General features: G+C 36.3%; 2 protein-coding genes across 5 annotated transcripts; one reads left to right on the forward strand and one right to left on the reverse strand.

Annotated features, from left to right (window-relative positions):
- The first annotated feature begins 8,083 nt into the window (after positions 1-8,083).
- LOC121725295 (mannose-P-dolichol utilization defect 1 protein homolog) lies at positions 8,084-10,938 on the forward strand. The gene is made up of 5 exons (XM_042112188.1): positions 8,084-8,325; positions 8,419-8,617; positions 9,168-9,372; positions 9,456-9,707; positions 10,925-10,938. The coding sequence occupies exons 1-4, from the start codon at positions 8,241-8,243 to the stop codon at positions 9,705-9,707; spliced, it is 741 nt and encodes a 246-aa protein (XP_041968122.1). The 5' UTR covers positions 8,084-8,240; the 3' UTR covers positions 10,925-10,938.
- A 5,598-nt stretch (positions 10,939-16,536) lies between these two features.
- LOC121732573 (tetratricopeptide repeat protein 14 homolog) lies at positions 16,537-31,193 on the reverse strand. 4 transcript variants are annotated; one of them, XM_042122610.1, is made up of 19 exons: positions 31,066-31,193; positions 30,560-30,874; positions 30,265-30,341; positions 25,122-25,244; positions 24,782-25,002; positions 23,360-23,500; positions 22,575-23,251; positions 22,131-22,351; positions 21,525-21,694; positions 21,045-21,197; positions 20,818-20,892; positions 20,303-20,476; positions 19,793-19,877; positions 19,322-19,462; positions 18,719-18,945; positions 18,330-18,512; positions 17,507-17,740; positions 17,202-17,330; positions 16,537-17,029 (listed from the first exon to the last, which is right to left on the reverse strand). In XM_042122610.1, exons 2-19 carry the CDS (start codon positions 30,864-30,866, stop codon positions 16,864-16,866), a joined length of 3,504 nt encoding a protein of 1,167 aa, XP_041978544.1. In that variant the 5' UTR covers positions 30,867-30,874; positions 31,066-31,193; the 3' UTR covers positions 16,537-16,863. The 4 variants fall into 4 exon arrangements, with proteins under 4 accessions (XP_041978544.1, XP_041978472.1, XP_041978667.1 ...); XM_042122538.1 differs by having other exon boundaries at positions 17,507-17,746; positions 31,066-31,192; XM_042122733.1 differs by having other exon boundaries at positions 16,537-17,002; positions 17,507-17,746; positions 31,066-31,191.
- Positions 31,194-72,089: the final 40,896 nt, after the last annotated feature.

The following is a 72,089-nucleotide window of genomic DNA, read 5'->3' on the forward strand; positions in this document are numbered from 1 at the left end:
TCCCATGCGGCGGTCGGCATTATGAAAATTTTTTCCTTTAGAAGAACAACCGTGAGTATAGCCTTGCGAAGACTGGTGGTAATATGCGCCCTGCGAGGGCTGGTATGGTTGATGTGAAGATCCACTACAACAGGTTTTATTGGTACCCTGCGAGGGCCCTGTAAAATAAGCCGGCCCCTGCGAGGGGAGGCGCAAAGCCTTACTAGGTCCTGCTTGCGAAGCAGAACCCGAACTAGGCCTGGTGAGAGGCCGAAATGCCTTTTTTATACCCCCAAACTTCTCAAGTGCCGATGTAAAGTTTTCAGCGCCAAACAGATGACGATCCGATGGCGGAATCTTACGGAGGGCAACTTTTACTAGAGGGTCACGGACATAATTAGTGATGCCATCTCGTCGATCTGAATCACTTCAGCTCTATGTCCACACACCAGTTGCAGCAGGTCTGACGAGACCTTATGGAATTTACCTTGAGAAAAGAGCTGTGTCACCTTTTCCTGAAGTCCCAACGGGCTAACATTTTGTTCCTCGCGGGCCCATGCAAGTAGGTCCGTTAAGGATGCAGCAAGTGCTTCTCTTTGTTTGAGAGCACAAAAGGTAATGGCTGCGTATGCTTTGTCCGCATACGTTAGGTGTTTCAACTGGTCATATTCCTTAACTTCGTCATTACAGTCAAGGTCTATGAAACCAGGGGTGTGATTGTATAATTTTTGCACTTCAGCATACCTAACCTCACTCCATTCGCTCCTATTAAAATACTGTATTTCATTTAAATTATTTATGTAACTATCAGGCGCTTTCGGAACGGCGGGTTCCTTTAATTTTATTTCAAGGTCAAATTTAAATTGTTGCTGTTCATTATCTGGTAACAAACTAACTCCGTCAACATCTTTATAAATAATTCCGCTTACACTATCGTCTAAAACATCGCTATCATAAGCCTCGCTACGCGGTGGTGCAGGCGGCTGCGGCAATATTTCACACAAATTGTTAGACAAGCCGCCATGATATGAAATTTGATTACGTAACTCAATTATTTCATTTGTCAAGTTAGTGATTCTTTTATCCTCGAAATCTCGTTTACTCTTTTTACTTTTACGACGATGACGATTACTACGTCGCTTGGATCGTTTTTTCCTACGATCGGACCCCGACGACGCGGACGAGCTTGAGGAGCTTGAACTATTGCTAGAACTGCTACTAGTACTAATCCGACGCCTGTGATCGGCTTTATTCGAACTAGGAATCATTCCTGATTCAGAAATATCGTTCGCTATATTGTCCGCCGTGTTGTCCATTGTCTGAAAAAATTTTTCTTTTCTGGACCAAAAATTGAAGGTAGTTGTGAAAAACGAAAAAAATATTAAATCACTAATAATGCTTAGAAATTATGATTGAATATTCACAACCGTTAAAATTAAACTTATCTACAGTATGAAAACTAAATTTCAAAACTAGAAAGCGTTAGAATAATTTAGAAATAATGTGTGCTTAGATTCGAACGGTAGCACCGTTAAAATAATTTAAAATCAGCATGGATATAATTGTGTGAACTTACGTGAATGGATTTCACAAGTTGCAGCACAAACGAACAAATGAACTTGAATCTATTTTTAGAAACAAATTTCACTAAGCACTTAATTAAATACGTTCTTGTCGCTTCGGAAAACAGAACGCCAATGGCGGATGGCGCCGAGCCTGCAATCTCGCGCCCTGCTGGTGTTGGGAGTAGAATTGGAAAGGGATAGAAGATATAGCGTTAGAAAGAGATGGAAGAATAACCGGAAAACAGAGGAGGCCTCTCTCAAAGCATGTAAGCTTCAAATAAACCAAGGATTTAATATACTAGTTTATTGTACTTTAACAACTATAGCAACAAAAATGCTATAGTTGTAAGCCGTGCGGTAGTGCTTGTTTCTCTCTCTCTCTCTCGCATTGAACAGTGTGGTGAAGCGATGATTTTTTCGAGTGTATTTAGGTTATTTTACATAAGATAATTTAATAGGTAATACTTTGAAAAATACCCATCTAAACCCGGGTGTCAATGTTATTAAGCTGTGTCGCTGTGTGAAATATTTTAGTGAAATTATACATTTATTCGAGCTCATTTTTTATATTAAAAAAAAAATTGGCAGTTTAGACTGGAATGTTTCTTAAAATGTTTAACCTAAACATAAATTAAAAAAAATAACGGATATAAGTAATAATAAGTGTTTTTTTTCTCTTTTGTTTTGAATTTCAAAATTTAAATAAAATAGAATAGACTTAGATGAATGATTGGTCTCGCGCTCGCGCTACGACTAGATACCGTCGGAGTACTTGAAAAATGCGGCAACAAATCATACGCCTGATAAGGCGTAAGCGCGCCAGTCGCGCCGCAAGCTTCGGGTGAGGTAGATGTGTCGATAATTTTCGAAATTTTAAGTTACGTCCGTATCAAAATGCCAGTTTGCGTAGTGAGACAATGCAATAATAACACTACAAGAAACAAGAAAGGTACTGGCATCACATACCATCAGTAAATATTATATAAATCGTCATAAACACAGAAAAATAATATAAACCTGAAAATTCGGATCGGAGTACCGCTTAATGTTCAGTGTTGCCAATTACCATTAACTAAAAATTCCCAAATTTTTCTGAGATTGTGATTTTTATTTATTTATTTATTATATCTTATTTTTTTATATATACATAGTGGCTGAGTGGATGAGCGCATTAAAATCTCTAGCTAGGGTAGCTGGTTCGAATCCCGCCAACGGAATAAAAAGTTTTCAAAGTTCCTGGATCATGAATGTGTATTTATAAAAATGAATTATGAGTATCATATTATAATAAAAATCTTAAATACAGTTTATATTTTATGTAAGTACACAATACAGTAACAAATGATTTAACATTTGCTTTTTCATGACTCATTCTTAACTTTCGTTAAACTTTCTACCATTGTTTTTGTATTGTTTTCTCATCAATATTAGTACCCATTATATTTCGTTGACCTAAACAACGTTGTTATTTTATCGCATTCGATTCGAATGGACTTTATTTCAATGGTAAAGTTTATCTGGTGATTGAAAAATCAGCACTTACTATACAATAATAATAAATTACAAGACCACAGCAACTAATTTTTCCCCATTGATTGGGCACCAGTCACGTATCTGGCAACCCGATTATCTACGCACACAACAATATTTATGCATTGTTTTACACACACTACAATATTGAGGTGCCGCATTCGGGAATCTGTGTTTTCTATACAGCGCGGTATCTAGTCGAGCGAGCGCGCGAGACCAATCATTTATCTAAGAGAATAGAGAAGGAGATAATTTTCCGAGATCCACGCGGTAACTTGTTTTCGCATTTCTTTTATTTAATTTTATAAGTTTATTAATTTACATTTTAGTTTTTTTTAATGAAATAAGGTGGCAAACGAGAAACGGGTCACCTGATGGAAAGCAACTCCTGTCGCCCATGGACACTCGCAGCATCAGAAGAGCTGCAGGTGCGTTGCCGGCGTTTTAAGAGGGAATAGGGTAATAGGGGAGGGTAGGGATGGGAAGGGGAGGGTAGGGAAGGGAATAGGGTAGGGGATATTTGGGCCTCTGGTAAACTCACTCACTCGGCGAAACACAGCACAAGCGCTGTTTCACACCGGTTTTCTGTGAGAACGTGGTGTTTCTCCGGTCGAGCCGGCCCATTCGTGCCGAAGCATGGCTCTCCCACGTCAATATAATAGTGTTTTAATTTCAATACATATATTTTAATTAACTTGTTATTAACGCGAGTGTGTTTATTATGACAAAAGCCCCGCCACCCGTGTACATAGTACAGACACCAGCACTAAATTTTAATTATTATTTTAAATAGCTTATAATATAAATTATAAACTATTGAGAATAATTAAAATTTAGTATTTTTTTGTTTAGTATTTTTTTGTTTAGTAAATAATATTATTACTATCCTCTTGAATTATCCTCCTGAATTATCATGCTGCATGATGAAAAATGAGCGTTCATCATGCAGCATGTAATTCACGTAAATGAATGGTCATGCTGAGTTACCGTCTACAGGGTACTTAATAGTATCTAAGATTAAAAAAAAACTATAATCCATTTTCAATTTGTCACCTTGTTGTCAACTTCAACCATAAATAAAAGAGTATTTATAATTATTAAGTATAGACTTGTCACTCAAAAATCTGTCATTTTTCCTAGTGTGTGTGTTGTAGTGTGTGTACCTAATGTTTTATTTGTTAAAAAAATGTATAAAGAAACCATAATTACAAAATAATATTAGCTCGATGCACTCCTTCACCATATAATCTATAACTGTGCAAAATTACATTCACCTACGTTTCCTCATTTTTCGTCAAAAGGGATACAAAGTTTTTGGCTCACGTATTAATATATAGATTTAATTTTCCGTAGCTTGACTTGAGCTTGACAATAATATCTTTGACAACAGTCAACACACAAGTCACAACTTACAGATTTGACAGATTGTCATTGTCACTCGGCAGTCGGCACATAGACAATATTTTTTGTTTTAATTCCACTCAACTCCCAAACGGCAGCCGCGCTATTTGTAATTTGTACTTTTGAAGTTTGTACTGCGCGGTGCGCCATTCTCTCAAGCCCCAAGCGGCAGCCGGTTACCGCGCTCTTTTATTCAATTATAATTAAGTAACGTATTTCGCTGTCTTACATAGTACTTTTGTATAAAGAAGTTTCATTAGGTAAGATCTTTGATGTATTGGCTACATTTTGAGTGATAAATATAGTGTTTTGCATTAATTTTTTAATGAGTACGTAGCAAATTTTTAATATTCAATGAAATACTCAAAATAATTCGTTGATTAAAACTCAGCTGAAATATTTTTTGTATGGTAAGACTAATCTTAGTATATAATATATTCTGTGTCTTAGTCTTAAAAATTTTGTTCATTAAATTAAGAGGTGCAGGAAAATTTGGAGACAATAATAATTATTTTCCCATCTTTTATCTCGATACTGACAGCGATGAATAACCAAGGCTATATAATTATACTAGTGTCGAAAAAAAACTAGTGTCAATTATTCTGTTTGGTTTCGGATTCATTCCAGCGACGGAAAGTTTGTGAATCGCTGTGACTGTTTCAATATCTGTCAAATTCGTCGGGTTTCAGTTTTCACTAGGATTATGAACGGAATGTGCCTGGCGCTGGCTGATTTAATTTATTTTTAAATATTTAAAATAAAGATTTCAAAATTGGATTCTGACAATTTTAATCGAATGTGCCAAAACACAAACAACAATACGACCAAAGAGGAACACATCCAGCGAATATGTCATAGTTTTAAATTTTAATTCGTACACGGCCACGGTAACAAGTTAACAACCCTAGCTAGCGACGATTTTCGCCATAATACGTCAAATTTAAAAATTTCAACATCAGTTCTAAGTCGGGATCCTACTAATCCTACTAATATTATAAATAGACTAGCACGAGTCGGCGCATGAGTACCGAAAACTATTCCACCTCAATTTTTTATGCGATCCTCTTCAAATTGCCCTCCTGATGATATAAATGCATGTTGCCAGGGCGCAACCCGGTGCCATATTGTTTAAACCATAGACTTAATATATACTAGAGATTTCCTTTTATTAAGTGGCAAGATTTTGAGATGTTTCAATTTGACCTTATATTTTGGGGGGGGTCATGTCCCCTGTGACCCCCCCTTCGGACCGCGCCTGGTGTAAGTATGAACTCCAAATATGATGCAGTTTTATGTTTGTTTCTCTTGTAATAACGTCCAATACTGACAAAACAAAACTGTTTTTCAGCACTTTTACAATACCAGTAGTAGGACAGGCCAAAAAAACCTTTAAATGAGATAAAATGTTATTAAGAATGTACAAAAAATACTTAATAGATTGTTATTTATGTTACGCTCAAAGACCGAAATCGCCCAATGAGCGAAAAAATGGCTCACAACGCGTTGTGGTCACAGTGAAACAGCCACGACGCGAAATTCGCGTCGTGGCTCTAATGAAAACGGCCACGACGCGTTCTGGCAATCACAAAAAGACCATAACGCGAAATTCGTGTCGTGATATGCTATTCGTTTTTCTTGATTTGTTATTGATTGATTAATCGTCCTTAGGTATGGAAGATTTCAAAATATTTTTTCTTTTACTAAATCACTGCATATCGTGTTTTTCATTATTATTTGAAAATATAAATAAAATTGTAGTGTAGTATTAAAATAACCGTTTTTTACTACATGCATATGAATATTTAGAAAGTACTTACACCAAAATAACAATTTTTAGAATTTTTGTCTGTCTGTATGTCTGTCTGTTTGTTCCGGCTAATCTCCGAAATGGCTGGACCGATTTTAACGGGACTTCTATTGGCAGATAGCTGATGTAATAAGGAGTAACTTAGGCTACTTTTTAACCGACTTCCAAAAAGGAGGAGGATATTTTTTTACTTTTTTATTTTTTACCTATGTAATTTACATTTTGTTGACGCGGACGAAGTCGCGGGTAACAGCTAGTAAAAAATATTATTAAAAACTTTAGCATGTTTCTTTATTTTCTCTTTTCATTTGCAAAACCACGGCGCGCGTGATGACCATGGTGACAAAAAGATGTTTTATTTTGGTTACACCGCAACCTGATAAAAAATACTCTATTTTTATTGTAGCGTGAATGCCCCTCAATATTAATTCCATTATTTACGTCGTATAAAAACCACAAACTTTTATTTTTACGATCACTTTGATCGTAAAAATAAACGTGTAAAGTGTCCCTGTACTGAAAAATTGTAATGACTCGTATTTTACCCTACTTGACACTGGTCACTGGCATGGTGACACTTTAATAAATTTAACCGAGTGCTCTAGAAAAAAAAGTCTAATGTCACAAATGTCAAAATTGCACCACGTAGGTACGTCGAGTTTTTGGAAGAATGTGAAAGAGTGATGTTGTGTTTTTATATTATTTTCCTAAAATTGTGTTATCTGGGTTTTAATGTGTAATATTGGTAGGATATTAACCATTAAATATTCGTTATCGTGCACGAGTGTAGGAAAGTGATGTAATAACCAGAAACGTGCTCTTTTGTGTTCCCTCCAAAACTCCATCAAAAGTTTCAGTAAAGCGTCCTACTACTTTACTGAATCGACCGACTTGACTTCTTGACTGTATTGACTTTATACTTAGACTTTGACTAGACTTTAGACCTGACTGACCTGACGATAATATAAAAAAAATTGTTTAAAGAATATTGTTTTCCCGCCATAATATTATACTCGACACTGGCCATGGTTATAGCCGAAGTGCCATTATATGAAAAAAAAAACAAAAAAAAAACCACGTACGTCAAACTAAAAAGTCTAATGTCACAAATGTCAAAATTGCACCACGTACGTCAAACTAGAGTCTAACTAAAACGTAGTGATTATATTCTCTTTGAGTCTAACAACCAATGGTTCAGGGCTGCCAATTTGTAAAAAATTACCCAAACTGCGGAGATTTTAAAGTTGATTGGGGATTTATTAAGAATTAAGTACCTACAATAATAATAATTAATATGTAAAGAGAATGCACAAAACTTTTCGAACATTATTTAAAATCAGTTTGTAGGCACATGCATACGTACTTATTACGTATGTGCCTAATAATAATACATACTATAATTATTATTAATACATCAATAATAATTAATAAGTAATACTATTATGCAAACTGTTAATTCGATAAATAATTACTATTTATATAATAATTTATTTAAGATAGTTTCATCTACAATATAAAAATGAGTCACTGAATGTGTCGCTAAGCACAAAACTCGTGAACGGCTGAACGGATTGGGCTAATGTTAGTCTTAAAATATTCGTAGAAGTCCAGGGAAGGTTTTTAAGTGACACGAAGTTCACCGGGACAGCTAGTTTTTTATAAAACTTCAGTCGATTTCTGTCAATTCTGTCCTTATACTTAGGAAATTAGATAAATGACAATTGGTAACCCTGCAAAGGTCAATGTCCACACCAATACCTGTGCCTAGTCCACACGTCATCTATGAATTTCGGCAAGGATCAAGAACACAATCTGTGAAGAACACGCCTATAGTACCTCAATGTAGAACACACAGTTTTATTTATTTTTATAGAACTAGTTTTAAAAAAGCGAGTGTTTTGTATTTTAAATTTCAAGTGATACGTTCCTGGAGACTTAGGCTTTAGGGAGCAGTAAACATGGAGAAATTAAAACCAATTTTAACTCAATTACTCACAGAAAAATGCTACAATGAATATTTCATTAAATTTAATTTCCTTGATGGTTTGTACACAACCTATTAAAACTGTCTTAAAATTGTAAAGTCATTACCATGCATATAACAATTAAATTATCCGTAAAACTTTTTCTTTTCAGAGCCCTGTTTCAAGTCAACTTTAAGTAAGGGGCTCGGCTTTGGAATAATTGCTGGATCTATATTAGTAAAAATACCCCAAATATTAAAAATACTTAGTAGCAAAAGCGCAGCGGGTATTAGTATTTATGGAGTTTGCTTGGAACTATTTGCCATCACAGCAAATTTTGCGTACAGTTATGTCATGGACTTTCCTTTCAGGTCGGTATTACATACTTTTTAGAATACTGTCGGTAAAGATTTAGAAACCTACCACAAATTTGATGGGGAGCAGAGGTGAAGGGGGAGGGGTAAACACCTTACACCCCCCCAACCCAAACAGTTATTAGCGAATTAACCCATCAAGCCCCATAAGCTCACCGGTGAGCGAGACACAATAGAATAACAATAGATTTCCAAGAATCCACGATCGAAAGATTAAGCAAAAATCTTGAATTAAGTATATAGTTTTGGAATGATAAAATAATCGTCGACCACAGCCTTATGATGGCTTCAAAACACTGTTAGTAAGTATGTAACATGTAAACACCAGAAAACAGATGGCATTATCTCAAGATGACGAAAATTAAAATGTGAATTCCTTCTAAATGGGGAGGTTTTCCGGGGGTGGAAGTAACACGGGGAGGTTTTTCTCACCCAAAACATCCTCCTTGAACCCATGTGACCAGCAAAAATTGGCTAAGGTTTCCGAACCTTAGCCGATTCTGGTAGACCTATAGTTGTTTTTATAAATCTTTATTTACTGTTGCAGTGCTTGGGGTGAGGGCACATTTTTGGCTATTCAAACTGCAATTATTGCTGCCTTAGTGCTGCATTATGGAGGATCACCAGGGAAAGCCGCAGCATTTTTGGCTACTTATGTAGGTCTTGTGTCTACATTGATAAGTGGATTTACACCTAAGGATATTCTGTGGACTATGCAAGCAGTTAATGTCCCTATTATTGTTGCTGCAAAGGTAAGTCTTAAATAAAAGTTAATATTCTCTCCATCTCATTTTGCAAATATTATGGTCCTACAAATAACAAAATTTATTTTCAGTCCATCCAAGTTATTACCAATTACAAAAACGGAAGTACAGGTCAGCTGTCTGCCATAACATGCTTGCTGTTGTTTGGCGGAAGTATTGCTAGAATATTTACGTCAATCCAGGAGACTGGAGACTTTATCATCATCCTCACATACTGTGTGTCCACATTAGCTAACGGAGCAATTGTAATGCAACTGTTCTGGTACTGGAATGTTGATACAACAAACAAGAACAAGAATAAAAAGAAGAAGAAGCGCACATAAGTCCATGTTTTGTTAAACCAAAGATAAATTAAATAAAGCATAGAGACTTTCTTGTTTTCTTATAAAATCGCGGATTATTTATCAATAATTATTATCATTAACGTAAATCGCTACATTTCAGCCACTTCCAAGTATTCCCTCTTAAATTATTAAAATTTGAATAAAATGTTTAAAATGTTTGAAATATCTGATTTATGATGAAATAAGAACCAGCGAACGCGACTTTTTGTAGCGACCGCGACAGCATACGCTTTTTTTCAATAGGCGCTACTTTATAGTCAATACAAAAATGGACAAGTTATTAAGTAAAAGTTTTAATAAAAACTAAATTTAATGAAACAAAAATTTTGTTATTCGAATATTCGAATACTCGTTTTATTCGAATATTCGACGATTTTATTATTCGAATATTCGCCAAATTATTTAGCAATTGTGGTAGTAAATAATTAGTATTGATTTTAACTGAAATGTGCTGCGGAAACGAAGTTTCCCTATTTTTGTGAACCACCCATAAATCTGTTTTTAGTCTAACTACGACCATTCATCGTCACCGTTGACCATCTGGCCGATTCTGTATCGTACATTTGTGAGTTAATAACTGAGTTAGTAACGAAACGGAGGAGTGAGTAACTGAAAGTGCCACTTTTTGTATTCACTTGCATACAAAAGCGAGACTTTGTCGTTGTTCACTCCTCCGTTTCGTTACTAACTCAGTGATTAACTCACAAATGTACGATACAGAATCGGCCACCTGGTTTTAGAAACGTCTAATAAATTATTTGCATGTTTTTAGGCAAAATAATGATTTTGCCTAAAGACATGAAAATAAAGATATTATAAACTCCTTTCAGTCATGGATTTCAGTATCGTCAGTAATGGTCGCTCACGATCTGCATCCATTTACTTCTTTCAAGCATAATCACATGAGAAAAGTAAAAGGTGCTACGATCGAAAATGGTTTACACTTTACAGCCTTTCTTTTATTGCCCAGCTGTAACCTTAAAATATACATTTTTAAAGTAAAATTAACTATGTCATTTACAAAGATTTATGTTGATAAAAGTAAAAATTAGAATTGCCTACTTCGTAGTATTAACAAAATAGGTTGTACGAAGTTTTTTGTTACTTTTGTTCAGAGTTTCAGCATTTTTCAAAAATTTATAATTATTCGAATAATATTCGAATTATTCGAAAACTTTTGTAGAATATTCGAATAGTAAATTTGTCGAATAATACCATTCCCTACATGTGGGGTATCTTATATCTATCATTGTATCTATGGATAGGTCAAAAATCATATTGTGGTTACCAGTATCATTTTTAGGGTTCCGTACCCAAAGGGTAAAAACGGGACCCTATTACTAAGACTTCATTGTCTGTCCATCTGTCTGTCTGTCTCCAGGCTGTAACTCAAGAACGGCTATAGCTAGACTTCTAAAATTTTCACAGATTATGTAGTATATCTGTTGCCTCTATAACAACAAATACTAAAAATAAAATAAAGTTAAAATATAAGGGGGGCTCCCATACAAGAAACGTATTTTTTTTTTGCCTTTTTAGCTCGTAATCAATAATGGTAACAGCTAGGCACTTGAAATTTTTACAAAAAACTTAATTATATTGTTACTTTAATAATAAAATTAAATAAAAGTAAATATTTAATACAAAAAAACAATTTTTTTGTCTACTTTTGCTCTATACCGGTACGGAACCCTTCGTGCGCGAGTCCGACTCGCACTTGGCCGATTATTTCTACTGAATAGTTTGCGAGAGAGACTCTACCAAAGTGGTAAAATGTGTGTGCCCCATTCTAACTTGTAAAGTAGAGGCATGATAAGTCTAAAAAAATATATTATGATGTAGGTACATTACTTTAAAAACTACCAACGAAAATTGGTTTGAACGAGATCTAGCAACTTAGCAAGTACATTTTTTTTATACGTCATAAATGGTAAACCTTAATTTTAACCACAGAAATAAATCAAGGTAGAACGGATAAGCGGGCGGAGAACGCGTGTTTTAATCTTGAAGTATATTGCAAGATTCGTTGAACGTTCATTCAGTCAGCGCGCACGTCTCGACTTGATTACTTAATATGTAATTACATCGGAGCAAAAATGCCTCATTAGGCGGTGTCTCATTGTAGAAACAGAAGTACGAAAGTGAACCGGTCAAAAGGAGGTATTTCTTTCCACGGGTAAGTCATTTGTTTTAACTAAAATCGTTGACAAAAAAAAAATTAAAATACAAAAGATTTCCACGATTTTCAATGTAAAAACTAAAACGACAATACGACTGATATCCATTACGTGTTTCAAAATACTTTCTAGACCTCGTTTCAAGGGGAACGCGCAATGTAAATGAAATTGTGCGATACGAACGCTCTACTTGTGTTGCGTCGAGACTTGAACAAAGATTATCGATAATTATTATCGGTAATCTTAGTTCCAGTGACGTATATTATAATTAATATTATTATATTATCTACACTATTATATAAAGAGAAAAGATTTGTTTGTTTGAATTGAATAGGCTCCGAAACGAATGCCCGTGAATTATAATCTATAGGTATATACATATAAATAGAATTGGAGTGTCTGTTTGTAATATTGAAAGAACCGTTTTTTACTAGATGCATGTGAATGTATATAGGGTACAGACACCAAAACAACCTATTTCCGTTCACTGTTTGTTCCGGCTAATCTCTGAAATGGCTGGAGCGATTTTTTTGGCAGACTGGGACTTTTTTGGCAGATAACTGATGTAGTAAGGAATAACTTAGGCTACTTTTTAACCGACTTCCGAAAAGGAGGAGGATATATTTTACTTTTTTGTATTTGTTCTCGGACAACTACGCCATTTGTGGACCGATTTTCAAAATTTAACTAAAGTTCACGCGGACGAAGTCGCGGGCAACAGCTAGTATTTCCTAAGTTTTGTAAGCTTCTGATTGTTAGTTACTGATATTCTATTTGATACGTTTTTTTATGAAAACCGTTTTTTTTTATTAAATAAGGGGGCAAACGAGCAAACGGGTCACCTGATGGAAAGCAACTGCCGTCGCCCATGGACACTCGCAGCATCAGAAGAGCTGCAAGTGCGTTGCCGGCCTTTTAAGAGGGAACAGGGTAATAGGGGAGGGTAAGGATGGGAAGGGAAGGGAATAGGGTAGGGGATTGGGCCTCCGGTAAACTCACTCACTCGGCGAAACACAGCGCAAGCGCTGTTTCACGCCGGTTTTCTGTGAGAACGTGGTATTTCTCCGGTCGAGCCGGCCCATTCGTGCCGAAGCATGGCTCGCCCAAGTATTAATTGTTAAATGCGCGTGATATCGAATGGGGCGGGGCGACGAATCGTTGCAATCGGGTGAGTTGGGCTGCAGACGAAGATAAGTTTTGATTTTTTTAGTGAGACGCTTTATAAAGCGTCTCATTTTATTTGTGTAACATTTGATTTAGGTAAATGCACTACCCTTTTATTTATAACGTTAATAATTACTACACACTTGATACTAATATCTACTGACTCGGTATAACACCGATTCGGTTACTGTTTATCGATAATACCGATATGTCTCACGATTTTTTAGGGTTCCGTAGCCAAATGGCAAAAAACGGAACCCTTATAGATTCGTCATGTCTGTCTGTCCGTCCGTATGTCACAGCCATTTTTCTCCGGAACTATAAGGGCTCTACTATTGAAACTTGGTAAGTAGATGTAATCTTGATACAAAAATTGAAAAAATATTAAAAATTTTAGGGGTAATGTATCCATAGGTACAACTGAAACAATTTTTTTTTCATCTAACCTATGCGTGTGGGGTATCTATGTATAGGTCTTTAAAAATCACTAGCTATTTGACCGAGTTTTGCTCGGTATTCGATGAAAATGATATTTATAATTGAAATCTCGGAATCGGCTCCAACGATTTTCATGAAATTTAGTATACAGGGGGTTTCGGGGGCGATAAATCGATCTAGCGAGGAATCATTTTTAGAAAATGTCTTTTTATTCGTGTTTTATCGATAATCGATAAACTGAAAAATATGATTCCTGACATCTATTGGCGAATAATAATACTGCTTTGTGAGGTTTCTAATATCATTTCTTTCTAACCTGAATAGTTTGCGAGAGAGACTCTTCCAAAGTGGCAAAATGTGTGTCCCCCACTCTAACTTCTAAAGTAGGGGCATGATAATAATTCTAAAAAAATATATGATGTAAGTACATTACTATAAAAACTACCAATGAAAATTGGTTTGAACGAGATCTAGCAAGTTGTTTTTTTATACGTCATAAATGGTAAATCTTAATTTAACTTTTATTAAATCAACTGAAATATCAAAATAAATGAAAAACCTTTTAATTTCATAGAAATAAACCTTATTGCTGCTGCGGAACCCTTCATGGGCGAGTCCAACTTCCACTTGGCCGATTTTTTATTTAGAATTGAAATTTGTAAAACGATCAAGCTTTTTATTTTTTACCGACTTCCAAAAAGGAGGAGGTTATTTCAAAATTATTTTTGTGTTGTATAGGGTTTGGCTCAAATTTGCTACCATGTTCACAAAAGTGGTGATCTGATGATGGGATCCTGGAGGAATCGAGAGGACTCCTTGTTTGTATGGAAACATATTATAGTGATTTTAATTTTTTTTTAAGCATTCGAGGTAAATGCTACCAAAAAGTAAGATTTCGCACCATGTTATACCCTGGATCTGAAGGTACCCAACAGAACTTTTGAATCCTTATAGATACAGGTTCGGGGATTTCGGCGTTGTTTAAACAACTGAAAGCATAAGCCAACACATCAATTTAATTGATCATCATCATCACAATCATAATTATACCATGGGTCATCACATTATGACCCAATTATTGATGCTTTTCGTGATATTTTGCGTCGAAGCAGATGTTTTGATGATTATTTCGCTGTTTGTGGACCGATTTTTCTTGTGTTGTTGTATAGGATATAATCTTGATTTTATATAATAATTACGAAAGTGGTGAGCTGATGATGGGATCTATGAGCAATCGAGGGAAATCCTTGAAATTTATCAAAAGACTCATAGTGGTTAAAATGTTGTTTCTAGTAACTTAAACATATTATGTTACGAATAAGAGAAAGTTCATACGAAGGTGTCTCTTGGTCCAACGGCACTGAAAATAACTCCTGAACCTTTAAAGATAAAAGTTTTTAAATTGCAGCATCGCTTAGATAACTGCAAGCATTTAATACAATTTCGCTTACGGTAACATAATGTGAATAGTTAACATTCGTAGTGGTTATTTACTCATAAAGCCTTATCTTGTAGATAACTAAAAAGAGTGAAATTATTATTTTTAACAAAAAATTAAAACCGACTTCCAAGGTAAAAACAATAATAATATGAACTAAAAAGTATTAAATAACTCTTACTCTGTAATAGTGCCTTTTTCAGAATTCGTCTAAGTCTCAACTATTTCTGTACATACTACAGTCTTCATTATTTTGAAGTCGGTACCAGCAAATTTTATCGTGAGTTCAGTCAATGTCAGAATATCTGAAGCTTTTGGGACTGGTACCGACTTCAGAGTAATGACGAATATAAAGACGAATTCTGAAAAAGGCACTATTATAGAGTAAGAGTTATATAATACTTTTTAGTTCATATTATTATTGTTTTTACCTTGGAAGTCGGTTTTAATTTTTTGTTAAAAATAATAATTAGAATAACTTTTTTTCTTAATAACAATATTTAATTGTTTATAATCGTTTTTTTTATATTTCTATTTCTATTGTTTAACCCTTAATTAGGCGCATCAAAAAACTCACACTAGTAGTCGCATGAGGTCTCTACTGACCCCAAATTAAAAATGAAAATTAAGTTGAAGAAATGAATAAGACGAAGTATTAATTATGCGAATTGTTAGAATGCTTTATGATAATTAATCTCAATTAGCAATAACCTTCATTTGCCTTTATACAACTAAAAAAATCAATCAACTACTGCTCTGTCTCGAAATCTCTTACTATGGTTGTGATCGAGATTATTATTTTTAACAAAAATTAAAACCGACTTCCAAGGTAAAAACAATAATAACATCCATATTATATGAACAAAAAGTACCTATTAAATAATTTTTCCTATCTAATAGTGCCTTTTTCCGATTTCGGCTAAAAATCAACTATTTCTGTACTCAATCTTCATCATTTTGAAGTCGGTACCAGATAAAGCTGAATCTTCAGTCTACCAGAATATTTGAAACTTTTGGAACTGGCACTGACTTCAAAATTATGAAGATTGAGTACAGAAATAGTTGATTTTTAGCCGAATTCGGAAAGGCACTATTAAATAGGAAAAATTATTTAATACTTTTTGTTCATATAATATGGATGTTATTATTGTTTTTACCTTGGAAGTCGGTTTTAATTTTTTGTTAAAAATAATAATATCACCTTTAATACTCTGTACCTCCTAAAGTATTGATCGTACACGGTACAGTAAAAATGTTTAGACAGTGCAGTGTTTTAATTTATAGAAAATTTAATGTAGAAGTCACTAAAGAGATAATTTTCGAGTCACAAGCATATAACCTTAGTCCTTCCCACTGATGCCGGCTCGTGTCCTCCCTCGGACTTTTAGTATATTCATAGGAATAATTGTAGCAACTTTCAAAAGTACATGAATTAATTGGAATGAATTTCTTAATTTTCTCAGACATTTTTAATAATAATTACTGGTTTTATTTATCATTTTAAAAGCAATAATAAATTAAATAAACATTGATTTCAAAATAGTAACAGGTACTAGTATGAATACTGGAATGAGAATAAAAAAAAACCATAGTGTTATAATTATTATTTATTCACATTGACACCAAACAGGAACTACAAACTTTTGTCCTTATCAATCGTGGAATGGATTTTTGGTCATTATGGAGTAACAAAGTAATCCAAGAGTCGATGAACATATCGTAAAACTAAAATAATGGGTTAAATCTACAAATTTGAAAATTATTTACAAACAATTATTACTAACATTAGGCATAGTCCATTCCAGTGGCAAAATCAAATCGCGATGACTCAAAAAACGTGCAATAACTCACAAAAGATACGGGTACAGGTTTGATCTGGAATAGACTAGTTGTAGACTACGCGATTACTGTGACGTCCCTACTCCTTGGGCGGCGCGTCCTGCGGCTTGTCGTCCTGGTTGCGCGCCTCCTGCTCGTTGCCGTCGGCCCACTTGCCGTCGTACTCCTTCCTGTCGACGTACCGCTCGCCCTCCTCGTACTCGCCCTCGCTGCGGTGGCTATCGCGTTCGGAATAACGAGAGTAGCTGTAATAATCACTTATATACTGTTCGCCTTAAACTCTAAGCTTTAAAACCTTATACCTGCTCCTGAAGCTCGGGCGTAGGGTGAAAAGAGTGATTAGGCCAACATGTCATTTAACAAAATTTGTATAGCTCAAAATTTAAAAAAGAAAAACTCGCATGTTAAGATTCTCACCTATCTCTATCCTTGTCTCGCCTCTCGGGGCTGTAGGAGCGCGAGCGGCGCGTCCTGTCCGGGCTCCTCGATCTCGAGTGCCTGCCGCCGCGTCTGTCCCTGAAGTCTCTGAACCCTCCTCGGAAATTGCTGAAATATTCATATTATTGTTAATATTTTTCTCTTATAATGGAACTATCCAAAATCTTTCTATTCATTATAATTTAACACATAACAGCCAATTTAATTGATTTTTCATCCCAATGATTCATGCAATTTCATAATCACAGTTTCATTTTGACAAAAGTAGTGATGATAATTATTACTTGAACGGTCTGCCGCGTCCGCCGCCCCCCCTACGCGGGCGGAATGGCCGGCCTCCGCGCGACCGGTTGTCGCGCCACTCCGGCTGGAACCGTCGGCCGTCGTCGCGCCGGAAGTCGCCGCGACCTCGCCCGCGACCGCCGCCGCCGTTGTACGCGTGGAAACGCGGCCGGTAGTACGTGCCGCGTTCGTACCCGCCGCGCCCGCGCCAGTTGCCGCGTCGAGTGTTCATCCGCCTGCCACTTTATCACATTAAAGAATACTGTAATTTATTTTAAAGGAAGAATTAAAATAATACGGATGCTAAGGCAAACAATTGCCTAACTGAACTTTTTCTGTTTCATACGCTTTAAACATGGACTCGCAGTTATCACGCTCCAATCAAATACGTCTATTCGCAGCGGACTCGCGCGTAGTACTGGACGCTGCAATGGCACCCAAGTATCTCGACTCGCGCGTCGCTCGCGCGTTTTACGGGCGAGTCAAGAGTCCCACTTATTGCAAGCGTTTTACGCGTGAGTAAGAAAACGCGCGTAGGCACCTGGACGCGCTATACGTAGCTCTAGTATCTCGCGGATAAGCGCGTTTTACGCGCGTGTCGCTCACTCGCCCGTAAATCGCCTCATCTGGACAGGCTCAATGTTAAGAAAAAAAATCCAAAATCTTGCAACAATGAATTTGATGGCAAATAATATCAATTCTCAGACTGAATGGTGCACCTTCCTAAAATAAGGTAGTCTCAAACAAGAAAATTTCAAGAACATCCGCTCTCGTCCCTATTTGAATATTTCATGATACCATTTCCTCGATGGTGTTGCAACTCACCGGTCGCGCGACATGGAGCGGGAGCGCGAGCGACTGCGCGTGTAGTAGGAGCGGCTGGCGTCGGAGCGTGACCGCGACCGCGAGCGCGGAGAGGCGGAGCGCCGGCGCCGCGACACTGCAGACCCGCTGCCGCTGGACGCCGACCGCGAGCGCGAATCCGAGCGCGAACGACCCTTGCGCCGCCTGCACGGACAACGTTGTTGTAGTTCACAATATTCCTGGCTGCGATAGCAACCATTGATAATAAATATTCAAGCTATTGTAAAAGAGCCATGGTTACATCTTACAATCCAAGATTGGTTTGCAGTTTACTTGTACACTTTATTGTTTACTTTTTATCGCTTAAGTGGTTTATTAATTAACCAATCTCTCGTTCAACATTTAAAAACCTGCTACGCGAGCGTTTCGGTGACCTCCTGTCGTCGTCTGACGAGTTTGACGAGCGTCGCCGCAGCGAGGGCGGCGAGCGCGGCCGGCGACTCGACGGCGAGGGCGGCTTGATGCGCGTCACGAACTGCTCCGGCCGCCCGTCACCCACGGACACCGGCGTCTCGCCCTCCTGCGCCAGCCGGAACGACCCGAACTTGTCCAGCACTATGTTGCCCTTGCGCACCGGCTGAAATAAAACACAGCTTATATTATTTACATTTTTTTATAATAAATACAAGCAAGAGAAAACGGTAAGGTTACTGTTTTGGTGCGTGCACACTAGGTAAAGGGTGTATCCAATAGTATAGAACTACTGTATAGAGTTAGACAGTCGCCGGCTAGTTTAGTTATAGTATAACGTGCGCGAACTCCGAGGCTTTTTAAAAATGTTATGGGGAGTGTGGTGTTGGTAATAGTCGAGCCCGACCAGCACCTCCCTGCTCTCCACCCACCACTCCCTCGAAGCTCGCGCTGAGTAATTAATATAATATACTGAGGGGTCAATTTAATCATTTTGGTATATAATTTGATGTAAGTTAATATGACAAAGGCGTGTAGTATACCGGGTGTGGCGGGTCGACGCCGGGCGGGTCGGGCTCGCGCCTGTGCGGCGGCGGCGCGGACGGCAGCGGCGGAGGCTCCTTCATCGCCATGGCGCGTCGTACCGACACGTTCTTGTCGCCGCTGGCTGGCGAGCGCGAACGCTGTGCCGTTAAACATACATATTTTGTTATTTCGTATACCTTGGTATATCCATATTTTTGTTGTTCAAAAGAGTACTCCATATTTCATCTCTAGGTCTAGGGAGTCTTCTGTTTTACCCTAGGGGGTAGATCCGGCTCACACGTAGCGCCGTCTAGTGGCTTCGTGCTACCTAATTCTATACCAGAATTTTCCAAAACTTTCCAGATCTACCTCTTGCCAGTGAGTAATTATGTTGCATCAATCGGGTCTTTATCATGTAAAGCATCTATCGGATGTCACGAAACTTTTAAAAAAAGTTAAAATTTATGCTGTAATGTAATAATGATTACCTTATGATCCTGTGAGTCATCTGAGCTATCGAAGGCATATCGATCCTTGTACCCTTTGGGAATAGAGTTCTCTTTCTTCTTGTTTCTGTTTAAAAAAAATATACAATTAGTTTTAGGGCCTGTTTCACCACTTTCTGGTAAAGTGCGGAATAGGCTATTCACAACTTTTTTGATAGATTTTCCATACTTGATGGATAGCATTTTCGTCATTTATCAGGAAGTGGTGAAACAGGCCCTTAGTAAACTATTAACACCTGATGTTTAATGCAAAAGACTCTGAGCACCTTGTTTTGAATCTAGATCAGTAAAATGATAAGGTGTAACATAGTTCTGGTAATCAATTATATCGTGCAACATAATGCTTCAATTTTATTGAACAGTTTATTTGACAATTAGATTGAAGGGGCGCGAGATGTTCAATATCAACCCAAGACAGTCAATAATATTACGCAATAAAATTGCTCGTCTAGTGGGCCGCTTGGAGAGCATCAATTCGAACTGATTACTCACGGTTCTTTGACGGCGCTCATTGACATCTTCCACTTGGGCTTCTCGAGCGGCGGCGGCGGCTCCTGGTCCGCGGGGCTGAGCGATCTTCCGTCTCGCTTGCTCTTCTCTACCATCACCTTGTAGGCGCTCAGCTTCGACTGCAATTCTTCGAGGCCATGCATTTCGTCGAACGCTCTGCGGAAAGCGACAATTCACCGAGTGCTAATAGTGTGCTAGTATGCTAGTTTTATACTCACCGTGAAGAAGTTACTTGATTTTGTATGGTATTAAATTAGTTATCATTGCACTGCGCTCTTTCGATTCTTAAAATCGGAGTTAGCTTTTTCGCGATGAGTAGAGACAAAACCTCGTCGTTGCGGAAAATTTACAAAATTAGTTTCGAAATTGAACTAATCACATCCATGATAATTTAATTTTGATTTCTTGGGCAGGCTTCAACTGATTATAAATATAGCGAGCATTGTAACTACTGTAATACTCAAACATGGGACACCAAATTTATAATAATAAATTACCTCTTGTCGCCATGTTTTCTATCATACTCCCCATCTGAGCTTAGATCTCGCTTAGATTTGCCCTTAAGTTCTTTCCTATTGCAAACAAAATATATAATTACATTCATATTCATTTGTATTCTTCCATATATGCTAAATTTACTCCATAAATTATTATCAACATGTAATATATATAATCTAGAAGATCATAATAATGAATTAAAATAGTATGTCATTTAATATCTTACCTAATAGCATCTCTTAATTTTTTGTCACCCAAGTTTTCAATTTCACGTAATGTGTTATAATCAGAGTTGTTTGACATGCGAGATAATTTCGCTTTTCTCTTTTCTTCTCGCTCTTGCTCTTTCCTTTTTCGTTTAGATTCTTTCTTCTTTTTCCTGTCAAGAAACATTTATGTTAAAATTAAAACCGTAGATAAATCCACTTGCTACACAGTTTACACTCCTATTATAATGTGCAACTTCTAAATACATGTAAATCAAATATTTTATTTGAAAGTCAACTTGATAAAGAGCATTTATATCTAACAAAATATACACTGGCTTACTGCATTACAGCAGTAGTACAGTAGGTACTACCTACCCACTTTTCTAATAAAAGTAATGTTGATACAGTGCTTAATGTCTTATCCTTTTCTGTTCCATAAGAAAAAGCTCTTGAATCTTGAGAGAAAACTCGGAAGGGGGTAATAATATTGCACTTACTTGTCCTTCTTTTTCTTCTTCTTTTTGTCATGTTCTCCCCCAGGTTGAGTCTGCTGACCGAGCTCCTGCATCTTACGGTTGCGTTTGTACTGCGCCGTCTCCTCCAAAAAGCTGCGCACCTTCTCTTCGTAATCTGAATCTTCTTTTGTCATTTCAATGAATTTACGGACCTAAAACGAGAAAGGAATCGAAAAAACCTTTAAAACTTTTTAAATTAAAAAGTAGCATAGGCTCACTTAACCTTAACACTTAACTTAACAAATAAAAAATTGTGTAGTAATTTTTATCTTCCTGATTTTTTCAGCCATTAATATAAAGAATCAAATGTCATTACGCTATAAGTTTGTATGTAGTCGTGTATTCACTTGTAAATCAATACTAATACTATAAATGTCAGTGAGCGTCTGTCTGTTATCTGTTCACGTTTAAGACTCAGTGTCATAAATCATTTTGTTAAAATTTGATATAGACATACTTTGCATCTCGGGAAATGACATAGCATATTTTTTGTCCAAAAGAAAAAATTCTATTCCCACCTGAGTGGCGCAATGAAGTCAAAGAAATCTCTGTTATACTACAATTTATAATGACTATAGTTATTTGCACCTTGAGCTCATAGTCGATATCTGCCTGCGAGCGCTGCGGCGGCGGCGGCTCGTCAGCCGGCGGCGGCGGCTGGTACCCGTACGGGTGGTTGAACTGCGAGTTGTGCGTGCGCGACGTGTCCTCGCCCAGTTGCGCCATGCGCTTGCTGAGCGGCGACAACGACCGCTGCCGCTTGCGGGACGCCGACCGACGCTTCTTCTTGCGCGTTGGCCCTTCAGAGTCTGAAATGTTTGGAAGAGAATTTAAGAATAATCTGTAGTTTCATGAGCAAAGATGTAGTATTATCAAACATTAATTGAGGAATATAATAATTTAAATTTATGCACACAGCACAACTAATGGTATGTTTTCTATCTATTTTTTAGAATTTCTTTTAAATAGCTTCAGTAATATAACCATTTGGCATTATATGAAATTTTAATTGTTATTTAGGAAATAACTTACCACTTGATTCAGATGATGAAGATGAAGACTCTGACGATGAACTGGAACTGGAGGAATCACTGGAGGATGACGAGGAGCTGCTAGATCTCTTCTTCTTCCCCTTGCCGCGCTTCTTCTTTTTCTTCTTATCTTTCTTTTCAGTCAAGTTCAATAACTGCTTTAGGGTTTCTTTCATTTCGAAAGATTTGGCTCCAGTCAGTCCAGGCAGTAGCAGCTCTGCTGGCTCAACCAGTGGCTTTGTGGTTGAAGTTTTACTCTTGAGGAAGTTTAACGAATTTTGCGCCTCCTCGTGTAGTGGTATGATCGCCAAACAGTCTTCATAAGCTTTCTGTGCTTCTGTAATCTTATTTTCATCCTCATAACTTCTACCTAGGGCCACTAATGTTTCACCCAAATATTTTCTTGCATTTGCATGGTTGGGGTTAAGCTTCAACGAGGTCTCAAAATCTTCTATCGCTTTCTTGAATGTTCCACTGTTTGCGTAGAGTGCCCCTCTTGCCACTAAACCTTCTACATTTCTTGGATCTATACTCAAGGCTTTGTTCAAACATTGGAATGCTTCCGAATGACGTCCAGCTTTAAAGTGTTCTATTCCTTCAGCGACTGATCTGAATGCCCACTTACTTGCTTGTGCTTGCCTCAGTTCATCTGCATAATCCGTTTGGAGGAATCCACCCCTGTCAAAAACAAAATATGTAAATAAATAAGTATCACCAAATGAAAGTAATGGATCATATAAATTGAAATCATTTTAATGAAAATCATAATCTAAATAGTAAACTTACCTAAGTGAAGGGAAGTTTGAACAGTGCATGTTGGCAATACCGAGTCGCTCCGATAGGTATTGAATGCAGTTTGGATTATTGAAGCCTGGACTCTTCTCCAATATTGCTTCATAATTTTCCCCTTTCATTTCCATAGTTTTCCTGTTGGGAAAAGTAGCCTAAGTAAAAAGTATTTCTGTAAAGTTGCAAATTTTTATCCTTAGTATTTGACGTTATGATTCCATTAAATGACTGTTGAAAGTCAGTTATTTAATATTTTTATAAAGTTAGATTCCCGAATAAACAGGATGTTCTTAATGTCACACATACTCATCCTCACCTTTTCCATTGGAGCTGTTCAAAAAATTTTATATAACTTGTATTTTATTTCTTTCATACACAAATATAACATCATATTATATATTATTTGATGCTGCTTCAACAACGTCATTATTATATTACCAAGAATTTCGGCTACGGTCAATGTTATTGTGGTCATTGGAATCAAATCCTGGGGGGTTGGTGCTAACCTAGAAAAAAACACCCTAAAGTAACAGAACAAGTCTCGTTCGTAGCGGAGATGTCCAACATAGGTTAGGAGCTGCAGCAGCTATCGTCATCGCTAGAGCCTTATATCGTCTAAACAGTAAGTGTCGTCTAGTCCAGTTTATTTATAAATTAATGACGCCGACATCCGTACAAAACATGTTTGTTTATATTTAAATCCAATCAAGGTTTTGATTAATGCTGGAATATTAAATAAAGTTTTAATACAGATATAACATCGTCTGACACATCAGAATGGGTTGAACCTAGAGATTGTACTGACCTTTGTTTTAACAGCAAAACAATAGAGATGGTAAAAATTAGAAAAACATCCTCAAAGAAAACTACATATTATCCAAATATAGTTTTGACAATGTCCTGGTTATTCCAACCTCTATTTACTCAACTCAACGATACTGTGCAAACTTTCACAAAGTGATGTGTGTAATTTTTACTGAAAAGTATGATAAACCAGTGAGAACATTTATCCAAATTGCCCACAATTAATCAGATCAATTTCTACTTGCGACAACAAGTTCTTTATCAATATAATATATTCAGGTTTTTTATCAATATATTTGACAAGGCATGATGTCATTATGCATTCCTGTCTGTTCATTGTCCTAACAGAACTTCCTCAGAATTTCCAATCTGGACACATCCATATTATTACTTGAATTTATGATACATCTCTGATCTCTTATTTCAATACTTCTGTATTATCTTCATGTACTCTTCCTCAGAGGGCTTCTTTATCCAATATTTGAAGATTCCAAAAAAAATCATATTAAAACAATATGAAATAAAATAATAATTGACAAGTGTTAAGTGTGAGTCAACCTGTAAAGTGTAGAAACATTGAGGTTTACTTGTGTCGGAGAGTGAGTGTTTACATACTTGTATACTAGTGGAAAGTCATCTGTGCTCAGGAGTCCTAGAGCTGGTATTGGAGGTGGGTCGTCTGGTCCCCGAGTCACACCCTTCATGCCGCACACCATTTTGTCAGTGTCAGGGATTACTTCAATGACTTCGCAGCACACTGTGTCATTCATCAGGTAGTTTCTTGACACATTTTTCTTGTCCACAGCGGGTATGATATTCGCAACTGGTAAAAAGGCCTGGGGAGATAAAGACAGTTTAGTGAAAAAAATATATGTTACAAATGGCAGTAAATTCAAGTGTTTTAATTAAAAAGTACTTAGAACTCAGACTATAACAAGCACATCTTGTAAATTACCTTAACATTTATATCTGCAACATATCTTGAAGTTGGGCCAGCAATGCACAATACTTTGAGCATCATGCCAGCGGCAGTCCGGTTGATAACTGCTCCTATTATTAGCTCCCCTCTCTTCACGTTCTAAGGCATAAAAAATATATAATAAACAAGATATCAGTAAATAATCATTCTATGACAACTTATTTTTATCAATGTTTATTGTTATCTACACTAAACATTTTAGATATGATAGCTATTGTCTAGGCTTAAATTCAACTAAAAGAAACTTTTCATCTTCTTTTCAACTTTTCGTCTTGATGTTGACAACTTGTACTACATAATATCTTAAAGATTAAGTAAATAGTCTTATCAACCTTTTATTTTAATTTTGTCCAAAACAATTTCAATAGGTGTTGAGGTAAACCTCTTTAGTGTAAGATGGTGTTGGCCGTTCAGATTTTAGAAGATGTTTATTTCCTATGTTTTTGATATTTGACACCTTGTCAGTTTTGAATGTTCTGTTGATTGTCCAAAAGAAAACCAATATATGATTTACTTTATATACATTGCTTTTTATTAATTTCACAAAGTACTTCATTCCACCGGAGCCGAATTAGGATAGCAAACGACTCCTTGTAAAAGGTTATGTGCCCAGAACGTAAGAAGTACTAAAAATATTCATTATGGAATTAAGTAAAATGCAAATCTCAAAGTTGGATGGTACTAACTGGGTGCAGTGGCGATACAGGATGACTGCACTACTGAGAGGTATGGATGGGCTTATCGATATTGTGAATCGTAAAGTTAGTAAGCCAGAGAAGCCAGCAATCAACAGTGGCGATGCTACTGCTGCAGCGGCAATGGCTGAATACAAGAAGAATTTAGGAGAGTACTTGAAACTAGAAAGTACGGCTCTTTTATTGATTACGAACAATATTTCCGATGAAGCATTAGATAAGGTGATCAGGTTTTCAAGTCCAAGTGATGTCTGGGATGAACTACATCGGCTATATGACGGCGTGAATGATGACCGTCTGTATCACGCCTGTACGAGCCTATTTCAGTTAAAGATGGACATCTCAGACGACATTGCGACTCATATATCCAAAGCGAAGAATTTGTGGCATAATCTAAATCAAGAGCTAGTTAAGGCTGATGATGGGAAGGAGCTGCCAGAAATACTACTTATATGCAAGATTTTGGATACATTGCCGGAAGGATATTTTTCCTTCAAGTCGAGTTGGTTAATAATGTCAAAGAAGGACAGAACTATAGACAATCTGACCAGTCAGCTTTGTGCCCATGAAAGGGCCTTGACGACAACCTCCAAGGAAGATACTGGATGCGTGTCAAGATCCACGGGTGAAGCTTTGATTGTTGACCGTACGCGAAGGTCTATAAAGAAAAAACCTAAAGCGTTTAAGTGTCATGGTTGTGGTGAAGTTGGGCACTTCAAGAAGGACTGTCCTAAAAAGGAACGGCGCGGAAAAGCAGGAATGACCAACATGATGGCTGTGCTGGTCAACGTCATTGATTGTAACACGGATCGGAATGAGTGGTACGTTGACAATGGCGCCACACATCACGTTACAATGAGAAGTGACTGGTTCCAGGATTTCGAGCGTTTCCAAGAACCACACATGGTAACCACTGCTGATGGGAAAGTGGTAGATGCGCTAGGAAAGGGTTCGATTCTTATGCAGACAAAGAAAAGAACATTCTTAATGAATGACGTGTGGCTAGTTCCGAAAGTCACGAAGAATCTTTTTTCGGTGCTCTCAGCACATGATATAAACACGGAAAGTTTGTTTACGTCACAAGGCACTACTTGCTCATTTAGCATTAAAGGAGAATTGTGCGTGACTGGAAGTAGACAAAAACATGGCGGTTTGTACAAACTGAACTGTAAACCGATTCAACCCAAGAATATGGTGATGTTGAATGCAATTGACACGTTACAGCTTTACCACGAACGTATGGGTCATCAGGACAAACGCCATGTGAAGCGAGTAATAGAACGAGAACTTGATGTAAAGGCAAAGGACGGTGGGAGTCTATGCGAAGGATGCATTTTTGGAAAGACACATAGGAAGAAGTTTGGTGTCCGAGAAAAAGCTGTCAGTCCAGGAGAACGCATTCACTCTGATGTATGTGGTCCATTCCCACCAAGTTGTTCGAAGTCTCGGTATTTCGTTTTATTCAAAGACGAATTCTCCAAGTACCGTTACGTGTACATCATGAAAAATAAATCGGAAGTACCTGAGTTACTAAGTCTGATGTTAGCAGATGCGAAGGCAGCAGGTCACCGAATTAAGGAATTCCTGAGTGATAACGGAGGCGAATTCGATAATGAAAAAGTACGTAAAGAATTGGACAAGTACGGAATACACCAACGGTTGGTTATGCCTTACACGCCTGAACAGAATGGCATTAGTGAAAGGGAAAACCGCACAATCGTGGAAATGGTTAGAGCAATGATGTATGCACATGAAGAACTTCCTCAAGTTTTATGGGCTGAGTTGGTGAAGACTGCGGTTTACATTTTGAACAGAACAGGCCCAACTTCTGTGGAAGATAAATCCCCATTCGAGCTGTGGTTTGGTAAGAAACCACAAATTAAACATTTGAGGATCGTCGGTTCTACGTGCTACGTGCATATTCCCAAACAAAAAAGGAAGAAAATGCAGAAGAAGGCACAAAAGTGCATCTTTATTGGCTATGACAACGACGATGGCTACAGACTTTGGAACAAGGAATCAAACTCTCTGGTACGATCTCGAGATGTCACATTCGATGAAAGACCCATAGAATCAAAAATTGACTCCGATGGTTCACAAGTGGAGAAAGATTTGACTGACCTGGAAGTTCCTTTATATGTAAGAAGGAAATCTACCTCTAATACTGATGTGAATGAGGACGTACTGGTTGAGAGGCACAGAGACATAGCCCAGGAAGAAAGCCAAGACGCTGTTGAAGCCCCTGTTGCCAGTGATGAGGTAGAATTAGAAAATGTACTTCCAGAGATGCCAGATGAAGATGAATCTATTGAATTAGGGGGGGAGAATGAGGAAAGAGATGAAGAACGAGTCAATGATGAAAATGAAGGGGAGATCATTGAGCAGTTAGCAAGACATGAGATGCTCTTAAGAGACCGCTCTCTCCTCAGACGCCCTGGTAAATTCAATGATTTCGTATCATATGTCGGTACAGATTCCTATGTAGAGCCTAACACGTACAAGGAAGCAATAGCCTGCCCTGATAAGGAGTTGTGGATTAAAGCTATGGAAAGCGAGATTGAATCCCTGAAAGAGAATAAGACATGGATTCTAGACAGGTTACCCAAGAACCGGAAAGCTATTCCATGCAAATGGGTTTATAAGGTAAAGCAAAACCCTGATGGTACAGTCAACAAGTACAAAGCTCGACTAGTAGTAAAAGGCTTTCGACAAAGAAAGGGAGAAGACTACGACCAGACTTTTAGCCCTGTAGCCAAGATGGCAACAGTCCGAGCGGTATTGAGTATTGCTGCTAGTGAAGGCATGAAACTAAGTCAGTTCGATGTTTCAACAGCTTTTCTTTACGGATCTCTATCAGACGAAGAAATATATATGAAGCAGCCAGAAGGGTATGATGACGGGACGGGTCGAGTCTGCCTGCTAAAGAAAAGTTTATACGGTCTGAAGCAAGCTCCTCGTTGTTGGAACAGGACTATTCTGGATTTCTTCAAGGAAAGTGGCTTTGAAGTCAGTGAGGCAGATCCATGCCTCTTCAAAAGAGACATTGGATACGAAAAGCTGATAGTGGCTCTCTATGTCGATGACGGGCTGGTCGCTGGTACAAGTGAAGGTGTAATTGAGAAGTTCCTTGAAAAACTAAAAGAGAGGTTCAAAATTACAACGAAGGCAATCTCGTATTTCCTGGGAATAGAGATAGAAACCAGAGAAGGTGGTGATATAAGAATCCACCAGACAGCCTATGTTAAGAAAATTTTGAAACGGTTTGGAATGCAAGAATGCAGGCCGGTATCCACTCCGATTGTTAAAGAAGAAGTAGTTCAGAAACCAGAGAAGGACGACGACTTTTTTATCAGGAACTACAGGCAAGTGGTTGGTGCACTCGCATATCTGATGGTTGGCACTAGACCCGATATCGCATACGCTGTGAGTGTGGTCTCCAGAAAACTAGAAAATCCCACTCCAACAGACTGCGTAAGGTTGAAGCGCATTCTACGCTATCTGCAGTATGCACCCGATTTGGGAATACTTTATAAAAGGAATTTTAAAAGAGGTAACATAGAATGTTATAGTGACGCCGACCACGGCGGAGATATTGCGACAGGAAGATCCACTTCTGGAGTTCTATGCCTATATGCTGGTGGAGCAGTATCGTGGCTCAGCCAGAGGCAACAAAGCGTTGCAATATCTACCACAGAAGCCGAGATAGTCGCTGCCAGTGAAGCAGCAAGAGAAAGCATTTGGCTAACTCGTCTTATTGGTAGTTTGGTAAAGACGGAAGGCCTACCTGTACTGTATGTAGACAACGAGGTAGCTGTACGTCTTGCTGAGAACCCTGAGTTTCACAGAAGGACAAAGCACATACGCATTCGGCACTTTTTTGTACGAGAGCTAGTGGCGAATGGAACTATAACTGTGAAGAGGATCAGCACTGAGCTGCAGCTGGCAGATATTTTTACAAAGCCTCTTGCTAGGACTCGGTTTAAACATCTGGCGAACTGTCTTGGCCAGCACATCTAGAGAAGGTGTTGAGGTAAACCTCTTTAGTGTAAGATGGTGTTGGCCGTTCAGATTTTAGAAGATGTTTATTTCCTATGTTTTTGATATTTGACACCTTGTCAGTTTTGAATGTTCTGTTGATTGTCCAAAAGAAAACCAATATATGATTTACTTTATATACATTGCTTTTTATTAATTTCACAAAGTACTTCATTCCACCGGAGCCGAATTAGGATAGCAAACGACTCCCTGTAAAAATAGGCTATGACAATTTACAAAAGCTTGACTCCAGGCTTATATAAATGTTTTTTGTGTTAAATTATTGTGCATTTTAAATCAGTATTACCTGACATTAATTTACATAAGGTCACTATCATTACCTTATTAGCAAGTAAAATTTTAAGTATTACCAAAGCAAGCATACTCACATCAAAAAAATGTCTCAATCTTGCCGATTTGTCCACATTTAAAAATGTCTCAAATGGTGGCATCAGTGCGTATAAATCTGAAAGAAATTGTGAATAAATTTAGATTTAAAATATTAAAAAAAACTAAAGCTATAGATGTTAAGTAATTTTTTAGAGAATCCACTGACTCAATATGAAATCCTCCTACACTATAATTTAGCCCACACATTATACTTTCTACTGGGATGAAATCATCGTTTTAACATGATTTCACAATATTGTGAAAGAAAATGTACAAAACATAATTGGTACTTACTATCTTCTGGTGTTGTAGAGTCAATTTCTAAGGTAGAAGATGAAGGTGCTTCGTCCAGTAGAGATGAGTCAAACAAGGCATTGGCTTCCTTCGCTATGAATTGATGTAATTTTAATCTTTTGCTTCTGTCTTGGAAAGTTAAGTGTTTGTGCCTCGATTGGTACACCTCAAAATTAAGGGCCCGCGAGTCCACGCCGATTTTAGCGAGGTCATCCTCTCCTCTTTCCGCCTCCCAAGTTTTTTGGAGTTGTTGTCCATGAAAGTTTATAGACTGTGCCACTAACGACACGTCCAAAGTTGAATCCATTGTAACGACTGAAAACAATTTTATAGTATAATGTACTACATTATTACTCTCTGTACATACTTAAAGCAATTTCGTTGAATAAATCAATCCGTAGGTGGGCCTCCGCCATTTTGAAGCACGAATGCCTACGATAAAATGTTATAGGTAGCATAGGTTACTATAGCATTGGAAATAAAAAAATTAATTTGTAATGACTTACCTAATAACACGTAATTTAATTATTTTATTTTATTCCATTTACATTTGTAACCACATTTGTAAACCACAAAATACTCCACCAATACACACCGCACGACATCCACATAAAAGCGAAAGTTAAAATGGCGCCGGCGCTCCAGTGTTGCCAATCCTTACCAAAATTTACCCCCAAGTTTTTTCCGAATTCCCCTAAAAACCCCTAAAAATATAAAATAAAACATTACATAGTAAGTTAGTATATTATTTTATTGAATAAAGCTTACATTAATTATTAAAACTCTTGACATGCGAAATTAAATTAATTATTCCCAAAACCGCATCATCATCCTATTCCTCATGTCTCATTTTTGAAATGCGTAAGTTAAAAGCTTCTTTATAATTTCAACAGTGGGTTCAAAATTTACACAGGATCAATAATCCCGATGTAAGGAAAATCGTACCATCATTATACCCTGTACCATTTTAAGAGTTTAGGGGGTTGTAAAAACCCTAAAAAAATATTAAAAATATCCTTTTAAGTTAGCACCCCCATTCTAATTTTTAGGGTTCCGTACCCAAAGGGTAAAAACAAACATTTTTTTTTCATCTAACCTATGCATGTGGGGTATCTTAAATATCTATCATTGTATCTATGGATAGGTCAAAAATCATATTGTGGTTACTAGCATCATTTTTTAGGGTTCCGTACCCAAAGGGTAAAAACGGGACCCTATTACTAAGATTTCGTTGTCTGTCCGTCTGTCCGTCCATCCGTCCGTCCGTCTGTGTGTCTCCTGCAGACCGATTCTGTATCGTACATTTGTGAGTTAATCACTGAGTTAGTAACTAAAACGGAGGAGTGAGCAACGGAAAGTGTCACTTTTGTATTCACTTGCATACAAAAGTGAGACTTTCCGTTACTCACTCCTCCGTTTTAGTTACTAACTCAGTAATTAACTCATAAATGTACGATACAGAATCGGCCACCAGGGCTATATTTCAAGAACCACTAATTAATCTACACTTCTGAAATTTTCACAGATTATATAATATGTTGCGGCTATAACAACAAATACTAAAAACAAAATAAAAAATAATATTTAAGGAGTCTCCACTAAAACAAACGTGTCTCGCTTCGTCACACCGTGACTGACTGATGTTAACACATCTACATATAAATAAAAAATACTATGTTAAAACACAATTCAATAGGTATGATAGTTTTTTCGTAAAGTGTACCACAAAATGTTCAGATTGTGGGATATGCTAGGGTTCGCTTCGCTCACCGTGATCAGATTATATATGTTGCGGCTATAACAACAAATACTAAAAACAAAATAAAAAATTATATTTAAGAAGGCTCCGCTACAACAAACGTGTCTCGCGTCGTCACACCGTGACTGACTGATGTTAACACATCTACATGTAAATAAAAAATACTATGTTAAAACACAATTCAATAGGCATGATAGTTTTTTCGTAAAGTGTACCACAAAATGTTCAGATTGTGGGATATGCTAGGACTCGCTTCGCTCGCCGTGATTAGATTTATGGAAATCAATAATATTATAACTAAAAATATATGTAAAATGGATTATTTATAAAAATAACAATAAAATTCATCGCTATGCAACATTGTTCTACAATACAAATAACTAAAAATAAATATAATTAAGTAGCACCAAGTTCCAGTTGTAATTATTATTATCATCAAATTCTAACTTCTTGAACACTTCCCTAATCACTCTTCTCATTAAAATTTTCCTAAGTTTAGGGAGAAACCACCTAAGTTGGCAAAACTGCAATTTATATCACATTTTTTTGGAGCAAAGGACTCGTTTCCAGCTCCCAATAAATTAAAAAAATATATCACATTTTTTAAAATTGGACGTAAAGTCTGTCAAGAAAGTGAAGAAATTAAAAAGTGGCAACATCGTAATGTCATCCCTTTTTTCTTTTAAAGGACCACCAGATGAGGATCATAAGGACATCATAAAAGTGCCATTTACAGACCTCTTTTTGACTGTCAAAGATGAAATGTTTGAGCTATGCAAAAGAATCTGGAATATAGTAAAGGTTAATAAGGGTAAATGGTACAGTGACATAAAGAAAGACAGACAGATTACACTGTACAGTTTGAATCAAGAAAATTCACATCAGTAATAACAAGGATGAGATTTGGACATTGCTTGGTCCCCTCCCACCTCCATAAATTAAGAATTTTAGATGATGCAAAATGCCCCAAATGCTTAGAAAATGATGCTGACCTCAAACATATAATCTTTGATTGCAAAGCACTAGGTCTGGACAGAATTTTACTCTGCTCTGAAATAGATAAAATTTGTAAAGATGAAGATATAAGTGTACCCCGCCGCCCAGAAGATTCACTGTCTAATTACAATTTCTTCAAATGTTTATACCGTTATATATGCTCAACGATGGAAAAAGTTTAAAAATAATTGTAAATAGGTACCGTAGTGTTTTGTTTTTTTTTTTTTTTTTTTGTAAATAGTGCTTAGTGTGAACATTGGTGAGAGCCTGTGGTGAGAACCAACATAGAAGAAAGACATTCCTTTTTTTTAATTTTAATCTGTTGTATTTTGTATTTTTTTTGGAGCAAAGGACTCGTTTCCAGCTCCCAATAAATTAAAAAAAAATCCCTTTTTTCATAAATTGATATTTTGAAGGGATGACACTTTTTAATTTCTTTACTTTTTTGGCAGACTGTAGTTAAGCAGAAAGGACTCAACCCATACAAAGTCACTTTTGAGATATTGTCGTTTGAAGTTTGAGCTTGAATTTCTTTATCACAAAGTTAGATTAACAAAACAAAGAATTGCTTAATTTAAGGATGTATATAAGGTCAAATTGCGTACTACGTCCAATTAAATTATGAAAGTACTAAATATGTAAAAAATTGGACACCCAGACACTTATTATTCATTATAATGATTTTTATACTTAATAGATTTTTAAAGAACTATTCGATATTTAATTATTATTGAAAAAAAAATGTTGTAATTTGACTACCGCAAATGACGGCCAAGAAAGCTCGGCAAAGTTATAAATGAAGGTGGCGAAAAAAGGAACTAACGCTGCAACATACAAAAACGACATATTTGACAGTTCTTCTTTACCAGCAGCGCCCCCGCCCAAGTTCATATAAAGTCTTGTCGCACCCTTCGAAGGATAATTTTCATAAATTTCAATTTGAAATATTTCCCCAGAATTACCGGTGAACCCACTTTTTTTTGGGCTTAAAAAATCGCAAATCGTACAAATAAATTGATGAGCAGTTTTTTAGATGTTTATCTTTGATACAAAGTTACCAATTCGGACGAATTCTCAAAAATTGTAACACTTCCGGCAAACATTACGTATAATAAATGGAAATTTAAAATGAATTATTTCACGTAACTTATCGGTAAGGTATTGATTTTTTGGTATCAATCGATGCAGGATGTTATATTCTAATATATTAAGTCTACTATATATTTCGAATTTAGGTCAGAATCTTTGAATTTATAAATATTATATACATCCTTAAATAATAGTTTACATTTTATTGGCCTGTCAATTATTTTTTATATAATTTGCAATAAATTTCAAGATATTGAGTGAAATGTGGGTTGAGTCCTTACTAATATTTTTAACTTTGTAGAGACAGGTATTTTTTTTAATTTCTCAGAAAGTACTCATAACTACCCTTCGACTGGAAAATAAGTTATAAAAGAAAACAAAATGAGTTAAATTAATAAAAAGTTATGTATTTATTGACCTTGATAATAAAGCTTGTAAAAACACACAAAAAACCTTATTAAAATAATTTAAAAACATCGAAAATAACGCAAGAATTGGCGCGCAAATTAATTTCCTTCATCCTCCAAGTCAAAATCGAGGGTGGGTCCATCCATCAACATCCTCGTGGATATTGGCGTGTCCCTTATTTAGGTAATTGCTAAAAAACTGCTCATTTTCATCGTACTGGATCAATTTTTATGTTATTTGGCACACATTAAGAATAGACCACGTGAAAGGACATAGGTTTCTTTTTTTGCGGAACTCAGTTTCCGTGACATTCCTAAATTACGCGGGCGAAGCTAGTTTACTTACCAAATACCAAGTTTCAATTATAGTATAGCTCTTAATATAGTTTCGGAGAAAAGTAGCTGTGATATACGGACGGACAGACAGACAGACATGACATTTTTAGGGTTCCGTCTTTTGCCATTTGGCTACGGAACCCTAAAATGTTCACATTATTATAGGCTACTACGGAACCCTATATTGAGATTTGAGCCTGGCCCGATACGCACTTGGCCGGTTTTTTATAACGGAGATTTGTTATTAGATTATAAATAAACTAAATTAATAAATATTTTATTCCATCAAATCACCCCAACAAAACTGAATACACTAAGGAGTAATTAATCTAGTAACTCATACTTATATATTATACTATACTATAGGATAACATCTTAGGAACATTTAAATCCTAAGACTCCTCGAGGAGCATCTACCAGGAATATATACACTGAGGCGCAATCACTCTTGTTATTTATACTCATAACCTCATATAAGCTAATATTTTATGGCCATTATAAGTAAATCCAAGTTAAAGTACTGTTAGAGAATAGTAAAAGTCTTGAATTATACATTAAGCGATATTTATTCGAGCAGAGTTTCACCTTACATGTCTCAAAGTTAATTACAGAATGAATGAATCAATGCAATATGGCTGGCTTTTATACCATTTTACACAAAAGAAACGAACTTCCGTTGACAATTCAAATACAGCAAAATCATAAAGAAATACATTAAAATTAAGAATGGCTTAGAATAAGTTAGGTACATAATTCTAAATATTAATTAATGTACTTCTCATATTTTAGATAATATGAGAAGAGGAAGTTATAACGAAAGTAAATAATCCTCCCGCCCATTTATAACTAAGTAATTAATTGTCAAAATCAAGCTTACTTATTAATATTTAAAATATAATAATCACTTATTAAAATTATATATAGTGACTAACATAATATACCGATTTAAATAAATAAATATAACATCATGTAGCTTGTCCATTGACATCCGCTAACAGTACTGAAAAAAATGTTCAAAATCTACCTTTAAACAAATTTAAAAAAGCAGTTAAAGAACGTTTGTGTGCTAAAGCGTATTATAAAGTCAATGATTTCTTCGAGGACAGCACACCTTGGGAATAGGGTGGCTCCATGCAGGTTACTTTTCTTTTAATTTTGTTACATAGCTGTAAGCCATAACATTGTAATTTTCCATTTTTTTTGCAAAAGATGGCCCCGTGCGAGTTTCTTACGCCGGTTCTTCTCGGCGGGGTAGTTCCCGAACCGGTGGTAGGCAACGTAGTTTCTTCGTTCGACTTTCAAAAAGTGTATCATGATACCCATTTTGAATAAAAATATATTTTATTTTATTTATTTATTTATTTAACTTGCAAATATATAAATATCAATAGAGTTTGTTTTTATCTGGGCAATGTGGAACCGTAATTGGTAACAATATGGCGAATATTCGGTTTTAACACTTACCAATATAGAACCAACATTACTTATAATGGCCTTAAGTCGCACTTGGCAATGCTCACCGAGAAAATAGCACCTGTCATTTTCATAATAAAATATTAAAATGTAAATAAGTAGATTACACGAGGCGCTTTAAAATTTTAACTAAAACCATGATATAGTTTTTCAGAAAATTCACCTTCCCCTTCGAATATACAGCAGACTAACAACAAAAAGCTAGTGATTTTCACTTATAATACTAGACTACAAGAGCTTCAAAATTATCGGGTATTTCCCGATAGGTTCGTTGCAAACAAATGAAGGAGTCAAGTTTTTCAGGTTAAAAAATGATTTTTCCTGAAAAACTTGACGACTTTATTTGTTTGCAGGGAACCTTGAGGGAAATGCCAGATAATTTTGAAGCTCGTGTGGTATTCGGGGGATTATTTTTCCGTCCCAAATGTCGGCCAATAGAATTAGAATTTGTTTTTTATATATAGCAACTACCCGAGAAAATTTTCAAAAAATTATCAGTATAATACCATGTAGGTTGTACCACGTGACGTCGAATGGTGCAATTCTATTGGTCGATATTTGGGTCGGAAAAATAATCTGATTAAATATTTCTGATTATAATGGTTGACATTAATTAATAATATTGAATGAAAATTTAAGGTTTGACAATTCCTGGACTCACAGAACGAATAGGCTACTTGACCTCATTTTTTTCTTCATGTCATATTCAATCTTCAATCGCTTCATAATCATTCATTATTACAAAAAAGCTAATATTTTAATATTTTACACAGTAGAAACCCATAAAAATGTTAATTGAAAAATATGCCTTATAAATGGCGCCGAAAACACTGACCGCCATAGTGTGACGTCAAACGTTTTGTATTTTAAGGTCTGTTATTGAACATTTTTTATATGCTAAATGTACGCGTCTAAAAGTGCCCAAAAATTATAAAAGAATTAAATAAGAAATTAGAAATCATTTGTAATGTTGAAAACTTTTGGAGAATAGTTTTGGCCATTTCATTTCCCGTCTACAATAAATGGAGAAAATTTATAAAACTGATGTTTTTCAACAAATTGAACAATCTCATACAGAAATGTTATGTAAATAATTTATTAGTATTTACATGCGTTAAATTCTTATTATGAACAATAAAAAATCACTTTAATTATTTTTTTCAAAAAAGTTAAAAATTGCCATAACTTTTTAAACATTTACTGAATTGTCTTCTTGATTGTTCTGATCGACAATAATAAAAAAACACACAATTTAACCTAATTTACATATTTCTTAAACAAGTTTTTAAAGATTTATTTACGTTTTATGTTTTTTTTTTCTTTAATTTTTTATGAACGTATTTATAATTATTTGGATTTTATTTTTATACAGAATTATTACTTAAATGTACTAGAATTCGTGTAAAAAAAATTAGATCCAAATAATAAAGGGCACCGAAGTTAGAGGCTTCCAAAGTTTTCTATGGTAACTATGATTTTAGGGTTATCAATATTTCTATACCAAATTTTTTATTCATTTGTACTTTGTTTTTTTTTATTTATGACTAATGTCTAATACTTAAACAGAAGGTTAGAGAAACTACATTGAGTCACTAAAGTAATGCCGTGAAATATTTTTGAGCAGAAACAAACCAAGACGGCTACTTTTCAAAACTTATTAATCGGGACTTAACGCGACTAAGCCCCAATTTCACCAATGTCTGTTAGTGTTAACAGCTTGTTAAAATGTCATGTCTTCTCTTTCATTCATAAGAAAAATGAAAGAGGTGACGTGATTCTAATTCGAGCGTTAACTTTAACAGTCGTTGGTGAAATTGGGGCTTATTCTAGTAGTAAGTCCCGATTAGTAAGTTTTAATTATAATGCAACGTAAAAGCTTAAAACGGTTACTTTTATTTTAGTTTTTAAATATAAAAATACTTCAGTAAAGCAATATGCTATTACAAAAGCTTTGCAGTTTTCATATTAATTTAAATCCTACAATATATACTAACTTAGATTTCTTTTACAAATTAAAACTTTTCTAATGTACACATGGTGAGACATTTAAAATCTTTTATAATTATATTTCCGGTATAAAATGGTCTCATATAGATTTAACTATAACCGGAATTAATAGGTAACCGGTGTAGACCGGGTCCGGTTTCGGATTTTATTCTGGTCCTAAAACGTCACGTGAACCGGGTGTCACCGGCTTCCAATTAAAAAAATGAACATTTTAAATAATTTTATTGGGTAACGTATTATAACAAGTAAAATATTAGGTATTTACAACGACGCCTGATAATAATTTGTATAGAAAATATTAAAAATTATCAGACTTTTATTGGACTTAAAATAAATATTAAGCATTAAAAAAATAAGTGTCTGTTTGTGATACCAAAACGATCAAATTAAGGTCCAGAGAAATTGAATGTCACGCGAGCGAAGCCGCGCGCAACAGCTAGGTAAGTGAATAAAAGTATGTTTTCACTTGAAATTCCTGAAGTAATATTCTACCAAACACACAGTTTTTCGACTAGTATGTATGCAAACAAGACAATATATTTATTATTTATACTTATATTATTTAAGTATTATTATATTATTTAAGTACTTATATTCATGGCATGTTACAATGTTAGATTTTTTGACTGACATCAAAACTCAATATTAAAGAGTGGAACAGCAGTGAAGTAAAAGGAACAGAGTAGTAAAGTATAACGCGAAGAAAATGTAAACTGTGGATAACATAATGAATTTCCACGCGGGCGGAGTCGCGGGCAGTAGCTAGTAAATAATAAAAATGACTTACATTTGTTTTGTTGAAGTTATGAACTTCATTAGAAATATGAGCATAATAATATAAAAACCTAAGTACTTCAAATATTATTCAACTAAATATACGGTGACAACCCTATCCAAAATAATATAAAATTGAATAACTCCAGTGCCCCGCCTCATTTAGTTCCCATTTTTTTTTGGGTTATAAGTAACAATAAAAAGAATATTTCAGTCTTAGTTTCAAATCCAAATATGAAAAGACATGGCGTTAAAAAAATTAAAACATAAATTTACAAAATCAGTCATAAATACGTTATCTTTAACAAATAAAGCCTGGATGTTTTTCGTTATCGTAGGGCTTTTAAGACACTATTTAGATCAATTAATAAAATCTTAAAAGAATATCAAACTTTTGAGCTATAACTATTTCTATATTTTTTCTGGAAACCATAGAATTTTTTTTCAAGTACTAATTTGCATTCTTCTATATGAAATGGGCAGTCGGCTGTTCTCGTCCTGCATTTATAATCATAAATCCTATAAAATTAAGTAATAAAAACGGCATGGCCAATTTTTTGGACAAAAAATACACTGTGGACCGTCGCGTACAGCGTGCCAGTGAACACTGCCTGCACTGGTGTGAATTAGCTCTATTGGAACAGCGGAACATTTGGTGGCGTATGGCATGTCTACATCACTTTAAATAGAAGTCTTTTTTTGGGGGGGGGGGGGGGGGCAAATTATGCAGATTCTGGGCCAGAGGGGGGGGGCAAATCAGGTTTTTTATAAGCTAAGTGCTTATAAAGAATAAAATATTAATAATTTTTAGTTGTATTGCAAACAAATGGCAAAAATTCGTTATTTTTATAGATGAAAGTACTGGATAATATATTTAGCAGGGACGTCAACATGATCCAGGGGGGGGGCAGCTGCCCCTCTGCCCCCCCCTCGGTACGCCCATGGGGCCATCGCAATATAGGGTTTCGTAGTACCGCTAGTTTTTGATAATTATGTATGGTAAATGTATGGTCAATGAATCCACATTTATAACGTGTTTTACACTACTAACAACATCATCTCAGTAACATTCAAAGGAATTTGAACGAAAAGTTCCTTTTGTTTCACCGAATATATTTTTTTTAGTTGATGGACTATTACTCAATTACTTATGAAGTCTTCTTAGCCGTGATTATTTTCCTTTTAAATTCAGCATTAAAATAAAGGCATAGCGATAAAATATAAGTATTTCCACAGCTTCATAACTTATGTATTTTTTTTGCTATGAGCCTTCAAAATTGGTCAAGTCGATTTTTTTTATAAAATGCCTTAATTTTTGTATACCATTCGATAAGTTATGCAATTTATAAAAATTTTTTCTTAAGAAACCACTTTCATAAACGCAATATTTAACATAGCTATCGAAAACTACCTAAGTGTGTATGGATATCTTGGAGAGTTTTTAAGCTATCAAAGTAATTTTTTCACCGATATTCCTATTTTTGAATGATCCTTCACTTACCAAGAAGAAAAAAAATTTTTCGTCATACCTAATAAGTACTAAAAATAAATATTTATTTAAGGGGGACCCCATACAATATACACAATTTTTAACCTATTTTTGCTCTTCAACGGTGCGAAACCCTTCGTGCGCTAACTCGCACTTACCGATTTTTTTAATTCGCGTTTTTATTAAAAAATAAAAATCAATATTGATTGAGGTGAATAAAAGTGTTCTCTTTAATGTTCTTTTTATATCGTAGTCGCAAAACAATTGGTAAGTTTTATACGTGGGAGAGCCATGCTTCTGCACGAATGGGCCGGCTCGACCGGAGAAATACCACGCTCTCACAGAAAACCGGCGTGAAACAGCGCTTGCGCTGTGTTTCGCCGAGTGAGTGAGTTTACCGCCCAATCCCCTAACCTATTCCCTTCCCTACCCTCCCCTATTCCCTTCCCTTCCCATCCCTACCCTCCCCTATTACCCTATTCCCTCTTAAAAGGCCGGCAACGCACCTGCAGCTCTTTTGATGCTGCGAGTGTCCATGGGCGACGGAAGTTGCTTTTCATCAGGTGACTTTTTTTTTATGAAATAAGGGGGCAAACGAGCAAACGTTTGCCCCCTTATTTCATAAAAAAAAAAGTATTTTATATGCATCTTCCCTATTATTTTAAAGTTTTAATCGACTTCTTTTAGTAAGGTCTGTGTGTTGTGTATTAAATGATATCCTATAGTACAGGCTACATTATAATCTTTCCCTGACTGCCCACCTGTAACACAATAGAAAATTTGAAAGCAACCTATTGGCCCTGGCAGAATACCAGTGCAGCGAGCTAGCTTGCTGCGTATAGCTGAGCCTGCGCTAATTTTGACATCACACAATGTATGTATTGTAGAAATTAATGCTTCTGAATTATTGTTTGATTTACATGTGTTGTGTGGTGACAAAATAAAAATGTTCTTATTCTTATTATTCTTATAACCTTTAAAGGATTTTCGTCGTCAAGTCAAAATCGTATTTCAAGAATCGAACGTAGCGTAAGTATATCTTGCATACTTCAAAGCCATAAAGCGTCATTGGGAAGGTCTCACTTCAATTGAGGAGACGAATACAAAAGACGAAAAGAGGGCTAGGTAATGCAGACACAATAGAAGCACTGTTTGGACTAGAAGGCGGTCCTCCGCACAATGGTGGACTGCGAAACTTTTATTTTCAACACTTTATATATTTTCACTTAGGTACATTTAGCGACAATGGAGCTTAAAAGGAAATCCTTTAGGGTTAGATCTCATTGCAACGTGACGAGACAAAGCGATGATTTTCCGACTGAGCAAGATTTTCAAAATTGGAATAAAGCTCGAAATCGTGAGACCTAACAATAATGTGTACTATGTTCCTACGTATGTTCTTACGTAGTAGATAGCTTTCAGTTTCAAATTGCACATTTCAAAAAGCATCGCCTCGTCACGTTGCGATGTGAACTGACTCTTAGTATACAAGGTGTAACAAAACTAGTGATAATACTTCAGGGTATGTATGTGTCCTTTTAGTATAGAGAGTTCACTGTGAAATTTTTGCGTTTAAGGACCAATTTATGACCATTATTTTTGTGCCCGATCAGGCGTTTATAATACATAATTCTCTTTCCAATATTTCCAGTTTAATTTCCACCAAACAAACAATCCCTAAAAACCTTTCATGAAACAACAAAAAACATAGAAATCAAAACGTATTGTATCCAATAGAATTTACATACGGGCTATAGTGGAGTCCTATTAGAATTGTATGGGATTGTTAATGGTGCGTCAATTTTTTATTGAATACAAAAGTAAATTAGTTGTTTGTACATGCAAGGTGTATTGTGCTCACACAATACTCGCTTTGTGCCGCATTCGCACCATTGTCATCCGACATATTACCAGCGTACATTATATCAGCTTCTACTGTCTTTTCTTTTGAAAACTGCCGGGAACGCTTTTAGGTATTTTCATATAATATGAGTTTAAGCGATTTAATTCTAGTTTTATTATTCGCTATATCTTTATGATATTACGAGTATGATGTATCATGCTTCATCTTATCTTTGTACTTATATTATCTTTCTAGTAGGTAACAAAATCGTTTGGAAAAATGAAAATGAATGAAAATGAAAGCGTGAAATTTAGGATCGGAAAAGTGGGGATACTTTTAATATTTTTATTTACTGTTTTTCTTTTGCCAGTTTTTAATTAATGTCATTAAATTGTTCAGTAAGTACAAAAATTCCCATATAAAATTTTGGTAAACTGTAAGTAAGTAAGTACTAAAAATTTAACAAAACAATTTTTACTTTTATAAACATAAATAGGTACATTTTATTTATAGGTACATGCATTTTATTTGAAACAGATCTGGCTAACTTTCTTACAACCCTCACATAAACCAGCACAAGTGTAATTTAAAATTTACACCCAATGATATTACATGAAAAACACAAAGTTTACACCGAATCATTTTCCGTATATATATTCGGAAAACTTCTTGCAAATCCGTATGATGTCCGCCCCCGCGTGCGCAAGGATTCGGCGCGGAAATATCCCGGCTGTCAGTCGGCGACAGTTTCCCGCGGCGGGCGCCCGCAACATGGCGTCGCGCGGCAAATCCCGCCGCAACTTTTCCGTCCTCCCGCCAACTTTTCCTTGGATGTGTGAGTGATGTGATTAATTGTTTTGTGATGAGTGTGATGTGATTGCTATTGGATGGTGATGCCGATGCAGTAATGAAATGGTAAGTCCTTTTTTGTAGCTTTTCACCGGCCGAAAATTGGCAGTAGATATTAAATAATATGTCACCGTTTTGTTAAGTTACTTTACAAAACGCTGCACTTAAGTTTGTATTAAAATACAGATTGCATTTAAAAATTAAGATTGCATATAAAAGTTCTAAATACTAGCGGTTTCCTATGAATGTTTCGAAGAAGAGCTGATTTTCGGACCGGATGGATTTAGCCGTAACATATTTTCGGTACAAATTCATGTATAAATAAATACTAAGTATATTTGATATTAATTAATCTTAGTTCAAAAAATTCGCAACATATTTTTCAACAAGATTTTAGTTTGAAATAAAGCAATGTAGAGCTGCGAACTATGGCTACTGAACCAAGAGAAATACCTTCTCAATCGGAATGATATCGAGTCTAATACGGAAAACAGACGGGAAGTAAGCACTGCACTTGCTATACACTCTATGACTATATTATGAAACAACTACGTCAATTGCGTCTTACCGGCTGACCGGTATGCGTAACACACGGGAGGACCTCGGAAGAGTCAAGCTTATAAAGGTAAAGTAATCTCTGCATTTCTGGAACTAACTTTAGCAGTGAAGCATGTGAAAGACCATCGACGGCTGTGACCGCTCATCGATTAGCTCGCTATGCCACCCATAAATACGAGTTTAATGAACCATATTTTTACGTATCGGACGAGCGACGTTTTAAATGGTCCACAATTTATTATTTACTCGCTTTTGTCACTCAATAAATGCATCATTCGGCGCGGGCGGAGCGGTCAAAACAAAAGCCGATCGCGGCCGAATCGATTGACGCGATAAACTCGGGAACAACAAAATAATGGTAGAGTCGGGGAATTAACGCTTCTATTGTGTTAGTACAATAATCCGCTATCTAGGCCAGCCTCAGCGCTGCAGACGAACCTTTTGTCTTTCATGTACGCCGTTAATAATGGCGAGCGCCGAAACGGCCGCGCACAATGCCGCGAAATGTGCGCGTTTTCATTTGCAAGACAAAACGCGCTTTGTTGTGTCCGCCCGATACGGGATTTATGGCGGCCATTGACGGACGGCCGGCGGCGAGGCCGGAGACGCCCGCGCGTCCGGCGAGGTGCTGACCTATTCCAACCGGATCCGCGCCACACGTGACGCGACACCGCGCGCTGTCAGTTGGTAGAGCATTGATCAGGCTCAATGAGCATTCCACCAACAATTCATTTTAAATAAAGATTTTTTCTTAAAATAAAAAGGAAGAAGAAATAATTTAAAATGAACTCAATAGTCATTGGTCTGTGGCTACTCAATATTCTCATTCCTCACTACTAAATTATGAAATAGACAGTAGAGTTTGTTGAACCCACTGAGCTAATAAGTACTACGTACGTAGTACTTATATGTTGTACCATGTTCTTTAGAACGCTTTAATTTTGGTATTCTTATCTGTTAAGCATTCGTGTACCAACCCACAAAAAAATTACGTGTTGAGTTATGATATTTGATGAATGTAGTAATATACTTTAGATGATTTAGAATAAGACTGCATTCAAAATTTAACAACAAAACATTTTGTGGGTGATGCTTAACAGCGACCATCTATCTCTGACGTCTTCGACATCCAAGTAGGAAGAAGGTAGCTTTTAATTTCATCAGAAGCTTATTAGGTAGGTTGGATTCCATATATTTTATTAATTTTGTAACTTAACAAGAATATTACCTTACTCTACACATTACTTAATATGAAAGAAATATATGAAACCGCATCAAAATAATCCGCAGCTACAATTTCGAGAAATAATTTCTTGGTTTTCAATAAAAGATTCCCTCTCAAAGGCACAGAGACGGGAAGGTAACCGCGAAAGCTTTGCGCCGCTCGTTGCTTGGCCAATGGATTGCGAGCTCTTTTGCTCGAAATTTTAAAAGAACTCGTGTAGCTTTAGGTTTAAGAAAAATTGTTTAATCCCCTTTTACGGTGTATGAATATGACGCCTTTTCATTCCCTATTTCGAATTCATTAGTGCATTTTTATTATAGAAAATATGGAAATAAACAGCAGACTTTTGTTATAGATTAAAATATATGGTTTAATGTTCGATTTCTTTTCCGATAATATGGAGAGGCGCCTGCTTTACAATTTCATCGTAATTGATAAACAAACGTAAACTAAAATCAGGGATTATAAAATTAAAAGTTACATTTATCTACGAAATCTTTAATACCTAATTATAATTTGGTCATCATTGAGGATCCTCAATCGTCGCGTCGGTGAGCATTCGAAAAGTTTTGAAATCATAATAGAGAAAATATGAAAGATCGCAAAGAAACGGGGATCCCCACACAGTTACACCCGGGACTTCGAGAGGCTGCGTCGCCTCAAAAAGCGTCGTAATTGGCCCGTTCTTTTTCTACTTCCCTGAAGCATTCAGAGCCAATGAAACGTGTGCATTTAAATGACGTTCCTGGCTTTGTGGGGTCACACTCAAAGTTGCTCGTGAAACCGCCAGCGACCTTTGTATGGGGACTAAAAGAACCTATTTGTTAAGAACTCATTAGTCATGCTTATTTGAGAATGTAATAGAACGTTATGTTAGCCTCAAAGGCTATAAGGTAGTGAGTATTGTGAAAACACTTAAATAAAATTCATAGAATATCTATCACCAAGTTTCACTTTAAGTGAAACTTTAAATTAAAACGTAATATTAATTAATTAAAATTGGAAGAAAAATGTGACTTACAATATAATTTTATGAAAAATGTACTTCAAGTGCCCGTTTCTTAGAAAATGCGCTCGAAAATATTGAAATTTGAAATCTCGAAATGATACAAGTAGTCCTTCCGTACAAAACACACTTACGTAACACATTCTCTTTTCTCCCATTGAACGGGGAGGGGGGGAACTCCCATTCATTCTTTGCTTTTGTACGCGCGTTCGGCTTTTTGTAACGGAGCTGCCGTCTGAATAGCACCTGACGAAATATTGTTAAGCGTGATATCATCTCTTTGATACTTTTGTTTGGAACTGTAAATCTATAGGGAAGTTATGTTGTTTGTACAATACGAATTCCGTATGTTACAATATATCTATTGTATGGAACGTGGTTTTACTGTTTTGTATAATGTTAATTGTAATGTATGTAGGGTTGCCACCTTTTTTTTTGCAAATAATCATCGGCTACTTTAGGTGAGAAAAAAACCGTACACAGTATAAAACTAAAGTACAATTTATAAAATTATCTGCAAGTATAAATAAAAACGAATCCTGTACTTTCTTAATTTCTTTAAAACTATAGAACGGCTGAACGGCTTTGGCTTATTTTGGTCTTGAAACATTCGTAGAAGCCCAGGGAGGGTTTATGTTGGGAGATAGGTGATAAGACGTTCATCGGGTCATCTAGTTTGAAATAAGTAAATTATTCTTGCGTACTTTATTACTTTCGTAAAGTACAAAGTACAATTGCCTGAAATAACGTACAATACTTTATAATAAAGTACGGGTGGCAACCCTAAATGTATGTAATGTAAACGATATTATGAGTAGTTTGCGTAGCAATGATAGTGCTACGTCGTAGCATCAACAAACAATTTATTAAACAGTTAATCTCTATGGAGTTTAGGTTATTTTTTTTTATGAAATAAGGGGCCAAACGAGCAAACGGGTCACCTGATGGAAAGCAACTTCCGTCGCCCATGGACACTCGCAGCATCAGAAGAGCTGCATGTGCGTTGCCGGCCTTTTAAGAGGGAATAGGGTAATAGGGGAGGGTAGGGAAGGGAGGGTAATAGGGGAGGGTAGGAAAGGGTAGGGGATTGGTCCTCCGGTAAACTCACTCATTCGGCGAAACACAGCGGAAGCGCTGTTTCACGCGGGTTTTCTGTGAGAACGATGTATTTATCCGGTCGAGCCGGCCCATTCATGCCGAAGCATGGCTCTCCCACGTTATCCTTGTCATAAGCAGTGACAGTGTATAGAATGGCTCCTAATTTTGAATAGTGTTCATGCATTTGTCCTCATTTAGCAATAATTTACTTCAGACATACTTTTTAAATATCTAGAATCATTTAAAGATAATAATGTACCTTATTCATCCAATTTGTCGATAATAGAATAAAAATAATAAAATAAAAAATGTTTTATTTCTGAGTAAATTTGAATCAAATTTTTTCAGAATGTCTACCTGATGCCTACCACCGGTTCGGGAACTACCCCGGCGAGAAGAACCGGCGTAAGAAACTCGCACGGGTTCCACTTTTTACCAAAAAAGTGAGAGAAAAATTATTCTTTTAAAATAAAGTTTACAATTTTGTAACTTAATATTATATACAATGTCAACATACATAATTGTAAGTCATAATATAATAATGTAGAAGTAGCCTTGCAAGAAGCCATCCTACTCCCAAGATGTGCCATCTTCTATGAAATCATTGACCTTATAATAAGCTTTGGCACACAAACGCTCTTTGACTACTTTTTTAAATTTATTAATGGAAAGATTTTGAACGTTTTCTGGGATTTTATTGTAAAGGCGTATACATTGACCTTTAAAAGATTTACTGACTTTACTAAGTCTGATCACTGGCATGTCCAGCTTGTGCTTATTTCTAGTATTTCTACAGTGAATGTCACTTTTAACTTTAAATTTATTTATATTTTTTCTAACATATATTACATTATCCAAAATGTATTGAGAAGCAACAGTTAGAATACCAATTTCTTTAAATTTATCTCTCAGAGATTCTAAAGCAGACATTTTATAAATAGAACGTATGGCTCGCTTCTGCAGCACAAATATTGTATTAATGTCGGCAGCGTTTCCCCATAAAAGGATTCCATATGACATCCTACTATGAAAATAACTAAAATATACTAATCGTGCCGTGTCTTCGTCAGAAATTTCTCTAATTTTTCTGACTGCATATGCTGCAGAACTGAGCCTACCTGCTAGATTAGCAATGTGAGGACCCCACTGTAATTTACTATCAAGTGTAATACCTAGGAATACAGTGTTATCTACCAAATTCATCTTCTCATCATTTAATAGCACATTGGTTTGGACTTGCCTAACATTGGGCAAAGTAAACTTTATACATTTAGTTTTACTAGAATTTAAAAGTAAGTTATTAACATTAAACCAATGTACTATTTTTGAGAGAGCACTGTTTACCTCGTCGTAGTTCGACTGTTGTCGCTTCACTTTAAAAATAAGTGAAGTGTCATCAGCAAAAAGCACTATCTCATTATTATTATCCTTTACTAGATAAGGTAAGTCATTTATATAGATGAGAAAAAGAAATGGGCCTAAGATAGATCCCTGTGGGACACCTAATTCTATTTTGGTTCCATTGGACCTTTTACTATTTACCTCAACCCTTTGAGTCCTATTTTTAAGGTAAGAAGTCAAAAGGCTGAGAGCAGAGTCCTTTATGCCGTAGTGGCGCAGTTTCCTGATCAATGTAGCATGCTCAACACAATCGAAGGCTTTGGAGAGATCGCAAAACACACCTAAGGCATCCTGCGACTCCTCCCAAGCTTCAAAAATACTACAAAGAAGTCCTATACCAGCATCCGTTGTGGATCGACCCTTAGTAAATCCGTATTGGTTATCGTGCAGCAAATTATTTGAATTAAAATGCACTAGTAATTGTTTTAAAATAATTTTTTCAAATATTTTACTAAAGGTCGGTAGAATCGATATAGGCCTGAAATTAGTGGGATCCGATTTAGTCCCGGCTTTAAATAAAGGAACAATCTTGCTATGCTTCATCAAGTCAGGAAAAACACCATTTTTTATGCAGTTATTAAAAATCATTGCTAGATGAGGAGCTACGATATCAATTATTGATTTAATAATTTTTGTAGACATGCCCCAGAGATCTGCAGTATTTTTAATATTCAACAATTTAAAGGTATCAATAATATCTCTGGGGTTAATTTCTCTAAACTTAAAATTGACATCACACTCCTTTACATTGTCTCTGAGTAGCTTTTCGGCAGCTTCAGGTGAAGAATTTAAATTTTTAGTCGTTGAGACCGGAATGTCAGCAAAAAACTTTTCAAAGACCGTCGCAACTTCTTGATCATTAGTAATCTTTTTATTTTCAAAGTATAGTTCAAAATCAGAGCTGCGACAGGATACATTTCCAGTCTCACCAGCTATAACCTGCCATGTTGTTTTTATTTTATTTTGAGAGTGTTTAATTTTGTTTTTTATGTACAGGGCTTTAGCAGCTTTGCAAACTTTTCTAAAGGTTTTTGAGTAGTTTTTAACATATGCTTTAAATACTTCACTATTGTTATTACACCTTTCATCATATAGTTCATATAATCTTTTTCTACTAATTTTAATCCCCTTTGTTGCCCATTCAATAAATTTAGTTTTTTTATTACTGTTTCTAACTGTTTTAGAAGTAAATATTGAATTAAATTGAGTTCTTATCACCTTAAATAATTTATTAAAAGCTTCATCAGAGCTATGTGACCTATCCAATAAATGGATATTTGAATTTAATTTACTTCTAAATTGCTCAATACGTTTTGTGGTCACAGGAATAAACACAAGATTTTTCTTCGCGTCACTGTCACATTTCATATTAAAAGAAGCTATTTGTCCACAGTGATCAGAACTTAGCTTATTAATTATTTTTTCGATAACAATATATAAAAGAACTGTATTAAAATAAACAATGGTTAGACACCTCGAATGGGGGTTGGGGGGAGTGGGGGCTGGCGATCGGTATTTGGTGCTCGCATTGTCGTTGAATAACTTTTGTCCCCATTGTGTAGCTGAAAGTAGAGCCACAAAGACCCCGCCGAACGTAAACCGAAATTCATCGGGACGTCGATCGAGAGTCGTGTTACGTTTGATACTTCATTTATTTACGTTGATTATTATTTATATTTAAATCACAGAGTGAGGCTATTTTAATGTCGCGCTGACAGTCGGCGTTGACACGGAAATGTATGAAGTAACAGCGGAGAATACGACGCATTATTTAAAAACGCTACCTTAAGGGCCGGGACACAAAAACACGATACGACGTCGTGTTTTCGACCACGACGCGGCGTCGTTTCACGATGCGACGTCGAGTCTCGGGAATCCACGACGAGAATCGTAAAAAACTACGACGCGACATCGTGACGTGCCACGATATACGGTACGACGTCGCGTCGTAGAAACTCACGTTAAAATTAATTGTGAGTTTCTACGATGTAGTTTTTTACGATGTTCGTCGTAGATTGTCACACGAACACAAACGAATTCCACACGTACGTTTCGAGTGAAAGCCTGCGCGTTCGTGAGTGAAGAAAAATGAACGTGTGCGCTAAACTCACATTCCAAATCGGAATTCCGTATTAGAAAATCGAAAACGCAAAACGTGTGTATGCGTCACTCAAAATTTAGCCTCCGTTATCACTTATCAGCCACATGCGAAATGATACTTGGATGGAATTGTTTGCGGTTTTTTTACCTTAAGCTACTGTATACTATGTGTACGAAATTGTTAAAATTCGGTTCAGTAGTAGTAATCAGGCTATAGGCCAGTGAGTACTACTGGTCATTAATCAAGAGCCTTACTTCTGGAGGACTACTACACGTTTTGGTCTTGGTGTCGCTGGCCGCAACTAAAATTATTAGTGTTAAAAAATAATGTTCTTCAAAATTAGCGATTAAGAGCGGGCTGCCAAATTTTGATGTGTTTTCTAATAAGTATTAAGATCCCGGAAGACGATTGACTTAAATGAAATTGAGATTTATTTAATCATTGTATATTTATTTGATATTTGTCTAAGGGAAAACACGATTCACTTATTTCGACTCGATAGTTATATTTTTCGAAATTATGAATCTTTCTGGGCTGTTCAACAAATATCTGTTACACTCATTGAGTTACTATCATTAAATAACTTGCACTACTACAATCACACACTTTATAAAATAATGGATAAAGAAAATATTAGTATTGTATTTAAGTAATCATCAAAAACAGTTTTGGGACTTACGACCTTTACTTTCGTGCTATAATTCGGGAACCGTTGTTACGCGATATTGTTCACTATTAGCTGCAGCGCAAAGTACAAACCTCGCGGGCACAGTTCATGGAATCATTATATTATCACGATTGGAGGATAGCGGGGTGTGCAGGATAGCGTGCTTTGATATTTTTGGAAGCAGGCTCTTAAAAAGTAGAGAAAAATTCACGCCTTGCACTATAACTGCACTGTTTTGGGGGGTATGCGTGAATTTCTAAATGGTGTAACTTCACTCGGGCCACTGACAAATTCCCTAGAGATCGCTGCTCCTAGACATTAGAGACATATTTATCTTATCAAATACTACTTCTACATCAAAAAAGTGCAGATTTGTCTCGTTTTCCGTGCACGAAGTTGCTGGCAACATGTAGCAGAGTATAAAAGCATTTAAAAAGCCCGGCTCTATAGAGCGCTTCTGTGATTTATCTGCGGTTTATTGAGTCGATCTCTTTGTATCGCACGAGATGCTCGACGATGGAGCTGTTTATACTAAACTAGGCTAAATTTAGATATACAATTTCTTACTAAAAACTAAAAACCAGCTACTTAGATTATAGTTGTGGCTTTTAAAATGAAAGTTAAGTGAGAGTTTCAAATCTTAAAATTTTGATATACTGTATAATGATCTTTCTACTTATTGTCATCAAATTAAAGTAAACATTAAATGTATTAACATTTTTTTTAGCAAACGGGTCACCTGATGGACAGCAACTTCCGTTGCCCATGGACACTCGCAGCATCAGAAGAGCTGGTGCTGCGAGTGTCCATGTTGCGTTGCCGGGCTTTTAAGAGGGAATAGGGTAATAGGGGAGGGTAAGGAAGGGAATAGGGGGGTAGGAAAGGAAATAGGGGAGGGTAGGGAAGGGAAAAGGTTAGGGGATTGGGCCTCTGGTAAACTCACTCACTCGGAGAAAAACCGCGCAAGCGCTATTTCACGCCGGTTTTCTGTGAGTCCGTGGTATTTCTCCGGTCGAGACGGCCCATTCGTGCCGACATTTTATTAATATTTAATTTGTTGTATACTTTAATTCCGTCTTGTAAAACGATAATATTAAGGAAAAACAAAATTAAAGAAAATTTTACTCACAGAATGAAAAAAAAAAACTGTTTTCCTGTAAACAACAGCAGCTGCCGTATTTGAAAAAACCTTCTGTACACAAAAGCATTTAAATTAAAACTTCTTGTTATTTGTTATTTTGAAAAACGAAAAAGTATTGGAGTGTGTCTAAAACTCTAAACTCTAAATAACGGAATTAAGTGAATGTCGACTTGTTATCGAGGTTTGTTCACGCTCGTGTCTCCCGTAGGGCTGTTATTCAATATTTAGGTACTTGAGACAGTCTTTGAACTATGGAATACTGAATATACTTATTTCAAGACTCGAATAAATGTATTTGATTGTCTTTATATTACCCATAAATGATTATATACAATTTATTTACAATAGTTTGAAGACATTACTTATTTTGTTAAGTTAATAGAGGTATTTAAAGTTAAAAAAAGCTTTAAAAATGCATTAACTCTCCTATTTATTTAGCACTAAAATGCGACAGTTAATATTTTATACTTAATTTTTAAACTAATTAAAACCCTTGAAGTATATATTATATCCATTGTATTTTTCAATCAACCTTGCTTACGTTTTTCCCTGGATACATGTTTTCTTATAAATAACATTAGCTTATGTAACAAAGGATGTATCGGTAATATTAGTAGCCTATACATATTTCTATTAACGCAGTATCGAATTTCCTGCTTGGAAAATAGCCAAAGAGTCTTTTTATCGAATGGCCAAACAATGGCAGCCCGTCGAAACACAATAGAATTGAATGACATGCGATGGTAGATTAGGCAGGCGACAACCCTGTGCTCGGGGATCAAACCTTATACATTACGTCACTATTATCATGGAAACTAGGGCTATAGTGGAAAAATTAAGACGTAAGCTTTAGGAATATCTCATTAGACCGTAGCTTGTTTACACTTGTGCTTGTGTACAAAAATTCATACTACATCTGTGGCCCAAAGCTTAAATTAATTAATTTATTTATTCTTAATTAAAATAATTAATTTATCAATTAAATTTTTAATTATTTTAATTCTGAATTAGTAACATTACTAATAATATATTTATGGTATTTTATTCAATTCTCGTTTTTGTGCGTAAGTGAACGATGATATATAATAATATGTATGTTTTGGTAATAGATGATAAAAATATTGACGTAATAGTTTGATTCCCGAAGGACCTTTGTAAAAAAAATTGTCGCCTTATTTGATTTAATAAATTTTACTAACATTGGACAGTAAACACTTCACCTAGAAAAGCAAATACTTTAATTTTTAAGTGCGGTGACTCGATCGAATAACTGCAAATAAAAGCAACATCGGCAACCGAACACGACAAACAACGCGGAAAGTGGGAACCCGCAACACGCGCAAATAAAAAGGGTAACTTGACTATTATTGTGCAACCACTACGCCAAATCAATATTACATAATTATAAATTTTCATGTACCCAATAATTATTATTGTAAGTACTTTTAAATTATTAATCATCTAAACTTTAGAGACATATAAACACGAAAAAACAAAAATATAATGGTAAAACGTGGCAAGGTCTATCGCCGTACAATCGTGGGACGCGTTAAATCCCGCAGTGCTGTCTTCGTGCTCTTCTGGAGCGACATATGAATAACCTACGAAGGGCAGTTGTCCGGCAAAGGGCGGGCGAGTGCGGAAGGGCGCGGCGGAGGGCGGGGCCATGTCGCGGTGCGGCGCCGGCAAATACGACCTCCGCGCCGCGCAGCAGCGGCACCCATGGCGGCGCCTGGTCCCGTATATTATGCAGAGCGAGATGCGCGAGCGCAGGATGCTGTAGCGTGTTGTACCTCCGGGCGGGATGAACGCGCAGCAGCCCGCGCACCAGCAACCGCCACGTGTGGGACGGCCCGTGAGGCAGCGGGCCATATTCCTGGTAATTATAATGGTTTATATTTTAATCTTATCGCTGTGACGTGGGAGAACCATGCTTCGGCACGAATGGGCCGGCTCAACCGGAGAAATACCATGGGCTCACAAAAAAACGGCGTGAAACACTTGCACTGTGTTTCGCCGAGTGAGTGAGTTTACCGGAGGCCCAATCCCCTACCCTTTTCCCTTCCCTACCCTCCCATATTTCCTTCCCTACCCTCCCCTATTCCCTTCCCTACTCTCCCCCATTAACCTATTCCCTCTTAAAAGGCCGGCAACGCACCTGCAGCTCTTCGGATGCTGCGAGTGTCCATGGGCGACGGAAGTTGTTTTCCATCAGGTGACCCGTTTGCTCGTTTGCTTTCAATAAAAAAAATTAAAGTAGGCGAACAAATAGTTTTATAATTCTATGATGAGTGTAGGCGGGGAGTATGGGGCGGAGCGAGCGTAGCGTGCTACGGATTCACGTAGCGCGCGTAGCACGTAGTACAAGAAGTATTATCCAATTGAATATTATATAATATATTGTAGTATTGAAAATCGTACAATTTAAATTGTAATATTTATTTATTTTTATTTGTTTTGTGATTTGTTCACAATTTTTTTTCTTTTGCTGATATAAGTAAATATTATTATTATTTCATTACGCTGAATAAATACCGTAGATAGTACTGTATGTAAAATTTATAAAGTATGTAGCTGCATGTCCAAGTTGACAATTTTTGATGTAAAAAAAATTAACTTTACAAAATATAAGTATTTTAGAAAAGCCCACACCGAAATAAGATAAGACGAAGATGCATGAGTGGCGCGAGCGATACAAAATTGAGATATCAAGTGGTGTCACGTTATTTGACATAACATATGAATCTCTATTTTTTCGTTTCGCACGTTTCGGTGCGAACTGTCTCTTTCCTTTTACTTCACTGCTTCTTTAGTTGTCTACTTGGTGTAACATAAGAAATAACAATGTACGGTGGTATATAATGTGTCCCTGATATTAGAGAGTTCACTGCACTAGCAGCGCTGAAAGACTTAGTTTTGTCTTCTATGTTCCTATGAAAAATTCCCGGATGTCATAAAATTTGCTATGTATAATTAGGGGATATAAAAGTTAGTAAACTCCAAACTGTAAGGTATTATCACTTGGTTTTCTTACACCATATAGTTCTTTAGTCTATCCTCTTTTAACATTTTCCTTAAAACAGTATCACGTTTGCCTTTCAATTTACTTAGTTATGAGTGTAATTACGACATTCTATACATCGGCGTACAATGGCAGCCTTTATGTGGCAAACAATCGTGTTGCTGATGAATTTCGGTCTGTCTGCGCGTCTTTGTCCGTCCCCTCTCGCCCCCCCTAGTCCCCTCTAGGCCCCTCTCGCCCCCTCTAGTGGACGACACAATGGAAAGTTGTTGAATGGAGGCAGCACCTAATACCCGGCCCTCCCCTATTGTTTCGGTTAATGTTCGACTTTTATGGATATTTTTAATGGATCCCCATAATCTGGATTTGCTTTGTCAATCGGTGTCTCAAAAGTGCTGGTCTTGAGCTGTATCTCGTTGTATGTATGCTCAACAGACGCGTATGTAAAGAATTCGTCTAAGAATATCTCGTTATGGTCGTTTTAGTCTAACTGTATCTCGTTACAGTCGTTTTAGAAGTTAAATCTATAGAGTTCTTATTTTAATTGCATTAAAATTAATTTAATTTCAATTTCATTAATTTAAATAAATGATCATATAAATGATCATTAAATAAATTGTGTATGCCAACGTATAACTCCTAACAAAGTCTTATAGAAACTCAAAAATAATGCTTGTACCTGTTTGATTGTTTAAATATTCTCTGTATTTTTTATCTTTGTTCTCCACCCCTATAGGTATTCAACAAGTAAAAACTCTGCGTGGATAGTACGTAGTTAAAATTCATACCATTACTTCAAGTAATGGTAAAAAATATGGATGCTTATTTTTTTACCATTACTTGATTGTGAATTACGATTGTTCAATTCACAATCAACCAAACTTATCAACACGTAAGAAATCGTATCCTGCATTCCATCTACACGTACGAGTACTAATACCTACTACATCCATTGTATGTCCCAACACTATAATATAGTATACAACGGCAGATAACTCATAATGCAGTTTGCGCCACACTCCCCGATCGGATTTTCCCCGATAATCGTGACAAAAGAACTTTGCGGCGTATATTCTATTGCGCGGTCCGTTCACGCCGGCGACGGATGTTTATCCGCCATACCGTGTTACAATAGACACCAGATACTTGTTTAATTAAAACATGCGTGAATGGAATTTGTGTCTAGACGTTGTCCGCGATTACGTGGAGTGAAATGCGCATATTCGCGACAGAAAAGCCCTTGTTTTTCACGCCAATCTGCAACAATAAAATTTTTGTAAAATGATCTAAAAAGTATGAAATAATTCTTATCCTTCATTAGTGCCTTTTTCAAAATTCGACTAAACCTCAACTACTTCGGTCCACAAACAGAGGAAAAATGATCAAAGACATTTGTATCGATGTATAAAACTGTAGTATATAATCAAAGTATAAAACTATGAAAAACACTAATAATACTATTAATATAGTCGTAATTAGGGAATGCAATCTTGGACCAAGATTGACTACTCAAGATCTTGGCGTCTTTTTTCTGAATCAAGCTTGGTCTGTTCGAGATCTTGTTGAGGTTCGGATTGAGATCTTGGTCGCGAATCAAGATTTTCGGGATTTTCTAGATTGAGCAGAATAATTGAAAAAAATGCGTTTTTTGCTGCAAATTGATACTCGTAGTAACCAGTATTTTAATGTTAAGTAATATATTATGTAATGTTTCAAAGAATTTGTTTTTGAGAAAATTGGGTAGTCGCACAACGGGAAGAGGAGTGCTGCACATTACACGGCAGGAAGCTTTCGAAACGAATTGCTAAGCAAATATTATAGACATAATAGACGAGGGGCGCTGCGGTCTGCGATGCTTAATGGAGTTTAACACAAGTTGGGGTTCCAGATTCCATGTGAAAGGAACTCATTAATTTGTCAATGGTTTCATTTAAGAATTTTGCCACCCTAACTTATAACTGTAGGCAGTCGCAGCAAAGAGTCACAATGCCAATTTTTGTGCGAAGGGAGGCAGCATATTATAGTCATAATATAGATTGTATCCTAATTTTACTTACTGGACTGACATTCGTTGGTGTTAGTGAATAGTGGGCAACTACTAGGTACCTACAAGGTTCTTTTTTTGCTATAAGAAGCAACACTTCTAGTTTAACAACGCAAAGAAGTAGACTTTTACATTTTTGCTTTATTTTAAAAGCTGTACTTATATTATTATTATTAGAGCTTAGCTTCTAATTTTAGCTTTATCATTTGCAATATGTAATTGAATATATATTCGCATAATGTTATTCAACTGAATTTAAAGATTTTAGAATCAAAACATTCAACGACAATGAGTCATAATATTATGAGGAATATTTACTTTTCAAAACAAATCTTTCTACTGCAGTCCCTATAATAATTTTATGGCCTACTAGCTGTTGCCCGCGACTTCGTCCGCGTGGACTTCAGTTTATAGCGCGCGATGTCAACAAAATTGGTGTCAAAAGATTTTATAAAAAAACCCTGGTATCAAAACAGCTGTGCAGTGTGCACATAATACGGTATTTAAGGTTACGTCACTGCATAGATAAAGTACTGAGCTATTTAAAAATGTTTAAAAGAAATAACCATAGAAAAAATCGAAAATTGTAAGTAACATGATACCACCATTTATAAAAGACTTTTGAGCAAGCGTCAGCGCGATGTAGAAGACGCACGGCGCCATCTATTACGAATTTTCCCTTACAACCCTTTTTTCCACTATAAAAGTAGCCTATGTCCTTTCTCAGGCTTTAGACTATCTGTATACAAAATTTCATTACAATCGGTTCGGTAGTTTAGGCGTGAAAGCGAGATAGACAGACAGACAGAGATATTTTCGCATTTATAATATTAGTATAGATACATCATATTAATTTAGTAGAATATTAAAACCCTAGAATGGCCTATGTATACCAGGCCTTTGCCTCTTTCACCCGTATGTAAGTTATCTATCAAGCAATAGTCTATTGTTTTGCCCAACTTATATGAAATAGTAATGTTATCTAACGAGGCTGTCGCGGGCCCATTGTACTCGCACAATGACTGATCCGTGTTCAGTGTTGACAGATTTTCCCATTATCCTACACAATCACAAGGCTGTTTTGGCGCATGGCCATAACAACGCTGCCATATTAAAATTGAAATTGTTTATTCAGCTCAAAACATAAAAACCTTAAATACACAATTAGATAGCTATTATTTAATTTTAGAGTGGTTTTTATATTATACAAGTTTTTGCCCGTGGCTACGCTCGCGTTAAAAAGTATTATTATATACAAACTTTTATCCCCTATTTTAACCCCTTGGAGGTAGAATTGATCAAAATCCTTTCTTAGCGGATGCCTACGTTATATCATCTACCTGCATGGCAAATTTCAGCCCGTTCGGTCCAGTGGTTTGGGCTGTGCGTTGATAGATCACCATGTCAGTCAGTCACCTTTGAGTTTTATATATATAGATAGTATGTTAAGATCGCAACCGGCAGCTTAGCTAGGTTACAGCATAACCTGTGTTAAAGCCACCGGTCCCTTTCCCAACTTCTAATGTAGGTATGTAGGTAAAGGTATGAGGTAATTAAAATTAGGTCAGAAATAACATAAAATCGATGTTTAAAATTAAATAAACGTGATGAAATATTGTTAAATATCACTAAAAATAAAATGTTTTTATTTTTTCTCAAATTTTGCCCTGTCAATGTTATTTAAGAATTTATTACCATGAGGCCAAAATTAAATTTAAAGCGTAATTTTGATTGACAGCTTTCTTCGTATCCAGTCGCCTATGTCATCGATGTACCAAAACACCCATGTATGTCTGTACAGGAACACTCATAACACATTAATATTGAACGCCTACAGAAATAATTGAATTCTCGACTCCGTGCATAACTTATTATATTTCGTGTCGACATTATCGGTAAAAGGTTTTTTGGGATTTAAAAATTCTTGAATACAAAAAATATTATCTAATCTTGTTACATTAAAATGTTAAGCAATCTTCGCCAGCAGATTAAGAAAAGTTGGTTCTTCTCGATGCGCTAGGTTACATAAATGACTATATTGGTTGACTTTTAATATAATAATGTTTTTTAGAATCAAATTTTTCATTTTCATAAGCCAAGGGTTTCGATGATCCTGTTTTACAAAATTTGTGATGATTGTCAAGTGTGACAACATCGATACCGGATGGAGAGCCCTCGTCTCCCCATTAGCGGTCATCCCTCACGTGTGTTTGTTCCGGCGTACACAGTTATTTTACCTCCTACATCACCCTTAACACAACGGGGTAAGGACCACTACAAGCGGACCATAACTCAATCCCGGTACTTGAGTTTTGACGTACGAGCGACGGAACCGTGGAAATTGGTCAGTGAGTTTTAATTTATTGATCGCTACAGTGAATCGGGAGTTCCATTTTTGAATTTTAATTTATATTCCATTCCAGGGATTCCATTTTTGTTTGAAACTCACCTGACTCGAGTTTGTCAAATAAAAACGATTTGTAATAGATGTGGTAATGGCAATGAGTCATTCAGGGCTTGACAACTATTTCCTAAAGCTCTTTACTTTCGGAAAATGTAACTGTGGGGTAATTTTATATTTGCCGGTTGGACAACAGGACGGACAAAATGTGAGCAGAGTAGTTCTGCAAGTCATCCAGAAGTTAAAGTAATTTAGTCAATAATCCGACAATTTTTGGATTTTAACTATTAAAAAGAGATTCGAAAGTGATTTTGTACCTTAATCTGGGGGCACGGCAGTGCCCCCGCCAAGTCAAGCAAAAAAGCGGCACGGCCGTACCATACTTTTCTCGAACCAATTCAGGCTCTTTTTGACCCCCTATAACTTCGTTGTGGATAAACCAACAAGCCTGAATTGCTAAGCAAGCATTGTATAAACACGGTATATTTAAAATTTTATTAAATTTGAACGAGTAGTTTAGGAGCTGTAACTTGTTAAAGTTTCTTAATTTTGTCACTGACTGACTGACTGACTGACTGACTGACTGACTGACCGATCACCAAAAGTCTAAGGCTCTTCTAGCAGACATAGAACCTTCAAACTTAGAATATAATTTGTGTTTAGTGTCTAAATCAAGGAAAAATTCAAATATTTCAAAATTTCTGTCCAGTTTTCTAGATAAACTAACTTCGTAAATAACTTTGTAATCCCTTATAAATGTATAGGATTACAAAGTTACATTTGCGGTTTATGAATTATTGTACCCGTACCATCAATATCTCCGGTTTATCGTCGGTAGAGAGATATCCAGCTAGTGTTTAGTGTCTTAATTAAGGGAAAACCTAATAAACATTTCATAATTACTGTCCAGTTTTCTTCTTCTTTCTCTAACTTCGTGAATAACTTTGTAATCCCATATACATGTATAAGATTAAATAAATAGATCGACTTGGACATCGCATGAAAACACAATGTTTCTTACAATTTATATATATAATTATTATATTATTAGATTGTTTAGTCTATTGCGCTCCATGCGATTGATGCAGTCCTGTAGTGCTGTGTGATACTGTATAGTATAATTATACTAAACAATCTAATCATGCGATGTCCAAGTCGATCTATTTATTTAAAATGTAAAAGATTTTTAATATTGATATGATAATAACTTACGTACTAACTTGAGACATAAGGTCCCCTAGGTAGGGACTGAATAAATTAACCGACTTGGTATTACATGGATCTCATAAATTTTTACGGTATAAAAACTGAGTTGCGAGACTTGGTTTTTTTACAGGATGTTTTTGATGGGATTAGTATTACATTTTTCTCGATCCACTTTAAAAACTGGCAGGTAGAAAAGTGCTTAAGTAGGCAAAATGCGATAAAAGCGCACCAGCCAGGCGTATATATAGGCTATTGATACTTAGTAACCACTAACTGCTAAGTTTAGTATTTATACATTAAGTGGCGGGGCAAGACCTAAATTTGATGTGGGTAAGATATATCTTGCGAGGCCCACTGATAGATGACGCAAGAGGACGGATTTCTTGAGAGAGAAAAATTTTGATAATCCAACTTTTATTTATAAAACTTTTTATTTATGAATTTAATATCAAAACTCGTAAATCCTTAAAAAAGACTTCGCGGTCTAGGTCTAGGTTTCTTAAAAAAGACTTCCCCTTAGACCGCGAGGCGGTCGCCCTCGTCGCCTACGCCTTACGCCGCCTCTGTATACATTCTTAACCCTAACAAAGTACACGGTACAACAATATTTTCGTCGTATCGGGACGTCTGAGTGAACACAACGGGAGCAGATATCGACCGATTCTATTGTTGGTTGTGACATCTAAAAGCATTGTTGCTAAGAAGTACAATCGCACCATTACCGCCTCCATTGTGACAATGTTAACATATCGTTATCGCGATCGAGCGCCATCTATTGTCCGGTAGTAAGACGAATAAAGGCGTAGGATTAAGGTGCGCGAACATTACAACGGGATGGGGGTGAAAATGTATAAAATGCGGCCCGTCGTAATACATGCATATTATGTACTTTAATTATTGGTTGACTTCTTGAAATTTCAATAAATAAGGTTTTTTAACGTTTGAATCATCGTATGGACGATCTGATTGTATTTTAGAAATTGTTGAAGCATCGATGCTTAGCACTTTTTTGAGATTGTTAAAAAACTCGCGATTGTTAAAGGAAAGCTGATCAAAAATTCGTAAGACGGAGAGACATTGATATTATTTTTTTCCGCTTACATTGCAAACGCAGGCTGAACCCCACGAGATTTATCAAAATTATGTACTAAGTATTGTACACATTGAAAAGGTCTACAGAAAACTCCGCGATGGTATATAGTCTATCTCTTATGGATATCTCACAATAAAATTTTTTGTCATTTAATTTTTACGACAAATAATGGCTAATTTTCGAAGCAAATTTTAATAAATACAGCGTTAATCTTTATCCAATTAAATAACTTAAATACATTGTTGATTTAATGTAGATCTATATGGCCCAGTGGCGGATTTACTAATAGGCTGGAGCCTAGGGCGGCAGATTTATAGGGGCGGCAAATTTAGCCCCAATTTTTTTTATCTTACAGAAATAAAAATTCCCACCAAAAACAATTCTTGTAAAATATTGCCGAGACGACCACATATTAGGTTTACGGTTTACCCTGTGAAAAAGATATGTGATCTCACGTAGAGCCAAGCTTCTGAATCTACACAGCCTAACTCTACTGACCCTAACTTATACAAATTCTACATACCAGTAAATATGTATGGCATCACCGTTTCGCTACCGCACAGGGTGAAACCTTGTGTGGTCGTCTCAGCAAAAATTTTCAAATGTCTTTGGTGGGATATGATTGTGAACTAAACTAACGTATTGAATTTCAAAGGTCAGTTATAGGGGCGGCAAAATTTGAATAGCCTACAGGCGGCAAATTTATAAATCCGCCACTGATATGGCCCTGTACAGTATATGATTTAAATGATTATTTTCGAAGATATTACAGATTTAAAAATTGAGGGACGTAGCTTTTGCGGCGGTACCGACTACCGACCAATGCTGCTGAATTGATTTTAATTATTTTTTCAGTGGCTATAATATATTTTATACCCGATGCGAAGCCGGGGCGGGTCGCTAGTTTTGAACTAAGATTTAAAGTTAAAAAAAAATAGGATTTTGGTGCGATCTCGGTAACGATTTTGGCAAATGTATGGTCAAGGTCGTTTGCTCAGGGGATGGCCTTAATATATCTTTTTGCCACGCGACGCCTGCCAAAAATGAAGGTTTTGATTTCACTTCTGCCGGCACTCCCAGAGTACAACCCATGTTTTTATTGTGAAAATTTTATCTGCTATTCCCCATTTTTAAAAGTAGAAAACTTTTTAACAAAGTTAAAAACACGAGTTACCCTCAAAACAACAGTCTACGAAAGTTCGTAGAGCGCCTACGAGAACGCTACGCAGACGCTACGAGACAAATACGATCTTTAATTTTGCACGCTTATGGTGTTTTTTAATGTTGTTTTTAATTTTTTACATTATATAATATTTATTGCAAGTTATTTAATTAACTTGCTTTCTTTCTTTCTTTTTACACAAGAGTAACTGCAGATAAAGTGACTCATACTAATATTATAAATGAGAAAGTGTGTCTGTCTGTCTGTTACCTTTTCACGCTTAAACCGCTGAACCAATTTTGCTGTTTGGCATGGAGATACCTTGAGTCCCGGGAAAGGACATATGATAGTTTTTATCCCGAAAAAATGTACGGTTCCCGCGCGATAAACGAATTTTGGCGCAACGAAGTTGCGGGTGTCTTCTAGTTGCATATAAAGAGAGGTCAAATACAGCGAAGGATTGAGATGTGTGGATGGAAAGAGAGAGAAAGAGAGAGAGAGAACTGTGCCTCGAAGTGGGACACTAACGGCTGTAATATAATTAAAAAAGTAACATTATCGCAGGAGCATTGATTGGCGTTGATTCTCAAGGTTATATGTGAAAAAAATGACTACTAAGCTATAGCTAAATTAATATTGGAATTTTTTGTGTTAGGCTGTTGCCTATAATAATTCCTACTCCTCCTATTTTCTTCTGATTAATTTCGTTGCGGGTCCCAAGACAGCTTTAGCATGTCCTTCGGGCTCCCTGAGATCATATCAAAGGGTTTTCGTGGTTGGATACCGCTGTCGATCCTGGTGACACAAAAGATACAGTGGTGGGAATGTGTGGTGGGCCAAAGCCCGTTTAAAAAAAACCGGCCAAGTGCGAGTCGGACTCGCGCACCGAGGGTTCCGACAGCTTAAAGGTATTATAGACCTGAGTATTTAGTATGAATTTCAATTTAATACCTCTACGCGTTTATGAGGAAATGGGTAGTAAGTTTAAAATTATTAAAAAAAAATATATTATGTGATGTAACTAAAAATTTATGGTTTTCGTAATTTTTCCTTTATCTATGCTATAAGACGTTGCTTCGTACCAAATTTCAAGATTCTGAGTTCACGGGAAGCACCCTGTAGGTTTTGATTCCCTTGCAAGTGTCGAAAATTTGCGGCATAAACGGCTGTATCTTTTGATTGCGTTGGCTTAGAAGTTTGATTTTTTCACAGCTTCAAGGGACAGTAGACCTGAGTAATTGATATAAATTTCAGCTTCATGCCTCCACGCGTTCCTGAGAAAAAGGGTCTTGACAGACGGACAGACGGACAACAAAGTGATCCTATAAGGGTTCCGTTTTTTCCTTTTGAGGTACGGAACCCTAAAAATGAGAAATAAATAACAATAATATTATAGTCATTAGTCATAACTAGTAAGTGATGAAGATTGCTTTGGTTCGCGGCTTTACCGCTTATTTTGATATACCTATGTAGAGTCCTAAAATAATAATAATAATATCTATGGACGCTTTACACCACGCCCACTACCTGAAGGACTCGTGTTACAGGTACCAGACAACGGAAAATATATTTAATACTTTTATACTATACATATTATATTTAAGATTTTTATTATATGATACACATATTTAATACACATCCATGACCCAGGAACTTTGAAAACTTTTTGTTCCGTCAGCAGGATTCGAACCCGCGACCCCCGGCTTGAGCTTCCAACAGCCCACCAACTGAGCCACAGAGGTCTTCTACTAAAATAAAAGCTTTCATCTCTTTAAGTTGCGAGATACTTCTAAATAGTTCCTTATAATGATAATTTGTTGTTAATGCCTCCCACCGAAGGCTTTCATGTTACATTCATCCCGTTAAAATGAAGAATAACTATTTAGGACTTCTCAGTTCAAAATAGTTCCTTATAACCAAAATTTGTTCCTAATGCCCCACCGAAGGGGGTAGAACGAAAATTGTAGAATGAATAGATGGCGCCGCTGACCACAGCATTGTTCACATCACAATGACTGGGTAATGAGATCAGATCCTCGCCGGCCGGACAAAGCCTCGCCTTCCCTTTATTTTATAAATTAATTCATTACAATAGAAGCGAACCTGCGCACCACTACGCCATTGTTTCGCCGGTGAATTGGCAGTACTGACCTTTGGAATAATTGACGTTATAATAATATATGCCTCATGATGCCTTGATACAGCAAATTTTGTCAAAGTTTTGTGCGTTGGGGTTAACAATTTAGAACTAACATGTTCGTAAATTGTTTATATTTCAGATATTATATATTATATTAAGGGACTTCCCTTAGGACGTTTTTTATCGTCATCCTTATCCTTCGATCGCGGATTCTTGGAAATGCTATTGTATTCTATTGTTGTCGTGATCACCGGTACTCTTATGGGGCTTGAAGGATTAATAAAGCTAGCTAAAGCATCCCTCTGACGAGGAACCAGACTTCGCTTCTACAAGGCTGGTAGACATGTTAGGTAGAGCCAAGGCTCAAAATTGACAGTTGCTTGGAAAAGGTACAAATAGTTCTTTAGAACAGCAGGTCAAAAATCGAATCTCCCAGATGAGTACGCCATAATATTTTGTTTAAATTTGACTATAGTGTAGCAATTTCATAGACCATAATTTTAAGCCACTTAAGAGGCATATACAATTTTCATCTTGCATTTTTTTATTATAAGTCATGCACCATTGAATAAAAAGCCAATGTTGACAAACGGCACAGGCACCCTTCGGCCCGCTATTAATCGTCACAATGCATGGGGTTGAAAAACATTTCATTGACGTCAGGGTGAATCGGTAATAAAGTTTTTGTCCAATATTATATTAGTTGTGTACGATTTTTGGCTCTTTTTTTTTACAGGGAAAAAAGTTCTTAGTACTTTTTTTGGGGATAATACGAAGGAATAATGATTTTGACATAAATTCCATGCATTATCAGTGAAACTCTTTATGAAATTGAAGATTAAATAATCGCTAAATATTTCTAGTGCGACCGTTACATATTTTATTTCCTACAACTTTTTAATCTTCCTAAACATAGCAGAAACCGCGTGCATTTGAATTTGGAAATGGAAGTTCTAAAAATATTCGGTAGCAGTCTAACCTCATCTAAACCGGAGTGAAGTTAGCCACAGAGAAAAATTCAATTTTTAATATCGCAATGGCAAAAGATTGAATTTTGATACTGTCCGGCAGCGCAGCCCCGCATTCACAGTCAGCCAAGCGTGCCAATACTACCCAAATTGCTATACAATTTAGTTATTTCATTTTAATATTGAATCATATTTTAGGCATATGATTCTTTTGAAGTTGTTTTAATCGATTGGTTGATGTTATCATTTAAAAATTCGGTATTAAGGGTGGTTTGCACCACAGGCGTAGTTATAGTTAAGGTTAAGGTTATCGTCAAATATGGCGTCCATTATGGACTTTTACTAGGGATTTGACAGTTCATTTGACATTTTGTTATCGTTAAAGTTATAGTTAAAGTAAGTTGGTGCAACCCACCCTAATTGTTTGTTGATGACGTACTTAAATGCTGTTTTCTTTTTAGTACATATATACATAATTTTGTAGAGCCTTTTTAGGGTTTCGTACCCAAAGGGTAAAACTGGACCCTATTACTAAGATTTCGATGTCTGTCCGTCTGTCTGTCTGTCTCCAGTTTTAACTCAAGAACGGTAAAAGCTAGAAAGTTGAACTTTTCACAGATTATGTGTTACTCTTGCCGCTATAGCAATAAATACTAAAAATAATATAAAAAAAAATTAATGGCGGCTGCCATACAACAAACGTGATTTTTTTTACAATATTTTACTCGGTGTTAATGATGACAACAGGTAGGCTCCTGTAATTGTCACAAAATAGTCATTTATATAATTACACTTTAAAAATTAATAATAAAATTTAAATAAAATAATTAATTAGGGGGCTCCCATACAAAAAAGAATTTTTTTTCGCACTTGGCCGACTTTTTATTTGTCTTTTTAGGCACGTGCAGAACGACATTTTATCTAATCATATGCCTCATAGAAAAAATATTATAATTTATGTTATTTTTTATAGTTTCTATTATTCGTAGTTTTTTAACCTTTCTTAACTTTGACGGTGACCACAATATACCGACTCTACATAGGTCTACGGTCTACACAGGTTTTGAATACGATCGCGAAGCATGCCGTTCTCAAGTACATATTTACAGCCATAACAATAAGACTTGATTTGAAATTTCTGCACTACGTAAATTGCATTCAGAAGATTTCAGAGTCAACAAAGTTTGGTACATTTATTAGAAACCTAACGGAAGGAGCAAATAAAGCAATATTTAATATAAGTATAACACTTATATTATTTTAACCGCTTAAAGATTTTTATTTGGTTTAGATTTTTTTGAAAAAAAAGACTTTTGCAATTTTGAATTCAACGTACGGTGTCTTTATCTGTAATGTGACTTTTCCAACATGGCAAACAAAGGCAAGCAATTCTTGTATGATTTGTATATGTGTAATTATTTTATGAGTAAGTGGGTAACTGCTAGAGCGCTATTCTGATACGAGTATTTTACTGCGCAGCAAACCTTCGTTAACACTTAACAGGTTAACCTGTAACGCGTATTCTTCTTCACTTCAGCGGAGTTAACCCGTATCGCGTATTCCGCGGAGTTAACCCTTATCGCGACGTGGTCGGTGTGACCCAGTGCGTCAGCGCACAAAGCCGCAAGGCCGTCAGCATGTCAAGTTCGTCGTACATATTTCGCTAAAGCGCCGCTACAGTAACAATAATGGCTCAGTCCCCATTGTTTGGGCCCGTGGCACATTACGCTTTTGTCTGTGCCCTCTCCCGTTCCTCACAATGCGGCCAGGAAACAAGTGAGCCTTTATTTCGCCTCTTTTTGTCTCGGAGTATCGCTGCTTATTGTCTTCATTCGATTGTTCGGAGCTCTTCAGAGGGCACATTGTTGTGGAGTCCGTTGTTAGTGCTGAGCTTGCGGATGTGCAATGTTCTAAGTGTCGTTTGAATTTTAATACAACGCGATGATACCGCGTGTTATTCCCGATGTTTTCGCTTGCAAAGGTCCGTTTTTGCGATCTCTAGTAATGAAAACTACAATGAGGGTGTTTCTTTGGATGGTGTCACAAGACAATAAGTACAGTCACCACGGACTCTATCCCTTTTTTTAAATGTAAAAAAATCTTAATAAGACTGAGAGTAGAAAATAATATTTGCATATTATTTAAAATTTTGGTGTTAAAATTTCCTGCAGCTTAGTCTGGGCCAAAATCCGTTTCTTCCCACACGGGAGTTAAAGAATACTACATAAAAATATGCTATATCCTGCTATATCCTTAATTCCCGAAAAGGAAGCCGAATTTCATCAAAATCGGTCTCAACGTTAAAGGGTAACTTCAAAATTTCAATTCTAATAATAAAAAAACTTGAGAGGTGTCATGGGACACCCGAATGGAACGAAGTTATTTCTTACGTTCAAAAAACCTGTATACTTACTTAATGTACTTACTTACACTAAAAAAAAAACTAAAAAAACGCCATCTATTGACGCCCAGGAATATTAACAACGCATCGCTGTTTATTTTAAAAAAACTTCGTTCCAAAAACGCTATCTAGTTGATGCACAGAAATACTTACTTAGGAATACTTTTATCAACGCCCTCTGCCTCTAACATGCAGGTACTAATAAAAGTGTCGAGGTCAAATCAAGGTCAAACATCGTTCTGTCTAGCCTTCAGATTTACGCCGAACGCGCGATAAGGAACTTCGTTCCTATATAATATAATTGCAGTGCGTTTATCTATACAAGGTCTGGTTTGTCTTTGTCTATCACATTGAAAAAATTATATGACATACAAACCAGACATTGAAGCTTATAACTGACGCTGCGAAAACATCGTTTCGCCCGCAACTCTGTTGCACCAAAAATTATCGAGCGGGAACCGTACGTTTTTCCGGGATAAAAATTTGTCCCGGGAATCAAAGTATCTCCGTACCAAATTTCAGCAAAATCGGTTCAGCGGTTTGGGCGTGAAGAAGTAATAGACAGACAGACAGACAGACGAATTCGCATTTATAATATTAATAAAGTATGGATGGGGTTGTCTTAAGAAGGTTAAGGGCCTGTTTCACCACTTCCTGATAAGGCTATCCACCAATTAACTAGACAGATCAAGTATGGAGAATCTGTCAAAAAAGTTGTGAATAGCCTATTAGGTACTTACTACTTTATCAGAAAGTGGTAAAACAGGCCCTAAGAATCTTAACATAGATTATCATAAAAAGGATATCGTACTGTCTGTCGTATACAAGGTGTTGACCGCGATAGTATCGATGTCACATGTATCTGCGAGTGCTGCGTATTGTTCGCGGCCATTGTGATCCGCGCTTTGTTCGCGCATGCCCCGGTTCCTCAGCACTACAGGGGTTAACGACTAATTATGCTGCTTACTAATTGTTACAGGGTTTTTACGTTAATTCGCCTAGGAGTTACCGGATATACCGGCGACTATACTAGTTACTACCTAAGTCCTGAATTTATCTAATTTTTTTTACGTCTTTACTACCTAAATTGTTAAATACATAAGTCTTTTCGTCTAAAGGTTTTATTTAAAGTTAAAGTAATTAAACGCAGTATTCAATGTATTACGTAAGATGTATATAGCAGGGGCGGATCTTGAATTTGTGGGGCCCTGGGCTAATACTGCTTAGGGCCCTACCTAATTACTCAACTAATTGCCATTTTGACAAGAAACTGTTTTCTGTAGTGATGTGGTATATATAATAATAATAATAAATATACTTTATTGTGCACACGTTAAGAAGAAAATTACAACATTTATTAACTAATACAGTGTACTACAATGGCGGCCTTATTACTAATTAGCAATTTCTTCCAGGCAACCACAGGTAAAGGACTGAATATTATTGAATTATTATTATGAGTGTGCAATATTATAGTTGATGAGATATATAATATATTATGTTAAGTACATGAAGAAAATAGGAAAACAAAATATTTTATTTATTTATTAAGTCCCCATGATCGCAGTGTTGGCAATCTTATGATCAGATTTTTTAAATTCTAGATAATTTTTATTATTGACAATAATATCGTCTATTGTTTTCAGTTCGGTTGGGGGCCCTGTATTCGCGGGGCCCTGGGCTGCAGCCCAAAAAGCCTTTAAGTAGATCCGCCCCTGGACTATATAGTTTTAGGCCCTTTATAAACCACTTTTACCGCTTAGATTATGCTCAAAATCATTATTAGGAGATAGGATGCGTCGATATAAAAAATATTGAGTAGGAGATTGGAGAGCGGTATAAATTACTACTGGCCTTTGAAATGAAACTAGCGATTGTTAGAAAGCAGTTAGAAACAACATTTTCTATTATGATATTTTATGCAGTATGAAAAAAACTAGTTTTTCTATAAAAAATATTTCTCGCACTTGGCCGATTTTTTTATCATGACGTATAAGTTCGTAAATGTTTATGAATCTATACATATAAAACTCAAAGGTGACTGACTGATTGACATAGTGATCTATCAACGCACAGCCCAAACCACTGGACGGATTGGGCTGAAATTTGGCATGCGGGTAGATGTTATGACGTAGGCATCCGCTAAGAAAGGATTTTGATAAATTCCAACCCCAAGGGGTTCGAATAAGGGATGAAAGTTTGTATATAATAATACTTCTTAACGCGAGCGAAGCCGCGGGCAAAAGCTCGTTTTATAATATAACCTTTTGTCAAAATTGTCCTACTTGACATATATAAATATTTTTAATATTTATTGTTTTTTTACTGAAATAGTTCTTTCGACCTCTGGCGACCTACAGGAGCTTGGCGACCCCTTAAAGGGTCGCGAGTCGCGACCCACAGGTTGAAAAACATTGGGAAAAAGGTTCCAAGTATTAAATTACCGAATTAAACAGACGGATAAGTTAATTACGCGGTAAACACTAGAATAATTTGAATGAACTTTGAAATTGGATCACGGAGTGTACTCGGTGAAGTATAGAACATTTTCCACAAAGCCATTCATCGAGCCAGCTAAGGAGTGAATCTTTATGAATGCGACCAAATTGTATGAGAGTAGTCCTCTTTCAAAACTTCTCTGAATAGTGTTAATTCGCTATAGCGAATTTTGCTCGACGCTCGTCAATAGAGTATTCGGGGACTCGAGGAGCGCGCAGCCTCACAAAGTCGCGTTGTGTATGGAAAGCGCGGGAACTGAATAGAGTTTCGAGGAAAGGGACACGCGAGGGTGTTCTGTTGTGCGGGGGAGTGCTTTTCAATTGTAACTTTGACGTTTTTTCTTTTTTTGTGTGTGTTATGAGACAAAGACTTTCA

Source organism: Aricia agestis, chromosome 1 (genome assembly GCF_905147365.1).
Source record: "Aricia agestis chromosome 1, ilAriAges1.1, whole genome shotgun sequence".
Taxonomy (NCBI): Eukaryota; Metazoa; Arthropoda; class Insecta; order Lepidoptera; family Lycaenidae; genus Aricia; species Aricia agestis.

Coding starts and splice junctions, on each gene's coding strand:
- LOC121725295 (XM_042112188.1), top strand. CDS start 8,241: ATGGAGAAATTAAAACCAATTTTAACTCAATTACTCACAGAAAAATGC. Junction 8,326..8,418: donor TAAATTTAATTTCCTTGATG/GTTTGTACACAA, acceptor TTTTCTTTTCAG/AGCCCTGTTTCAAGTCAACT. Junction 9,373..9,455: donor CTATTATTGTTGCTGCAAAG/GTAAGTCTTAAA, acceptor ATTTATTTTCAG/TCCATCCAAGTTATTACCAA.
- LOC121732573 (XM_042122538.1), bottom strand. CDS start 30,866: ATGGATTCAACTTTGGACGTGTCGTTAGTGGCACAGTCTATAAACTTT. Junction 20,893..21,044: donor AAATTAAGAGATGCTATTAG/GTAAGATATTAA, acceptor TGTTTGCAATAG/GAAAGAACTTAAGGGCAAAT. Junction 17,331..17,506: donor GGACGCGGCAGACCGTTCAA/GTAATAATTATC, acceptor TGAATATTTCAG/CAATTTCCGAGGAGGGTTCA.